At 34.9% G+C, this 72,089-nt stretch overlaps 1 protein-coding gene and 5 long non-coding RNA genes across 9 annotated transcripts; 2 read left to right on the forward strand and 4 right to left on the reverse strand.

The window, feature by feature from the left end:
* Positions 1–3,732: 3,732 nt before the first annotated feature.
* Positions 3,733–4,187, reverse strand: LOC135137565 (uncharacterized). Its single transcript, XR_010281862.1, has 2 exons — positions 4,058–4,187; positions 3,733–4,003 (listed from the first exon to the last, which is right to left on the reverse strand). It is a non-coding gene; the product is annotated as an uncharacterized LOC135137565 (long non-coding RNA).
* A 2,244-nt stretch (positions 4,188–6,431) lies between these two features.
* Positions 6,432–6,890, forward strand: LOC135137566 (uncharacterized). Its single transcript, XR_010281863.1, has 2 exons — positions 6,432–6,559; positions 6,613–6,890. It is a non-coding gene; the product is annotated as an uncharacterized LOC135137566 (long non-coding RNA).
* Positions 6,891–19,602: 12,712 nt separating this feature from the next.
* On the reverse strand, positions 19,603–21,493 carry LOC135137567 (uncharacterized). Its single transcript, XR_010281864.1, has 3 exons — positions 21,131–21,493; positions 21,002–21,079; positions 19,603–20,952 (listed from the first exon to the last, which is right to left on the reverse strand). It is a non-coding gene; the product is annotated as an uncharacterized LOC135137567 (long non-coding RNA).
* A 1,006-nt stretch (positions 21,494–22,499) lies between these two features.
* On the reverse strand, positions 22,500–25,714 carry LOC135137561 (uncharacterized). 4 transcript variants are annotated; one of them, XR_010281859.1, is made up of 6 exons: positions 25,556–25,714; positions 25,183–25,325; positions 24,944–25,108; positions 24,676–24,846; positions 24,257–24,619; positions 22,500–22,616 (listed from the first exon to the last, which is right to left on the reverse strand). It is a non-coding gene; the product is annotated as an uncharacterized LOC135137561 (long non-coding RNA). The 4 variants fall into 4 exon arrangements; XR_010281856.1 differs by having other exon boundaries at positions 22,713–24,619; positions 25,556–25,711; XR_010281857.1 differs by having other exon boundaries at positions 22,671–24,619; positions 25,556–25,711.
* A 12,967-nt stretch (positions 25,715–38,681) lies between these two features.
* Positions 38,682–40,149, forward strand: LOC135137372 (uncharacterized). Its single transcript, XM_064066999.1, has 2 exons — positions 38,682–39,609; positions 39,677–40,149. The coding sequence occupies exons 1-2, from the start codon at positions 38,682–38,684 to the stop codon at positions 40,147–40,149; spliced, it is 1,401 nt and encodes a 466-aa protein (XP_063923069.1).
* Positions 40,150–45,758: 5,609 nt separating this feature from the next.
* Positions 45,759–46,199, reverse strand: LOC135137570 (uncharacterized). Its single transcript, XR_010281867.1, has 2 exons — positions 46,100–46,199; positions 45,759–46,045 (listed from the first exon to the last, which is right to left on the reverse strand). It is a non-coding gene; the product is annotated as an uncharacterized LOC135137570 (long non-coding RNA).
* Between the last annotated feature and the right edge of the window lie 25,890 nt (positions 46,200–72,089).

A 72,089-nucleotide genomic window follows, 5' to 3' on the forward strand; every position in this document is an offset into this window, starting at 1 on the left:
CGAACATTACAAATAAATATAAATAATATAGACGATGATTTTTTTAACCTGAAACTTTCATAGGTATATCTCGAAAAATAAGTACGCTGCGAAACAATGTTTTTAGAGTTAAAATTTAATCATGCCGCTGGGGAAATACATTAGTGCTAAAATTAGCCTCCTCTTCTTCTCCTTGTAGGTAGGGCAGAGGTTAACTTCGAAACCTTAAAAGGGAGCTCCTATTTTTTATTGCATATTCCGAGTCTGCGGCTAAAAGTACATATGATTTACCTGGAACATTTTTTTCGATTCGTGATAGATGGTGCTGAATCGACGAATTTTTTTTCCCAATTTATCCTACTGAACCAATGTATACGATTCTGAAATAAAAAACACCACCTTTTATTTCAATACTCTAAATTCGTCGTGAGAAAAGTATATGTATCCTACAAATTTCGAATAACATGGAAATTGTTACTTGTTAAAAATATAAACGGCTGGCGAATAAATTACTTTTAGCGTAACCCAGGAACAATGATGTGGACGAAGTAGTTTTCTGTTCCTTTCAAGGTACTTGATTAAGGTCAGTCTCCTTGCCTCTTATGTATCAGGATGTTTGATTTAGGTGAGTTCCCTCGCTTCTCACCTAACAGGCTGCTTGATTTATGTTAGTCCCTTCGCCTCTCACTTATCAGAGTACTACTTAATTTACATGAGTCCCTTCGCCTTATTTTCCATTAAAGTAAGTGCTCAAAATGATGGTCTTCGAATTTAATGCATATTGAATGTACTTAGGGTAAATGTGTACAAGAGTGCGCATATGTATAAGAGTACGCACTGATGATTTCTGCTTATTAGTGCCATCTGGGTAAGATGAAGTTATACCATTCAGAATTTAATGCTAAACCTGAGATAAAGGTGCACAAGTGACCTGAATATAGTCTATAGTTTGGTCGTACTGACGATTTTATGTTCACACGTTGTGTGGATGTAATTTTTACCGCTCATAGTTTTAGTTTTTTGTAAGGTACGTACCAGTTCTGTTATTTTACAGTAATAATTTTCATTAGTTGTAACTTTTAAGGTGTCGTTATACACTAACAGTTTTACACTTTCTGTCCATCAAAAGCTTTTAACTTTGAAAACATTAGGTTATGTATAAATGTACAAGAGTGCGCAGCGAGGTATTGTATAAGAGTGCGCATTGCTTGCAATACGTAGTCTAATAGTCTTGGAGATACATATCATAGGATAATGAATTATTTAACTCTACTACTTTGTACTGCTTCTCAAGTTGTGTGGTGGTGGTTATGGTGACTTTCTTTTTATTTTTACTTCCTGGGCGTGTTGTAATCGAGTCCGTCGACCGACTCTCTATTTTTACGTTTTCTCGTCTTTTCAAGACCCCTAGAGTGCGAAGAAATAGGTCTCCCGTTTTATGTGTAGTCTGTAGTCATTTATTCCCATTTATTTTCACCTTAGAAATAAATATTTTTTCATAAAATGTAATGCGTACTCATAAGCGTTCAAATGCGCACTCTTGTGCAATGAACTGTCTAAGAGTGCGTATTTACACATCTTGACAAAAATTGAAATTACTCTTAAAATATAGTGGTGTTGGGACGTACAATTAAATATATCTGATCTCTAAACATGTATATAACGAACCTATATCATAAAATTTGTCTATCCAAAAAAATTAGAAAGTTATTGACAATTTTACACTAAATGCGTACTCTTGTACACATTTACCCTACATTGAATAGGTATATTGAGTACATTGCTTGAATTTCATCACTAGCATTTCTAATTCGCTCAATCATACTATCATGTGTTGTTGGTTTTATTTCTATTTGTAAACTTTCTCTTTAAGGAAGACCTACAAAAGAAGTCTCAAGAACTAAGATCTGGTAATCAGTGACCAATGAAACCATGATCAAGTACTGTAGGGTAAATGTGTACAAGAGTACGCACTTAGTGTAAAACTGTCAATAACTTTTTAATTTTTTTGGATAGACAAATTTTATGATATGGGTTCGTGATATACATGTTTAGAGATCAGATATATTTAATTGTACGTCCCAAGACCACTATATTTTAAGAGTAATTTCAATTTTTGTCAAGATGTGTAAATGCGCACTCTTAGATAGTCCACTGCACAAGAGTGCGCATTTGAACGCTTATGAGTGCGCATTACATTTTCTGAAAAAAATCTTTATTTCTAAGGTGAAAATAAATAGGGACAAGTGACTACAGACTACACATACAACGGGATCCATATTTCTTCGTACTTTAGGTGTCTTGAAATTCGAGAAAACGTAAAAGTAGAGAGTCGGTCGACGGACTCGATTACAATACTTCGCTTACGCTCAGGAAGTAAAAATTAAAAAACAAACATCATCATAACCACCACCACACAACTTGAGAAGCAGTACAAAGTAGTAGAGTTAAATAATTCATTATAGTATCATATGTATCTATAAGACTACGTATCGCTAGTATTGCGCACTCTTGTACATTTGTACATAACCTAATGTTTTCAAACTTAAAAGCTTTTGATGTATAGAAAGTATAAAACTGCTAGTGTATAACGACACCTTAAAAGTTACAGCTAATGAACATTATTACTGTAAAATAAAAGAACTGGTACGTACCTTACAAAAAACTAAAACTATGAGCGGTAAAAATTACATCCACACAACGCGTAAACATAAAATCGTCAGTACGATCAAACTATAAACTATATACAGGTCACTGTTGCACCTTTATCTCAAGTTTAGCATTGGATTGTGAATGGTATAACTTCATCTTACCCAGATGGCACTAATAAGCAGAAATCATCAGTGCGTACTCTTATACATATGCGCACTCTTGTACACATTTACCCTACATGCTTCCATTGAATAGTGTTCTCTACAAGTTGAAACCACATGAAGATTTCACTACATCTATACGTCCTTAACTCCCAAGAAACGATTAGTTAAGTTTAAACTGCCTAAAGAAACTTTCTGTAATCTATCTCGTAAACATTTCCTTCCAAACAAAATCTTCAATCACTGGAATAGGATCCCCAATGATTTCCATGTTTCTAGCTTTAAAATTATGTCGGATAACCATCTTCCAAAACTTAATTTGTAGTTTATTATGGTTGTATTGCGTTGGCATAACAGGATTGACCTCTGTCCTATCGCGTTATTGTAATAATATTAATACAAATAATAATAAAGAAGTAACATATAGATAAGTATGGTGATCGTGAACATAAACCTTAATTATGAAACATGTTAGAGATTCTAATAGTTCAGTATTGTCGTAAAATAAGTGTGTAAATTACTCATTACTTCAAGGTTTATATATGTAAATAGAATAATCAACATTTTGCCGAAATTTCAGCGATAAATCTCTGCTTACGTTCTAAACCCTTTAATCTACTTGTCTAGATGATAATTTACTAGATTTATTTAAATTTGTATTCCACTTACTTTCTTACCAACGTTAGGCACAACGGAACTGATCGGCAATCCACCAGACAAAAATTAAAAACCACGGCGCGACTTAAGGCGATATATTTGGCTGGCCGACTGTGCAGTTTCAACCACGTCACAACCTCAGTATTTTTTTATACTTCCGGTTGACGTAAAAAGTTGTTTGTGACTATCGATATCGGTTAGTATTATTGCTTGTCATTCTGTCACTGACAAGTGGATTTTCTACGCAGTGGATAAAGATTGGGATTTGAAAAAAGTTTTAGGGTACTTCGTTGTTACTGTTTATGTAAAATTTTTTTGACAAATTCGGCAAATGATAAATAACAGTAATATTAATTAAAAAAAAAATTATTCTGTTGCTCTTCTACATCCTGCGTCCTGGGGCCAATCACAAACATTGAGATCAGGATTAAAATGTAATCCAGCTGGGCAGTCAAACAAAAACGGTTCTCCATTAGAACATTCGTAAAATTTCGTGCAATCATCGTGTGGAATGTAAGTTGGTTGTGCACCGTCTCGGGCCGGACAGTGCGGAACTGTTGAAAATATCATAATATCTAGAAATCAGTTAAAAATATATATATAAATACCTGTTTGAGAAGAATATGCAACAAAAGCCGCAAGCGTGAATAGAACTGTATAATACATAGTTAAAAATAGTATTTTTCTAATTTATTAAAAATTTAGAAACAATTAAGTATTTGTTGAATCTTGGGAGAATTCAGGTTTCAAACTGATGAACTTTAGCAGAGTAGACGGTTTATATAGGCACTAAAATTCAAGCTTAAATGAGAACGGTAGCCTTCGAATAGATAATCTCAGCCTGTCAACGATTTAGTAGTGGATTAAGGAGGAATATAATCCAAGCAATTGATCCCATTTTTAAAGAGTATCACATTTATTTCTTTGCAGGTTTTTTATCAGGATGTCCGCTTAGATATATTTACTGAATAAATATTAGCAGATTAATTGAAAATACACGCTTTAGATTAATAATCTAGGAAGGGCATCCGCTTTAAATGATTAACGATGAGATTACAAAAATATTCTTATTTTGTGCCGTTTTTCAAATTTTTACTGCATAGTCACAAATTTACTAAAAATTCTCTAAAATATGATATGCGGAGAGAAAAAAAATGTGTTTAGGTTTGCAGTGAAGATATTGTTTTTTCAAATTATATTTTAGTAACCAGTATCTTCAAAGAAGTCTTCTTATTTGCGTACATTGACAAACTTATATTCTACAATATAAATCTATACAGGGTTAGTCACGAGAGAATTACTTCTGAAAATTATTTTTACGCAACCCAAAATACGAATACCATGTACCATTTGATACTAACTAAATTTAAAATGAAATGCTTAATCCATGATTGCTTTGAGTTTGGCAATCTCATTTTGACAATTGTGGAAAAGGACGTTATGCGAGTGTCCATGGTGGTACCGCAGCCAGTCGCAAATCTCCTCCGGCGCCGCTAATAAATTTGTCAGTGTGCCTCTTGATCTTTTGCAACCGATTAATCACGAGAAAATTATTTCTAAAAATTCCTTTTACGGCATTTTATTCAAAGGTTACAACACAAACTCAAACAAGTAAGTAAATAATTTAACTACTAATCTGTTGAAAATGTTGGGCATTTTGGGGGGATGCTACGGCTTTTTTGTAAATATATGGCCGAAGAAGTCCAGAGGTTGCAGATTTGCACTTCGAAGAGGCTCTAGGTGACGCAGAGATGGCGAATTAACACATGCACATTAGCGGCGAAGAACATTGGTAGAGCACTTACGGCTTCAGTATAGCCCAGATTGATCTGACTGTATGTCGTCGATCCAATGGGGCTCTAGAGGCGAGTCAACGATGAAAAAAAATGTTAAAAATTAATAAACGTCAAAGTGACACTGCCAAAGTCAAAGCAATCATGGATTAGGCATTTCATTTTAAATTTAGATAATATCAAGTGGTACAGGGTATTAGTACTTTGGGTTGCGTAAAAATAATTTTCAGAAGTAATTCTCTCGTGACTAACCCTGTATAGTACTTTCAGAAATTATTTGCACTATAAATTTACTGCTTAAATCATATCAGTTCACGAGAATTCAAGATTAGGATCATCTGATTTTTAAAATCCTTTAATCTGCAAACCAATATATGCTACAGTATTATTTCCTGTATTTGTTTTCATGTTTATAGCACTTTCTTAATTCTGTTGGCCTTAGCACGTTAACCTCAATTTCGTATTTAGGCTCCATAAGAACCTAAATCATTATGATAAATTCGTCACACATTCTTTGTAATCAGACTTGGATTTTCAAAGATTCTGATGGACTACATACTGGCCAGTGATTCACAAGATTTGTTAAGTTACAATTTTCTTCTTCTTCTTCCTTCATTTACGTCGTAACTTGTTTTGCTTCACGCTTGCTATGGAAATTCTTCTAAGGTTGAGGTCTTTCCATCTTTTCAAAGATATAGCTGGATTGCTTTTGCTGATTTCGGATTTAAATCCCGAACTATTCTTGGCATTTCATTTGAATAAACTTAAGTGAATGTAAGTAAATAAAATTACAATATGCTGCCACATGCATAAATATGTGACAAATAATAGCTGTGGTTAATGTAGATAATTCAAAAGGACTTAAACACTTGATGACATGATGTTATGTTCTACAATATTTCGTTCTGTTTCGTCATATTCTATGTCTCATTAAAAAATATATTTCATTACACTTAAACATTACATCCAAGAGAGTGGACATACTGATACAAAACCTACAAAGAAAAAAATGTGTTGTTCTTAAAAAATGGGATCAATTGCTTGCATTATATTCCTCCTTAATCCACTACTAAATCGTTGACAGACTGAGATTATCTATTCCAAGGCTACCGTTCTCATTTAAGCTTGAATTTTTGTGCCTATATAAACCGTCTACTCGGCTGAAGTTGATCAGTTTGAAATCTGAATTCTCCCAAGATTTCATAAATACTTAATTGTTTCTAAATTTTTAATCAATTAGAAAAATACTATTTTCAACTATGTATTATATAGTTCTATTCACGCTTGCGGCTTTTGTTGCATATTCTTCTCAAACAGGTATTTATATATATTTTTAAAACGGTTTCCAGAATTTATGATATTGTCAACAGTTCCGCACTGTCCGGCCCGAGACGGTGCACAACCAACTTACATTCCACACGATGATTGTACGAAATTTTACGAATGTTCTAATGGGGAACCGTTTTTGTTTGACTGCCCAGCTGGATTACACTTTAATCCTGATAAAAATGTTTGTGATTGGCCCCAGGACGCAGGATGTAGAAGAGCAACAGAATAATTTTTTTTAATTTATATTACTAATATTTCTTCATTTATGGAAATTGTCAAAAAAAGTTTAGATAAATAGTAACAATGAGGAATTCTAAAACTTTTTTTCAAATCCCGGTCTTTATCCACTGCGCAGATAACCCACTTGTCAATGACAGAATGACAAGAAATAATGCCAACCGATATCGGTAATCATAAAAAGTTTTTACGTCAGCCCAAGGTACAAAGAATATTTAAACGGATAAAAAAAAATTGGTCTAAAGAGTTTAGACAGTACTTCCCTCGCTGTCGGAAACTTGACGACTGCATGCCTATTGTGTTTTTTTTTCTCATTACATTTTTGTAGTGGTGTAACATCCCCCAAATTAGTACCCATACGCTCCGCCGGACCCTCCGCGTTAGCGCTCGTGTCACCAGCGGAGATGTCGGTACGACACCTCCCACGCCAAACCACCCTCACCCCATTGGACAAATAACCGACTCAGCCCTACAGTAGGAGAGGGGATCACTAATAAAAGAGGGTAGCACACCCTCTTCAGGCAGAGTTCTACCAGCTCTCTTGGGTGATCTCCACAAGCACTGGGTGTCCGGTCAAGGTGGAACAACTCAAGACTTGCCCAGTAGAAATCTCCTCGTCCTTCGTAGCGAACTCCACAAGCACTGGGTGTCCGGTCAGGGTGGATAAGCTACGGGCGAGCCGCAGCCCCGATACCACGCCGAGCTACCCCTTCCGAGAAGGCGAGGGTGGCCCCCAAGGCTTCCACAGCAATCGTCCCCGAGGCGGAACGCCGTGACAGCGGATGCGGGCTCCGAATAATAATTAGTGTACTGTGTTTTTTTTGACTTTGTAAATACATTATTATTAAATAAACTCTTACAGTGGGAATTTAAAAAAAAATTGTGATGACGTCATCAACATTTTTGCAAGGACACGTATATCAGTTGGGATAGATGTAGTGTAATACTAAGAATAAAATTATTGTATTCCCAAATTTTCGGGAAAATGAATTGGGTCGTTTTGAATATTGATTTCTTATAATCAATAAAATAACGAAACAATTTACTCACGTAGACGGCGCCGGTGTGTAATATCTAGAGAGCGGATTTCTGTCGGGCTAGGCAAGGCCAAACTCGGTACGGCTCGTACGGGATGCGAATTCATTGCGGTTGCGGACTGCACTTCGTTTATTTGAGATTAGAATAACGTTGTTTCGTTGCACTCTGCTGTTAATTCCCGTTCTCATTTACTTAGCCGTTTGATTAATAAATCGTTAATTATATTTATGGAATCCAGCACGTCCCCCCCTATAATCGTGACGTAGCCCGACAGAAATCCGCTGTCTAGGAATATGAGGGGCAACTGAAAATCGTTTATGTATAAACATTCTTAATTTAAGATGACAAGCGTAACAGCATACGTGAGAGTCAAACAGAGAAACTGTAAACAAAACGACCATCGGTTTTAGGGCTTCGACTTCCGCTTATTATATAAAACATTGGGTTTTATTTTAATTCTTGACGGTGAAATTCACAATTGGTTGATTATAAACATGTCTATTCCACATTCGCTGAACCAAGTGAGCGCATAAAACAAATGCAGGTCTGTAATCTTAAAGTCGATGTAAATAAGCGTGCTACCCTTATGTTTCAACCGAGTTTTTCCTTTAACAAATTTTGTGTCTACCAAATTGGGTTGGTTGGGGTGTAATACTAATAATAAGTGTTGCCTTTAATTTAATCAATAAAATCAATTGACTTCATTAATTTTTTTGAACCACCTCTTAAGAAAATCTAAAAAGTCACAAGTACAAACTCATCACATTTTTTGCATTTTAGATAGGATTTATTCAGCAAAATTTAAGGGTGACGTCATCAATTTTTTTAGGAGTTCATCCCTCCAAAAGTTTACCATGCTTATAATAACTTTAAAATATTCCCAAGATTTCAAAGCATTCGCTTTTGTAATTCCTGATTAAATCGATAAAATAAATTTACGCATTCATTAATTTTTTTGAGTCACCCTGCATATGCAAATCCAAAAATATGAATGGAATGATAAATCACAAGTACAGACCCATCATATTTTGTACATTTTAGATACGATTTATCCGGCAAACTTTTGAGCTGACGTCATCAGTTTTTTGTAGAAGATAACCAAATATATTTTGACTGAACATTTATTATGCTCTTTCTGGCCTTAAAACATCTGCAAAATTTCAGAGCATTCGGATTAAATCAATAAAATATATTTACGCAATCATTAATTTTTTTGAGTCACCCTGTATATGCAAATCCAAAAAATATGAATGGAGTAATAAATTACAAGTACAGACTCATCATATTTTTACAGTTTAGATAGGATTTATTCGGCAAACTTTCGAGCTGACGTCATCAATTTTTTGGAGGGGTTAGGAAAAATATATTTTGACTAAACATTTATTATGCTCTTTATAACCTTAAAACATCTGCAAGATTTCAAAGCATTCAGTTTTGTAGTTTCTGAGTAAATCAGTAAAATAAATTTACGCATTCATTAATTTTTTTGAGTCACCCTGTATATGCAAATCCAAAAAATATGAATGGAGTGATAGATCACAAGTACAGACTCATCATATTTTGTACATTTTAGATATGATTTATTCCACAAACTTTTGAGCTGACGTCATCAAGTTTTTGGAGGGGATAAGCAAATATTTTTTGACTAAAGATTTATGTTGCTCTTTATAGCCTTAAAACATCTGCAACATTTCAAAGCATTCTGGTTAGCAGATTAAAAATTAAATTTCAAAATGTTGTTTTATAATTTTGATTTATTTTCCAAAAATCTGGACGTTTCGGGTAAAAACTGAATTCGGAGTCGTAAACTACATGTGTAGGACTATGTTATTTTACACAATTTAAGACCCATTTACTATGTACAATTTTGAAGTGACGTCATCGCATTAGTGGTGGGGACGATTAGACAAATTTTGGTTAGCGTTTTACCATCTACATGATATTCCTAATATAAGTACAAAATTTCACAACAATCGGTCCAGTACTTTCGGAGACTATCTGTCTAATAAAAATCCGGGACGGCAGACAGACGGACAGACGGGACAGACGGACAGACAGACGGACGGACGGACAGACGGAAATGGGAGACCTATTTCTTCGTCTTCTAGGGGTCATGAAAGATCGAGAAAACGTAAAAGTAGAGAGTCGGCCGACGGACTCGATTACAATACTTCCTTTGCTTACGCTCGGGAAGTAACAAGAAAATCAGAAAATCATTTAACCCACTAAATATCTCGTGAATTGCTTCTAAATACTTCACGGATTAACTAAAAGTGATTCTTTCATAAAGTGAAATGATAATTGCAAACTATCCTTAAGACGGCACTAATAATAATATAGATGTCGTAAGTAGTTTCTTAATTCTCGTCGAGCTGCTAAGATGTTAGTCCCTGTAGAATTTTTGTTTCTCTTTTTACCAAGTTTAATTTTTCTTCTCCGCCATACAACGGACAATTAAATGTGTTGTACAGTTATGGTAAAAATATTTGCAAGTTTCTTAAAAAAAACTATTTTACATCTCACTAATGAAAGTTTTGAGCGCAAAATTTATTAAAGTTTAGTAAATATATTGAGATATTTTCTATAAGTTGTAATCTTGAAGTTAACCGACTTAGATCAGTGTAATCAGGTAAGTAGAATACAAATTTAAATAAATCCAGCAAAACATGATGTAGAGAAGTAGATTAAAGAGATTGGAACCTAAGCGGAGATCTTATCGTTGAAATTTCCGCAAAAAGTTGATTGTTCTGTTTACATATCAACGTCGAAATAACAACTAATTTTCACACTTGTTTTATAAATGTATACTAAACTATAGGAATCTCTACACTCACGATACTTATTTATATGTTATTACTTTATTATGGTTCCCTACATTTTTGTTTGACTGCCCAGATTGATTGAATTTTAATCCTGATATCAACGTTTGTAATTGGCCCTTGGACGCAAGATGTAAAGGAGCAACAGAATATTTTTTTTTTAATTTGTGTTACTAATATTTATTTAGCAAATATTGAGGCACGAATCCAAGTTTATAGAACGAGCGGCGAAGTTGTGAGTTATATAAAGGATGAGTGCCACAATGGCCTTATGAAAGAGTTGTTTATACTATGGGGAATTTTGTCGTGATGGGTGATTGGTTGGTCTAACGCTAACCACGAAATATTCGAATTTTCACAGCAGCAACTGTAATTCGAATCAATTCGAGTTTTTGTGAGTTAAAATTGGTTAAAATGTCTTGTGAAGAAGTTAGTGAAGTCCTTACGCCTCCGGAAATACGAGAAATTTTAATTTGACATTTGCCACTGACATTCACCTGACATTTCTCGTCATCGCTACCAATGTTGCGTGCTTTACTAGCTCTATTAGAAAAAAAAAACAAGGCGCGGTAGAAAAAACTTTTTTTCAAATTCCAATCTTTATCCACTGCGTATAAAATTACACTTGTTAGTGACAGAATGACAAGCAATAATACCAGCCGATATTAAAGACAACGAACAAGACTGTAACTAATTCAAAAGAATAACCTTCATACTTAAATTAATTAATTATCGCAACTATATATTTAAATCCGGAGAACGAGGAGGCCACCTATAGATATTCCCCTTCGTCTAACCCAATGAATGTATGAGACGTTTAATACATTTCTGAAATCCCTTGTGGAGTGAATAGGAGCACTATCGTAGCTGTAGAGGGATATCTTCTAAAAGGACTAGAAAATGATTAAAAAAAAAAATTCAAATAAGCGTGTCCTGTCATTCTGTGGGTCAAAATAAATGGCCCCTCTAGATGTGTTCCGATAATCCCGATCCAAAGATTAAATGAGAAACGATTTTGAAAACTACTTCATAAGTCGCATTGAGGTTGACCTCGGCCCAGTTATGCAGACTATGAATATTTTGGATACCATAAGTAGAAGTCAAAAATTCGGGATTTTGTTGATATTTTTGTAGTAACCACCGACAAAACCTGCGTCTTGGTGGGTAATCGTTGGATATGATACGGATTCCTCAGAGTTTTTTTTTAAAGTGATCCAAATAATCCAGTAGCTGACTATAATGTCTCTGGCAACTTGAATGGTACTGGTTGAGGGATCGTTTCAACATGTTACAGAACAAATGATTTCTTCTATTTTAACCATTCTTGGATCTTGCCCTCAACCCACGTCTTGATTCTGGGAACCACCGAACCCGTTGTATTTAGGCGTTGTGCGACAACAGTTATAGTTTAGCGGTGAGGTATTCTGGTATTAGGAAACGTTCTGCATACCTTTGAACAACAGCAACACTACTGCCTCCACATTCTTCATATACAAAATGCATACCTGCATATTCTTCAATCGTGTACTGGTGCATTTTACATCTTATTAAAAGATTCTTTTTAAATGTCAATGTGTGACTAATTTAATTTGAGGAAAGTCAAAATCGTAACTTAGCGACCATTTTCAAATCGGAATTTATAGTAGCCGTCGTCTTCGTTGATTCACTATTAAAGTCTCTCCAATTGGTTACAATCGTCCGACTTGTCAAAAGGGAAAATATCAAAAGATGTCACTTCCGTCGGGAGTTACAGGAGTCTGTAATTAATCCGTTTTGTTACGGGCCAAAACAGTTTGTGCTTGAATTGATATTATCAAAATGTCCAAAAAATATTGCTCTGTGCCTGCTTGTGGGGTAATCAATGATCCTAGAGACCACAAAATAATGCACAGATTCCCTTCAAACACTGTGAACAAATGGTTGTGGTGCAAAAAGGTTTTTAATGCTACAAGTAGGTACCCCAACATGAATCTTTGACCTAAGGGAATGTATAGCCATTAAAACCATTTCAGGTGATAATATTGCAAATAATTTATACATTTGTGGTAAACACTTTAAGAGAAGTTGTTATTATGCAAATAAATGTATTAATTAAACCCGGCTCTGTTCCTACCAGGGAACAGTTACTAAAGAGAAGCGAAACTTCCTAGTTAACTAGTGGCATCACCAAAATGTCAATTGCAGGCGCCATCTGGCGGATGCCTGGCACATTATTCAAAGTTAAAAAGTTGAAATTTAAAAACTGGCGCCCAGTAACGCTTTATGCCAATAACCTTGATTGAAATTTGAAAGAGAAATACAAAATTCGTATATAAAAAGAAATATTTATTTAAAATAATATACAAATTAATCAAAATAAAACGACACATAAATGTAAAAAACAAAAAATATTTAAAACAATACAAAAAAAAAACAAAAATATTAATTCTCCGAATAAAAAATATAAAACTAAAAAAATAGAAAAACAGATAAAAAGGAATAAAATATATAATAACACTGATTAAAAAATATAGGAAACTAACATTCAGTCTTGTATGTATTTTCCTACAACTTAATTTTTTTGTTTTGAGAAAAAATGGGTTTCTTTTTTCTCTTACTACCTGCAGTTTTCTTTGGAATTTGGTTTTGCTTATTCTTAAAATATTTGTACATGAACAGTCTTACGGTTTTATCTATAATAAGCGATTCACAGCTATGAATATCACATAAAACATTGGTGTACATTTTTAAAAAACTACTTTTGAAACTTGTTTCCAAATTTGCTTTATGGCCATTTTTGTCCAAGTATGTTTGGAGCAAACTATGTATATTTTTAACTAATAAAATAACTATGTTACTCGGATAAATCAATTTTTCATTATCAGGGCGATGTTCTTTTAGCAAAGTAAACTTATGAAACTGATTTTTTTTATTTGCATATAACTGTTTCTTACAAGTTTCGCAATTTACGTCGGGTAAGTTAATTTTTTTCAGAATATACCCTGATACGTAGGCAAGTCCCTGCGAATCTTCTGGAGTCAAAGCTTCTGCATTGAAGACAAATTCAAGTTGATCACTCGAGGAAGATTCTATTGTTTCTTGTTTCGTGTGCTCCCCATTTAAAAATACCGCAAAATTATCTAAACTTTCGCAACGATCGTCCTCACAATTTGCTCCTCTGACTCCAGATAAAAACATTCTATTTAAAACTGTTGTTTTGAGGGCAGCCACAAACTGATGACAATTTGGATTATTGTTAGACATTCCATGTTGTCTAATAAGGCAAAATAAATTTTCAAGTGGATCTTGATTCAGATTTCGTAAATTTAAGTAGGAGATTCCCATTTGCTTCAATCGTAGCCATAATTTTTTAACCGATTGTATTGTTACCATCTATCCATTTATGAATTGAAATTGATTTGTGTGGTCCCTACCATCAGACTTTCGAATCAGTTTCCAATTTTTTATTTGTGTCAAAAGCCTATCCCACAATTCCCAATGGGGAGAATTATCTCTAAGGACAGTTCGATATGTTTTCCCAGCATCTGGATTGAGAGTGTAACCATTAAGTGAATCAAAAAGCTGATCCATGTTTCTGACAAAAATTGCAGTGTTTTTTGCTTCTGGTGGTAACAAACCTTGGCCGTTTGTCTCCGCGTATGTTTCTAAGCCTGCACCGACAGTATTGCTCAGCATCCAAGCTGCAATGTTAACTCTCATTTTCATGTAGCTGTCATTTATATTAAAATGTTCGTCCTTGAGTTTATATAGACTTGGGATCTCTTTATGTTTATCAATTTCATAAAGTTGAACAATATGTTCAAACTTTGCTCTTTTATCACCATCCAATATAAAATCACAAGTATATAGTGCATTTCTTGTGTTCTTAAGGCTCTTCCTTACAGTCATTAAAATCTGCCGAAATAACGGCAAAACGCCACTTCCAATATCATCCTTACTATAGCACTTGAAGACTTGTGCGACATATCTATTTGTTCGTGATACAAAAATCTTCATGGAAATAGTTTTTATATTGCATTAAAGGCTTCCGTTTTTTTAATAAAAAATAAAAACAGAAAAACTTATTTTTCTCTTTGAGCCAAAACTATAACGTATTTTGGCTTAAAAAAATCTGACAGTGTAGATAATATTATTGCTCACCTGGGGCTAATAATTATTTTTTCGTTAAACTATCCATTTTTTAGTTATTGTTGATTAAAGCAAGACCTAAAAAGGGCATTTTTTCTAAATGTAGGCAACCAAACATCTTCTTTGGTCAAGAACGAGCCAAGAAAGTGTATGATTTACGACAGGGGTTGGCCACTATTGAGAGATTATACGGATTTAATACCTTTGTTGAGAAAATATGCAAATGAGGTGACCGTAGTGTGTTCTACCTGAAGGTTGTGGAATCGTACAATTATGTAGGAGTATTATATTAATCTAATTTCAGAATAACAAATAAATAACCGAGTTTGGATTTTTTACAAAACTGCCTAACTTGTTTCAACAGTTATAATTACTGCTGATCCCAAATGTGAGATAAATTAGACAAATTTTAAAATTATCAATCACTGAAAAAGAAAAGAATAGAACAACTTTTTCCAAAGCACACAATGAAGATTCGATTATATGTGACACTAATAATCCAATGTATGTGTTGAATTACTTACATATCTTTATACATATTATAGCCTCTTCTAAATTTAAAAATGTATATAAATTTTTTTGACTGAGATAGAGTATAATAAATATAATGATATAAAAATAAATAATGGTCTGTAAATCATAAATCTTTTTTTATTATAGGACGAAGCTGCTGATTTCGACTCCATCGTGAATCAATAATTTCTGGGAGCATGGCTTTTAAATAAAATTTTTCCAAATAATTTTCCATTTTTTTTTTATTTATTTGTTATTCTGAAATTAGATTAATATAATACTCCTACATAATTGTACGATTCCACAACCTTCAGGTAGAACACACTACGGTCACCTCATTTGCATATTTTCTCAACAAAGGTATTAAATCCGTATAATCTCTCAATAGTGGCCAACCCCTATCGTAAATCATACACTTTCTTGGCTCGTTCTTGACCAAAGAAGATGTTTGGTTGCCTACATTTAGAAAAAATGCCCTTTTTAGGTCTTGCTTTAATCAACAATAACTAAAAAATGGATAGTTTAACGAAAAAATAATTATTAGCCCCAGGTGAGCAATAATATTATCTACACTGTCAGATTTTTTTAAGCCAAAATACGTTATAGTTTTGGCTCAAAGAGAAAAATAAGTTTTTCTGTTTTTATTTTTTATTAAAAAAACGGAAGCCCTTAATGCAATATAAAAACTATTTCCATGAAGATTTTTGTATCACGAACAAATAGATATGTCGCACAAGTCTTCAAGTGCTATAGTAAGGATGATATTGGAAGTGGCGTTTTGCCGTATTTCGGCAGATTTTAATGACTGTAAGGAAGAGCCTTAAGTAGATGTGGGACATCAAATATGCATGCAATGTCATGTCCCTTGACTTTAAACTGAAAGCGCGATGAATTTTCCCAACACAGTTCATTAAGGGCAGCACGATTAGTGGACCCTTGGTCACACACTGTGGCCATTACGTTAAATCCAGCTTCCAAAGTCTGATTAATTATTAATGTAATGATATTTTTTAGATTAGCCACAGAGATTGTTGCAGATGTGAGATAGTAGGCCACAACTTGTTTCCACGTTTTTCGCATTCCCCGCAACATAAATACTAATGCGTGATTTGCATGTCTGCTTGTCAGTGGCGGCCCGTGAAGTTTTCTTCAGAGGAGGCTCAAATTTGAAAAGCACTACTTTTTACATCTTTATGTGTGGTAATCGTATTACATCATATTTGCAAGTTTCCACACCACCTTGCGGTATTGCAGCGGCGCGTTACCTTTTTGATTTTAGTGGTTGGTTCGCCGACAGCCCTATTATCCCACTTACTAAGTATAAAATAAAAAGTAAATTCTCAAAAAAATAACAAATACATAAATATTCTTAAAAAAAACAAATTAAAATAAATTCGTAGGATTAAAACGAAATAACAAATAAAAATAAAATTCTTTGGTTTAAAAAATTATGCACTACCTACTGCAATTAAAGCTTCTTATAGCAAAGTGGTAATCTACGATTTTTCATGTTGGCAAAGTGATGGATTATATGTTCATAAAATGAATTATTCTCTTTTAATTTGCTTACCAAACGCTTTTCAATTGCAATTAACGATACATTTGATAACCGGTCTTGCGACATTCTATTTCTGTTATATGTTTTTATTCGCTTAAGAGCTGAAAAAGATCTTTCGACGGAAGCAGAAGTTACTGGAATTGATAAAACTAGGCATAAAAGCTTGTATAACTGAGGCAAGCAGTCTGTTAGATTATTTTTATAAATAAATGCTACCATTTCTTGAACTGACGTAGATTCTCCTAGAAGATGTGTATCCGAATAAAGAACAGAAAGTTCATTTTTCAGAGATATTTGATCAAAAGACGAATACTGCTTGGTAAGTTCTTGTAGCAAATTACTAGGAAATTCTTTCGAAAACGTTCCAAAATTCTCATAATTTACCAAATCAAAATACTGTAGAGCCCCGATATCAGCAAACCTGGTCTCAAGTTGAACGATAATGATATCCAAAATTTGTGCATAAATTTGTTTGTAATGTAAATCTTGTCTTTCTAAATTAAATGACGTTTTCCGTTTTTTGTGCTGCGAAGGTCCTGGTTCATTCTCGGTATAGTTTTCATTTGCATCGTCCAAAAATATATTGTATAAGTCATTAAAATGAATTTCATTAGTACGAAAATCTTTCAATTTTTTTATTAATGAGTTAAGTCTATCCTTGGAATAATTAACATCTGTTGATCTGTTTTGCAAAATTTGAAAAATTATATCAGTTTGTTCAAAAATCATTGTAAAAACTTTTAGGTAAAAAATAAAATTTTTATCTAGCAGTAACCGTTTGAGCCCATAAGCTTCTCTCAAAGTTTGATGATCATTTAAAAATTCTTCACTATCGGAAATAAAATCAAAAACCTCAATTAATTTTTGTCTGTGTGAATTAATAGTAAACACAGCTCTGCTTGAAAAATTCCAACGAGTAGGCGCGTTACTTGGCAGCCTATGCTTAACGATTGAATTTAAAACTTCTGATCGTTTGCTTGATTTTGAAAAAAATGATGAAAATCCTGACAGGTTTGAAAAAAATATTCTGACGTCTTTTATACCGTTACAAGCTTTGCTTAATACCAAATTGAGTTTATGGGCATAACAATGTGTGAATAAGGCTTGGGGTGCAATATTTTTTACTTTAGTTTGAAGACTGTTTAAATGTCCTGCCATTACTGCAGCACCGTCATAAGTTTGGGCAATTAATTTATTTTTCAGATCAAACCGATTGAATTCTTTTGTTAATAACTGAAATAAACATTCAGCATTTCTTCCACTACTAACGTCGTAGAACCCAGTAAATCTCTCAACAAGTTCGCCATCTGTAACATATCTTAAAATTACGGATAGTTGGCTTTTACAAGTTATATCTGTAGTTTCATCTATTTCCCAAGAAAAAAAATCGGCTTTTTGCAGTTCTTCTTCTGTCTTATTTTTAATTACAAAACAGATGCTTTCAATTAAATCGTTTTGAATTGATTTTGAGGTTCCAGTAAAAACTGTAGCTTCATTTAAAAAATTTTGTAACTTTGAGTCGTAGGTTTTTAATAAATCGATCAATTCTTTAAAATTTCCCTTATTATCTGAATCATTTTTTTCGTCATGCCCACGAAAAGAACACTCTTGCGTTGATAGATAAATTATTGCATCGATTAATCTTTTCAAAATTGCCCTATTTTCAACAACTTTCTCGTTATAGTTCTCAATATCCCTCTTATGAGCCGAATCTAAAGTATTGGCAATGTTTTGCTTACCAAGCATTTCTAATTTAATCGAAGAAAATATGTGTTCCTGTGATTTTTCATGCCTTTCTACAGCTCGTGATAAATTTTGTAAATTATTATAGCCGGTTTTGCCCCAAACGGAAGATTTATCACTTGTGAATAATATACAATTCCAGCAGTATAATTTGTTCCTTAAAACCGAAGCCGTTAACCATTTAGTTTTGTTATAATTATTTGCATGAAATGCTCTGTTTTGTTTTCTGCCTGTCATTACCATTAATGGGAGTGATGGTGTTGGTCTCCCCTTTTGTTTTATAGCTATCTTTTTATCATAATCAAAGGTAGTAAATTCATTTTTTAATAGATAATCGACGATATCTGCACAAGAGACTGAATTATTTTGGTTGGTCATTCTCGTTATGTATAAGTAATATTAATATGCCGGTAATACTAGTTGTTTATAACGATCAGAAATTAAACGCAAATAAATGATACAAAAAACACCTTACCAACGTAAAGCCTAAACACCACTGAACAGGGAACGTGCGAAACCACCTCAATGTTTTTCCTGTTTTCACCAGATTGCGCCAATTAATAAGAAAGAGATAAAATTATCCGTACGACTTGATCTGAAAAGAGATGAACTAGCCGGAGGCTAGCGGCCTGAAGCGGCGTTCCGTCCAACGTTTTAGCCAATGCAGTGCAGAATCACCATGCGTCAAGGTTACAGTTTCCATAGTAAGATGCATTTCCATCGGAAGCTAGCCTCTACGGCTGAATCCAAACGCGGAGAGGTGTGAATTATGATTGTAAGGGCGCAAATATAAATTTTTTCGACATTTTAACCTGATATATGATGAAAGTAAATAAAATCAAACAAAATATTCTGAAAAATAACAAATTTCTACAAAAATACAAATTCTTTCATCGAAAAAATTAGAGGAAGCTCAGCTCCAAAAAATAGAGGAGGCTCAGCCTCCCCTGCCTCCTCTGAGGAGCCGCCACTGCTGCTTGTTCTACCTAGGTGTCCCAAATCTTCATACCCAAAAGCCATGTCTTTACTTGCTTCGTAAAAAAAACCAGAACTCAAAGAAATCTCATCAAATATTAGCGAACAACATTTATCTAATTTATTCATCGTTTGACATACGTTTTTCAGATGATCTAGAAGTGGTTTATTTATACCAGTATCCAGTGGAATATTGGAAAAAATTGTCTTTAATGTTCTTGTTGAAGGTACTTGGAAGTAGACAGACAAATATCTATACAATTTAGGACTTCGTTTATATAGAGATAATGCAAATATTTTATCTTGTTCAGTCCACCGTTTAGCTGATGGTTTTTTCTCAACGTTTCGCAGTTGGGAGTTAATGAAATTTTTGGTGACAAGATTTAGTTTTTTTTCAATAAATTCAAATCTATTGTCCTCATACATGGTTTTTAAATGCTCCAACTTTTGAATTTCAGTCGCCAGTTTTTTTTTTTGTTTTAAACAAATTTGATTTTACAGATCGGTGTATTCTGTACATCTTTTTTTTGCGTGGCGTTAACTGTGTACTACGAAGACCACAACATTTTAAGAAACCACGTTGTTTTTTTGGTGTTTTTGTTGGGTTATTAATGACTTCAGAGTTTATCACGTTGTCACAAGAAATGTAATTGTTTGATGTAGGGGTGCAATAATCATGTTCTGAGAAATAGACATCCAGGTCCACATTATTAGAAGCACTATTATTTACTTGCACTGTGTTTGTGCGATGAAAATAGTCATGATCGTCCTGAACTGATTTAATGACATTGTTGACATTTATGGGTTGAACTTTAGTATAAGAATGGTCATCTAAGTGTTGCACGTTTATTGTGACGAAATAGGAATGATCTTCCTGAATATTTTTATTTATTTCCTCTAAATTCAAAATTGGCCCCTTACTATAATCATGTTCATTGAGTGATGAACTGAAATTATCAACAGCACAGTCCTTTGATAACACATTAGTGGTGTTACTAAAAACATCGAGTGAAGGGACTGCCTGGCAGTTTAATCGATTACGTAAATGACTTCTATAATCTGCTGCAGTAAAGTGATCTTCACATACATAAAAATGATTGGTATTTATATGCAAATCAATACCACACACTAATTTCCACTTATCTTGTATCTCTTGATTTGATGAAGGAAATCGATGAAATCGTTTATTTTTTACTCCACTGTTTGGTGCATAGTAACGGTTGGTACACTTTGGGAACTTACATGAATATTTAATTCGCCCTGTTATACTTGAAATTATACTAGTTTGCTCCATCACAAATTGTTATATGCTACTTTATACATAAAGATATTGCACTGCCATGTCGGCCAGACTTTTCTGTACATGCCACCTAAAACTTAACAAATTAAATATGTTTCGCTTTTATCGTGTGTGCTTACCATTATTGTTGTTCAATTTCCACATGGGCCACAGTTTTCAGCAGGGAACAGTTCAGTGAATTTTGAAAACATAACCACCTAAAACTGTAAATTTACATTTGATGTTTTGCTTTTGGTATGTATGTTTACCATTATAACATTATACATGTTATTATGTTCTTTTTGAGTTGCTGTCCACTCTCCAGGTTACTCTCACAGGATAGAATTGTTTGCCGGGCAATCTTTTGTAATTTCCTCACTTCTCACATCACCATGTGTCAAACCGTCGTTCCCAAGACCCACGTGCACCTCTAATGTTGTGAAATACGACGCACGGTACTTATGCGCAGCGTATTTTAGACCCACCTTTTGCCTGGCAAGCCGCCATATTTGATGTCTAATTCCGTAACCCACTTGCACCCCCGTGGTTCCTACTTTGTTCCTCCATGGTTCCAAGTCATCACTACCTGTTCCTACTTCTTCAAGCTCCCCAGCAAGTACTAAACGTGGTCCAGAATGCAGCTTCATAATTCCTGAGACACATTCCGATAACAATGTAAACACCTCAAAGAAAAACTTTCCTACTGCATATCCCTTTGCAGACCATCCACGCCCATGGCGTTGTGACTTTGGCACGGGTACCGAAATTTTGCCTCTTTTTCAAGTAAAAACTGAAATACATGATGTCAAATTGTGTCAAAAAGTCAGACCACGACAGACCACGACCTGCTGCATTAGTTAATACGGCCTGTTCATAACTGTAGTTCCACTGTATCCTCCGATTTTAGTGAGGGCGCTAGCGGATGGGCGCATTTTAGGAATTTTTATTATTTTATGTTGGTTGGATGGTACTCACTGTTTTTTGGTGTCAAATCTGACATTCAAATTAAAATTCTCTTGAGAATCTTTAAGCGCGCTGAAAGTAGTTATTTGTGAAGTCCATTTGTTATTGTTCGTTGTTTTTCTTTTTGATTTGCAGTTTTCGTTCCATTTTTATTTGTTTTGTGGTGTTTCGTTCCCATTTTGTCGTTTCAACTCGTTTAGTGTTTCGTTATTATTTCATAGTTTAATTAGTGTTTGTTTTTTGTTGTTTTGTTCCTATTTGGTCGTTTAACTTCAGTTAGTGGTTCGTTATTATTACATAGTTTAAGTTGTTACGTTAATTTTACTGGGACGAAAATGCGGTTCCACAAAAAATGCATTGTGCCCCAGTGCCCTGCCAAGTACTCAAAGTCTTTCCATCAGTTTCCCTCTGAGCCCCTCTTAAGAGAAAAATGGCTACATAAAGTAGAGAAGTTTTGTTGTAAGAAAAGCTTATTGAACACTTATTTTTTTTAATACTAAATATTAATTATTATAGCTCCAACGCAGCAGATCGTCAGTCAGTACTCAACCATTTGCAATTTGCACTTTAAACCCACAGATTTTAAGTTTGCAGCAAATGGTAGTAAACGCTTGCAAAAAAATGCAGTTCCAACAGTTTTTCATATATTTATTTACATTTTAAACTTAACAGAAATAAAATTATAGTTTTTATAGGGTGACGATGCTTATTACGCATCCATACACGAATCCTTCGTTGCCCTTGCCCAGTCTTCTACTCCTTTAAATATCAAGCCCTCATCATCCATTATTCCTGTAATTACAATCCTTACAACTGTGAAAATATAAGCGAACAGCACATTAATACCGTAATTTAAAGTTAGGAGTAAAATTATTTTTCTGTTCCTACCTATTTTCACACTTTTTTAGAACTTTCCTCTAATAGTTATTTATTTTATTTAGAGTACTGTTACTCCAAGATTATCTCCTCCCTCCCAATCAACATCCACGTGTCCAACATCGACAGAAGAACCTCCAGTAATATTTTATTGGCAGTTAATAAATTTTAATCATATTTTTTTAAATTGTAGAATTCTGATTTAAGTCACTCAACAATTCCTTCTGAACCTGAGTCCTTATATAATGAATCCCAAACATTAAGTTCCAATACTGATCTTCGTCTTGATGATATATCAAAACTTAAACTTGAAATCAAAAAACTGAAAATGAAAGTAAACCGTTTGGACAAACAGAACAAACTGAAAAATAAACAGCTACAAAAACTGCAATTAAAAATTGACAATCAAACGAATCAAGCCCGTATATTCGAAAAAATTGAAGCTGATGCCAAGAATAACGACCCAAAAGCCACATTTCTATTAGACCAAATATTAAATTACAACAAACAAAAATCTAGATGGTCAGAAGTAACTGTAAGATCATGTATTGCCTGGAGGATTTCATCCCCAAAGGGATACAACTATGGTAAAGCTTCTATATTGAAATTACCTAGTCGAAGTACTTTAGAACGGTATATAGGAAATGGACAAGATGTTACAGGACTTATAGAGGCACGCTTGAAAGCAGAAGCCGAAGTGCTACAACCCGTTGAAAGGATTTGTAGTTTAATTGTTGACGACATGTCCATCAAGGAAAAACTGTGTTACAGCCGCACAGAAGACAAATTCTATGGGTTAGAGACTACCAATGAGAGTAGTCAAACAATTGGAAAAAAACCAACGTTGGCCAACAAAATGTTATGTTACGTTGTTCACGGCATGACTACTAAGTACACGATACCCGCCGGATATTTCTTCCATCGAACTCTAAAAAACATAGATTTTGTGAATTTGACGTTAAAAGTAATGAAACTTTTACATAATTGCGGATTTACAGTTTTAAGAATTGTGACAGATAACCATAAGTCAAATGTGGCCCTTTTCAAATCTCTGTCATCAAGTAATAATTTAATGACTCATATTCAACATCCAATAGAACCAACAATACCATTATTTATGAGCTTTGATTACTGTCATATTATTAAAAATTTGACGAACATATTTTTGGACCATGACATGCATTCTGGTAACGGTATAATTTCTGCACGATTTTTAAAGAAAATATATGATATGCAACACAAATTAATTGTTAAACCGGTAAAGTTTTTGACCAGGAAGCATATTTGCCCAACCAATTTAGAAAAGATGAACGTCCGTCGTGCTGTGCAAGTATTTTCCATAGAAGTAAGAGCAGCAATAGAGTATTTGGGAAAATATAACAATCCAGGTTTTGTTGATGTTGAAGTGACTCTAAAGTTTATGGAAATGATGCACACATTTTTTAAAATTCATGATGTCAATGACAAAACTCAGCACATCCGGCAACTAAATGAAAATAGTGCTCCATATACAGATATTAATGATGAACGCCTTCTCTGGATGTTAAAAACTTTACCTGCTTATATAGATTCCATTCAACTATCTTCAAAGGCAAATAAAATGACGGGATTGACTAAAGAGACTGCAGAAGCAGTAAAATTCACTGCCAAAAGCACTGCAGAATGTATCAAGTATTTACTGGAAGAGAGTGGCTTTTTCTATGTCTTAACGCGAGCATTTAGCTCAGATCCAGTTGAATCGATGTTTAGCAATGTCCGATTATGCGGTGGTTCTCAGGACGCTACTGATGCCAGGGCTGCACACTATGCTATTAAACGAATACTTAAGTCAGGTTTAGTAACAACTTCAGAATCAGCAAATGTATATTCTGACTGTAATCACTTGAGTAAAATTGGTCAAATTCAGTCTTCTGAAAGATCTACAACAGAAACAAATATACATATACCTGACAGTATAATTGAAGAAATTAGTGACCTTCATAAATTAACATTCGTTAATACCATTTTCACAGATATCAACTCTGCATCAGTTGCGTTTTTATCTGGATATATTTGTAGAACAATTGAAGAAAGGTTAGAGTGCAAAAATTGTTTAGATTCATTACTAACCACCGCAAAATCTACCCCGTTGCTTGACTTGATATATCTGCAAGACAGAGGAAAATTAAAATATCCCACAAGATCATTCACAAATTTTATAAATAAAATTATAAAAATTACATTTGATATTTTGGAACACATACCAGTAAATCATCATCCAAGAACTGTGGTGGAGTCTTTGTTATTAGAGCCAATTGCCAGTTCAGCTTTTTTGCCTTGTGAAGATAAAAACCACAAAGTAATGGTTGCGAACTTAATATTGTCTAAAGTGTTGAAACCAATTTTTGCAAATTTTGGTTATACAAGAACTGAAAATGTTACATTGTTTAGTAATTTGACCCATAAACCCCATTCAAGAAAAGTATTAAAATTATAAACATACCTGTCTGTTTTTTTATATTCTTCCAGCGCTAATTAGGGTGAAATTTTACAAAAGGCACTTCTCGATTTCGCACAAACTGTTTGGTTACAATTCTTCTACACCACCCCCTAATCACGTTCCTCACCTTCAAATGTTTCCTTTTGCTACAAAAAAAAATGTTAAATTTCCCAATTCATACACTCTTTAACGGGAAAAGCTGTTTCCAATATAACCTAACTTTTTATACTCACCAACACGCGAGGGGTAATGTCGGGAACAGAAGAAAACAGTTGTACAACTTTTGAAGGTGCGGAACGTGAACAGGGGGTGATGTAGAATTGCTTTGGGGAAACAATTAATGGAAAATCGAGAAGTGCCTTTTGCAAAATTTCACCTTTGCTAGTCCTTTTTGTTGTAATTTTCAACCATAGAGAGGATACGATGTATGATTCAACGTTTAACCGTTTAATAAATTGTTCAAAACATTTAACCTAACCCGATTTAACCTATTTATAAAACTTCAAATTTGAAGTTTGTTTGACAATTGTCAAGGTCAAAAGCTCCCCTCCAGTGCTGCCCTCACGCCCTGACGGCAAAATTTTTTCAATGCATTTTTGTGGAAATGAACCAGAGATATGTAAAAGACAGATGCGGTTATAGCTTTCCCGATCTAGGGCCAACATCTATGATCTAAGAGTAGCAATACTTTGTATCGCCTATCCTTTTCTATATCATCACCAGTACTATGGATTGCCAACTGTAGGCTACATCGATCACTCTCTAAAAGGTGGTTGTCTTGTTATTGGCCCGTTCTGATGGCGGCAATTATAAATAATCATAACCACCCACAGTCTGAGTGGTCTGACAGGGACCGGCACAAACACAAGAACGGCATCAACGACAAACGTTGCGCCAACTCTGATTGGTTGCGCCGTACAGAGCGAGACCTTCAGATATCGGGTTACCATTATACGTGCTAGAGAAAAAGAGGGAGATATAAACGTACACTGACATTTTGGCCCTAAACGTATGTCCACGAGAACATTAAATATCTGTATCTAGTCTTTTACATATCTCTGAAATGAACAGGCAGGATATAATACAGCCGGCAGTGCGACAGACTTTTAGCCGACATTACAGATTCCTTTCCCTCCCGACGTATGCGCCCTCACATGTCACATTTAAGGGATTGGAGAGACTTTAATAGTGAATCAACGAAGACGACGATAGTAGCATTTACTTTTTGCTCAAAATGCGATTCCAGCAGTTCTCAGACGGTAGTGGAGATCTTTATTTTGAAAAAATTATCGAATTTATCAAAAAACTGAACACAGGTTCTTGACTTAACCTGAGATATATTCCGTGACCATTCCTTAACAATCTGTATATATATTAATAATATTGCGTAACCCAATTTAGTTTAAAACTAATTTATCACTTACAATATTCATCTATAATTCTTTTTTAAGTAAGTGAACCAAATGTGGGTAGCGTTAGGGATAATATTTAATCAAATATAAATGAATAAATACTATGGTGATTCATATTGTGTCTATCGGAAAGTCCTTCGTTCATTTGTTTATATTTATACCATAATTTTTATAAATATATCATATTTTCAAGGTCAAATAAACAAAAATACAAATTAATAAAATAAATAAGTAGTGGTAGGCAACCGGTGTGACACGATGCTGGGGTATGCAACTGGCAATACATGTAGCATGCATTTATTTGAATTTCCCACCACACTTTAGCATCGCAACATGACGGTCGAGAAATGTCACTGCTGCTGCCAATAAAATACATGGTGCCTGCGCTTCTTCTATATTGGTTGTTCTGCAGGAAGGCCTAAGAACTTGCAGTAAATATCCAATTCATTAGAGAGCTTAATCATTATCGCAAGCTTAGTGTCAAGAGCTATGATAGTGTTCATCTAGTTGGAAGAACTGGAACAACTTAAGTTATTTATTGCGGTATATGGCATAACTAGAAATAACGGGTGTATAATAAAAAATATATTTGCAGTAGGCGCTGCCATTAGAACTTCACAATTGTGGTAACAGGACAAATAATATCGAAGCGTAAGTAGGCAACCAAATATACTTCAGAGCATACATCATTACCCGTGATCATTACCGTCTTAAATCATAGATTTTAACCTTATACTCTACTTAATTTAACATCTATGTCTTAAATACAAAAAAGTGACATTTGACGGATTTTGACGTTCTGATTTCCTAACCCTAACGTTCGTATCGTCTTTTTGCAGTTTAGTTGTTATTTCATCTTTCGCTTTGTTTGTGTGATAAAAATCAGTTCTTTTCAGAACTAGGTTGTGAGTTTTGCGTTTAAAGTCATTTTTTAACAAGAATGGCTTTTTCTGAACGACACAAAATATTCATGGTAATGTCGTACTACCGAAACGGTGTAAAAGAAGATGGAACTTGGCAGTATTCAATTGGATTATGTATGGAAGAGTTTCGAGAAGCATTCCCTGATTTTGCCGTAGAGTATACAGTTTCGACAAACTTTAAATGTCTCGTTAAAAATTTTTCAAGAAAATGGATCTGTGACACGAAAACCTGGAAGTGGCCGTCCAAAGAAACGAACTCCAGAACTAATTGAAGAAGCGAGAGAAGTAATGGAAGAAACCCCGGGTACTTCTATCCGTCATTTATCACAACAACTTGGTTTGTCTGTTGGTACCTGTAACACTCTTCTAAAAAAGGATCTTCATTTGTTTCCTTATCGTCTCACATCTGCACATGAATTACATCCAACAGACTTTCCTCAAAGAGTTCAATACTGTGAATGGTTTCTGAATACTCTGGATATGGGCGACCACCTTGAAAAAACGTTTTTCACCTATGAAGCATACTTTCATCTTAGTGGCTATGTAAACTCACAAAACACAGGAATGTGGACTTCAGAAAATCCACACTTTTTCATTGAGTCGCCCCAATATCCCCAGAAAGTGGGTGTTTGGGCTGCAATTAGCCAACGCAGAATAATTGGTCCAAGTTTTTTTTATGGTAAAGAGGTTTTTAGTATTGTAACAACAAAATAATGATATTTTCATTTCAGGAAACATAAATGCTGCAAGATACCGTGACGAAATTTTAAGTGTACTCTTAAATCAGCTGGATGATGAAGAATTAGTGTATGGTTACTTTCAGCAGGACGGTGCCACTGCTCATACAACTGGAGCTACAATAGGTTTTTTGTCTGAATTTTATGAAAATAGGATTTTTAGTCGCAATACACCAAACAACTGGCCGCCTAGATCATGTGATCTCACTCCTTGTGACTTCTTCTTGTGGCCACATATAAAAAATTCAATTTATACAACACCCATAAATGACTTGGAAGAATTATGGAATAGGATAACACACAAAATTAATGATATTAATAATAGTGCAAGTGTTTTAGAAAATGTGGCAAATGCAGTAAGGTGAAGGGCTAGGTTGTGTCTACAAGAAGGGGGTTCTTACTTCCAGCATTTGTTATAATGTAATTTAAAATGTAACATTTATCAGGCCCTACATAATGTTTGACAGAATTACGCAGAATGCTTTCATATTGTTGTTACAGAAGATTTCAATAAAGTGTCGTATTCTTATCTTTTCTTTTACCTTCTTAAGAAACAAAAATTGCCTGAACAAAATGTTGTAATGAACTGATCTTTTTAATAACCAGTATGATTTGCCTACTTGAATTTATTTTTTTATTTCAAAAGTAAATCGTCAAAATAAAACACTAGTCACTTGTTTTCTTTTGTAATTACTGTGACCGGTGAGAAGAGAAATGAATGAAGTGGACTGTAATTATTGTTTTATTGTACACAACACTGGACAGTAACAGTCCACATAACTAGTCTGCTATCGAAGGACTAACAAACTAAAAAATGTTCAAGTGGGGTAAAGGCAGATGTGAAAGGGTATGGTCCGCCCAACCCTTTGGTCTTCGACTATGGTACGAGCCGCCGATAAGAAATGCCGCACTAAAAGACCGCCGCCACCCTTTGACAGAGGAGGACCTCCCAGCAAAGAGTGCCATCAACAAAAGTGCGGGTCGCCCCAAAGAGTGCTGCCGGTTGTACAGGCCGTACCAGTAATTATTTATTAATTTTATTTGAATAATTTGCGTGAAGCAGATTTGCATTAAAGTGAGAAAATGTTTTCTAACCCAACATTATTTGCCGCTAAATGTCATTCTCAATGACCTTCAGTTTTTTACGTGACTCTTTCTACACTTTAAAAAAGCCGCAAACAATTGAATTTTCAGCGCCTGCTCCAAATATATTTTTTATTGTACACCCGTTATATTTTTATATGTATCAGTTAACTTAATTACAATCGGTGTAATTTGACCTTAACTTGTAATTGTTTATAATTTCATTATGTATTAGTTATTGCAATATTTCACAAGATTCAATCGGGGCAGGAAAATTTTGGACGTCAATAACGTTCCACTGTCACAAAGTGTGAAACACCGTTTTTAATTTTGTCATTTTTGACATTGCGGTTATTCTAACACTGGATGCGAAGTAATACATTTTTCGAATATCCAACATCAAATTAATATCAATAAGGCATACTACATCAAAATTGTATGACATTCATTTCATCTAACTATGGTCTAGTAATGTTAAAATTGTCAAAGAAAATAAGATCAGGTCATAAAGTGTTTACGTTTCTTTTCTTACTGAATTATCTATATTTAAAACTGTGTTTATTTCCTGTATCTGGTAACGTTTATCAATAACACATTACAATCAAAGATTGCATATAGGTGAAGTTTACAGATTTAATCATAACCAGATTACCTTGGAAATACACTTTTTAGATTAATAAGCATTATTATTATTGCTGACTACATTGTCCAACGGGTAATCAATCACCCAATTATGTCATTAATGCTGTAATTAAATATGTCTGTTGTTCTACTTTAGACTTGTGCAGTTGGATAGCACTTGCATTACACGAGAATCAACAGTACTGAAAGTACGGACTGCACCTCTAAGAATTTTAAAAAGAGTGTTCAATACGCCTGGTCAACAAAGAAGATGTTTGAAATCTGGCAAGCAGCGATTGCTGGGAAAAACCACTAGGTGGATAACCACCATCTCCTCGTATAATATTGTTACGAAATAAACCCATACGCTTCCCGGTACGACGCCTATGGGTTGTAGTATGTAGGGCGCTGATGACTCATTGTCGGTGACGGCGGCCGGAGAAACGCCTGGAAGTGGAAGTCGCGATGGGCAATCCAGAAAAACCTCGACTGCGGAACTTCTAGAAGGGAAGTATGGCTTTAAATGCAGGCCACCTTCGGGAACGATGATTATTCAGCCAGTTCAGTCCACGAGAGTACAGTGAAGTTGCGCCGGAATGATTTTTTTTACATAACGTTATAACGTTTTTTTATCAAACTGCATTTATATTTTTTTAATAATTTGTTCAATATAATGTAAATATAGCAACCGGTATGTTTTGCTGGAAAATTGTAATTTATGAAAAGGATGCATAGGCTGATTCATAAAAGAACAAATTAATATACTTTAATAAGCTGGTGTAACTTTACGTACGAACTTGCGTCGGTTACGGACCTGTTTCCCGATGCGGAGTTACTAGAAATGCATGTTAGCAAAACCTGAACTTTCTTCCGTTGCGTCATCCGGTCCCGTTTGCGTATGCGGAATAACTATAAATCCGGCTTAAGGGTGTAGAGTTCCTGTAATTGGAGTGAAAAATGGTTATTATACCAATTAATACAGATAAGCGTGTGATGTTACATCTTGGGAAGAACAAGCCAAAATTATATTATTACATTAACAATGCAGGAGTGAAGAAAGTTGTTTTACATTTAGTTTGGGGGTATTGATCACAACTGATCCGTCTTGATCTCAACACATACATTAAGTTGTTAGTAAGGCAAACAGGTTCGTGTATCTGGTATCAAAACTTTTTAGCAAAATATCTTGCTGCAGTACAGTTAAGCTTGTTTGACCCAAAACTATATGTGAAATTTTGGTGACATCGAAAAAAGTTTCGGAACGGTATACTTACAGTAATGGTTTGTTTCAGAATCCTAACCATTTTTACCAGCCGTCACAGGACACATAATTAACATTGTGAGCACTGAAACTGGGAGCATCTGGAAGATCTTCTGTTGTTGGCAGCGAATGTTTTAAATAACCTTTAAGACAAGAGTACCTCCATCCCTTTAACAACCATTTTTTTCTCTTTCATTTTTCCTGAATTTGAGGATGGTAGGCAAGTACCATTTCATAAAACGAAATGGTTTCCGGTAACCACTTTCAGTTAATACGTGAAATAACTAGGAACAATTTACCGAATATTTAGTGGGTTAAATGATTTTCTTGTTTTTTATTCCTTTAAATATTCTTTTGTACCTCCGGCTAACGTAAAATTTTTTTATGATTACCGATATCGGTTGGTATTATTGCTTGTCATTCAGTCACTGACAAGTGGGTTACCTGCGCAGTGGATAAAGATCGGGATTTGAAAAACAGTTTTAGAATTCCTCATTGTTACTATTTATCTATTTTTTTTTGACAATTTCCATAAATGAAGAAATATCAATAATATTAATTAAAAAAAAATTATTCTGTTGCTCTTCTACATCCTGCGTCCTGGGGCCAATCACAAACATTGAGATCAGGATTAAAATGTAATCCAGCTGGGCAGTCAAACAAAACCGGTTCTCCATTAGAACATTCGTAAAATTTCGTACAATCATCGTGTGGAATGTAAGTTGGTTGTGCACCGTCTCGGGCTGGACAGTTCGGAACTGTTGAAAATATCATAAATGCTGGAAATCAGTTTAAAAAAAACATGTAAATACCCGTTTGAGAAGAATTGAAAGGAAGTGGAACCACCCACGCAGGGCCGGCGCTACCGACGGTGCAACACGTGCAATTGCACGGGGCGGCGAATTTTTGAAGGGCGGCGAAATTCGATAATAAAAACTTATTTTTAAAATAACTGCAATCAAACTCAAACAAGAAAAACAATTATAATGCTTATGTGGGAAAAATTTCAACCGTATCATTCCTCCACTAAAATAGACCCATATTTCAGTCGCCAGAGCGATACTTAAAAGAATTAAGCGTGACGCTCTCCTAAACAACCGATTTTGTATATGGTTAATAAACTTGTTTCAAAGTACTTAAATTTATTTATTTTTGTAAGATGATTCGATTCTTGAAGAAAAGTTTCAATTAAAGCTCAGTTTTGTATCGACTTTAGGACGTGTTGTGTCTTTGCTTCGTATTTTTCGAAATCGCTTGAAACGGTATCGTCTTTCGGATGCTGTGTACCGTAAAAGAAAACTTGCTTGAGAAACTGAGTTAAAAAAACAAAGTGGTTCTCTTGAAGAATGTCTCAATTTCAATTGAACATGAACTAGCCCAAAATTTGGATTATAAAGAACTTGTGCAAGTCTTCTCAGCAATCAAGGTGAGACTTTTCTCAGTTAAATTTTAAGTGTTTGTGTAATGTTTTAAATAAACAAGTTTTCCCCGTGTAAATAAATGTACATATATATCTAATGATCAATTAACTGTATATACATACCTACCACCTACCACGAATTTATTTTTTGTTGAATTTACACGAGGATATTTAACCAAAAGCCAAGAAACACAAATCATTGGATGAAACAAAAGTTAGGTGATTTAATAAATTTTAGTTGAAGGTAGCAAAATTAATTATGTAGTAGGCAGTTTATATTGTTAACTTTATTGAGGGGGCGGCAAAAAAAAATTGCACGGGGCGGCAAAATCTCTAGGGCCGGCACCCACGATTAATGGTGAATCGAAACAACAAAAATGGTACGAATATATAGTGTGTTTGACTGAATCCTGAGTCTCGAGAAGTCAGAAAATCATAGCTTAGTGATGCCAAAATTGTTTTGAACATCATGTTAAGTTTAAGTTCTTTCTTTTTCGGGTTATATATTTACGAATGCCTATGTTTTCATCAACGACATAAAAACTATTTTCAAAAAAGCTTTAATCAGCGAAAGTTGCACAATAAAAACGGATCCTTATCCATGTCATAGAACAATACTCTTTGAAAAGAGCTGTTACTACCAATCCCTCAAATTATATAATTTGTTACCTCAGAACTATAGAGCAATGCAGTTGAGTGTCTTCAAAAAGCAAGTAAAACATAAATTAGTAAAAGCTAAATTATATACATTAAAAGAATTCTCACGAATCATATACATTTGAAATATCAGTTTATATATATATGTGCATCATGTAGTTACTGTGTGTTATAATTTTTGTGTTGGTCGCTAGATTACATAAATTTTATCAAATTTTATTGTACATGTTCCCACTTTTCAACGACAAATATCAAACACGTTTGCATGTCCCTGGTATTAATAAATATTATTATTATTATTATTATAAGATAAAATTACATAATTTTAACCTTTTATATTTTAGGGAGTAATTTTTAGCGAGATTATTAAAAAAAAATAGATCAATGAATATTGTAAGAAATAAATTCGCTTTAAATAAAATATTGTGAAATGTTATTTATATAAAAGTGTAATGCAATAATTGTTTGGGATTATACCACCAAAGTGGAGTAACTATAGAACGTTATCCAAAAAATATATTTAATTATATTCAGTTATATCAGAGCTTAGTAATAATTTTCACTAATAAACAAATAATTGTATATAAATTAAAAAACATATAAATTATTCTGTTGCTGTTTTACATCCTGCACGATAGGGCCAATCACAAACATGTATGTCAGGGTTGAAGTGTAGTCCAGCTGGGCAATCAAACAAAAACGGTTCACCATTAGAACATTCGTAAAATTTGGTACAATCATCGTGTGGAATGTAAGTTGGTTGTGCACCGTCTCGGGCTGGACAGTTCGGAACTGTTGAAAGTATCATAATTGCAGGAAATCAGTTTAAAAAAATATGTAAATACCTGTTTGAGAAGAATATGCAACAAAAGCCGCAAGTGTAAATAGAACTGTGTAATACATAGTTGAAAATAGTATTTTTCTAATTTATTAAAAATTTAGAAACAATTAAGTATTTGTTGAATCTTGGGAGAATTCAGATTTCAAACTGATCAACTACAGCCGAGTAGACGGTTTATATAGGCAGTAAAATTCAAGCTAAAATGAGAACTTCGAATAGATAAAAATCTCTGCCTTTCAACGATTTACTAGTGGATTAAGGAGAAATATAATCCAAGCAATTAATCCTATTTTTAAAAAACAACACATAGATGTAATGTTTAAGTGTAGTGAAATATCCATTTTAAATGATTAACGGTGAGATTACGAAAAATATTGTTATTTTGTGCCGTTTTTCAAATTTTTGCTGTACAGCCAAGAATTTAACAAAAGTTCCCCAAGATATGAAATACGAAGAGACAAAAATTTTTGTTTAGGTTTATAGTCAGGATATTGTTTTTTCAAATTATATATATATGTTACGGTTAAAGTGAATACTCGGCTAGTTTCCAAACTAACTGGTTGTTATGCAAACTAACCAAGTCGCTAGTTATTATAGACGAAAAACTATTTTCTCTTACATTAGCAGGGTTTCTTGGTTCATTTGTAAACTGCCCAGCTAGTTTATAAACTACGGTACAAGTTTGGATCATTTACATACTTTTTTTAAAGTACATAAATTAACCGAAATAATTGGTTAGTTTACAAACCAGCCACTTTGTTCTAGTTAAAATAAGAACTTTTTCTCTAGTACGATAAAATAACCAATGAATTGTATCATATTTTAGGCAGTTAGTATGCAAACAGACAGTTGTTTTAGTGTTCAATGCAGGCAATGATACAATTCATTGGTTATTTTATCTTACTAGAGAAAAAGTTCTTATTTTAACCAGAACAAAGTGGCTGGTTTGTAAACTAACCAATTATTTCGGTTAATTTATGTACTTTAAAAAAAGTGTGTAAATTATCCAAACTTGTACGGTAGTTTATAAACTAGCTGGGCAGTTTACAAATTAACCAAGAAACCCTGCTAATGTAAGAGAAAATAGTTTTTCGTCTATAATAACTATCGACTTGGTTAGTTTGCATAACAACCAGTTAGTTTGAAAACTAGCCGAGTATTCACTTTAACCGTAACATATATATATATATATATATATTATACATAGGTATATTAACAAACTTTTGTTATATCTAAATATATACTTTGGGAAATTATCGACAGTTTAAAGTTACTACTTAAGTTAAACAGGTTATCGTTTCGCGAAAATCCAAGATTAGGATAATTTCATTTTCAAAATCCCTTAATCTTCATACCAATATACAGTATTATACCAGTATTATTTACGGCATTTGATTTCATATTTGTAGCACTTTCTTTATTGTGTAACTTAGCACGTTAGCCTCAAATATTTCATCAAATTTTGTAATTTTTAGGCAGATGATTTTAAATGGCCTATTCCCGATCACAAAAATCTTAAAGTGTCTTATAAATTTCAACGTTTAAATTGCCTTAGAATAGTATGCAATTTCGAGATTTATACTGCTTTCTACACTATTTGCACCATACAGCCTTACATTTGTTTCGTCATATTCTAGATCTCATTAAAAATATGTTTTATTGCCTCAACCAATAGACAACAGAGCAGACATACTGATAAAAAATCGTAACAAGGAAGACATTTCCATTGACACTACTATTCTAAACACAAGGAATTTATATCAAACATATAAAAAGAACACAATCGAAAAATCTACATTTGTAATCCACTACTCAAAAACCTCAGATAATAACTATAACCACTTCAAGTTTATCCCGGTAATAAACCACAATCTACTGGCTATGATTAAATAAACAGTCATATTTTTAATAACTGACAATCGGTTGACTGAAACAACACCTGATTTCTTTCACTCTTTACATAGTTTTGGATATATAGGGTTGATCAAAAAGGTAGACGCGGAGGTGAAATATCTGCATATGTGTCATGTTCTGTAACTCCAATTTGCAAAATAACGACACTAGACATTCACTTCAATGCTTTCGAATCACTTTTTTTTCATCTTAATAACAAATCTTTTTACCTTTTACTTATAAGTACTTACAGGCAACCATTTTCTGTTATTGAAGACAATATTACTCTGTTTCAAAGATTTAAAAAATCAGTTTAGTAAATTCTTATTCTTTGGTGGTTTCAACATGCCAGAAATACACTGGAGCTTCCAGTTCTTTAAATGCAGCTTCTTGTTCAAGCCAGTTGTTAACAGAATTATTATTGGATAACTCGGTAAAACTTAAGCAGTATTTGCGTGTACAATTTCATTACTATTTACGAATACTGCGAGATTAATTTTGATCCCTTTAATCGTATACCGGGATATTAATTAATCATTTAGGTAATTTAGGTTAAGTCTTATCCTACTAAAATTTAGGCCGATTTCTACTGTAATAATATTCTGTAAGTGGATGACAGAACAGTTTGAAATAAATAGATATTATCATTATCTGGTGCAATTCGTAACTAGATTCAGAAATGATCAACTTGATTTCATCTTGGGTCTTACAATTGCATCAGATGAAAATCCTTTTTGAAATTTCCAACACTTTGAACCAAATAGTAAATCGGACCGTGTTGTTTTGACAGGAAAATCTCAGTTTTGTTGCAAAATATTTCCAGGAATCGTTATCAGAAACCAGTCTGGTGTTGACTTCTTCTGTGAGCACTTACCTGTTAAAAATTGACTCAAATTCGCTTTTAGTGTTCCATCTGTCCAAGGTAATTGTGTCATTTTCAAAAACGTATTATATGATAAAGTTACCAAGCACACTAAGAAATTTCGAAGAAATCTACGTTAAAACATGGATTAACTCAACGAGTGAGCAGTGTACCCTGTCTCTCCAGACGTATTTGCTTCTCCCGGTGAGCCCGTTTCTTGCTATTTTTAAAAATTTGGCTAGCGAAAAGTTGTAGAATCTAAGAGTTGGTTGTGCTAAACAGCTTCAACCCTTAGTGAAGGGGAAGCAAATTACATGCTTCCCCATTAATTCGGTACTTGAGTTTTTGTCTCTCGCTTATCTTGGAAGTGCTGATAGGTTCTCCCTCTTTTTGCATTGACCACAGTAACAGTCTGTATTGCTCGCCTGTCCGGCGCAGCGGTATACTGACAAAGCTTAAACGAACGAGAAATCAAAATGGCGACTTCGGCGCCGCAATTCCCAGCTAAAGAACAAGCGATAGTTATGAACGCTGTCGACGACTTAAAACTCACAGACTACGTTGTCGCTATAGGTAATATAGTGCAACCAAAAAACATTATTTTTGCCTCGCGAATTTCAAATGGCCGTATTTGCATATACATGAGCTCTAAACTGTTGGTTGATCAAGTAGTTGCTGATCATCCGGTGATCACAATTAAAGATTTTGAAGTCAACATAAGACGTCTAATGAACCCGGCACGTCGCATTATCTTTTCAAATGTATGTCCTTCAGTTCCCCACAACGTTATAGAGAATCTTGTTCAAACCCTAGGTTTTACTGCAGTATCGAAAATGTCATTCTTACGAGCGAGTATTGAAGGTGACGAATTTAAGCATGTGCTAAGTTTTCGAAGGCAAATCTACATTCAGCCTGATGACTCTATTAACCTCCCTTCTTCCATGGTCATAAAGTACGATAACACGAATTACAGGATCTTTCTTAGCTATGATGATGTTTGTTTCAAGTGTAAAGTCTCAGGCCATTTCGCCAGTGACTGTCCAAACCAAACTGAACCCACTGACCAAACGGATACTTCCAACTCGTCGACTCCTCTGGATTTAGCTGTTGGTAAATCTCGTGCTTTAGACGACCAATTGGAGACTTCTAATCTGGTTACCCCCTCACCTTCGACTACCGCTAAGCGCTCTGCCCCTGATGAACCTTTGACTGAATTCATCCCCCCTGATCAACCACAGCTAAACCTTGATGACACAGACCAAAGTGTACGGGGGAAAAAAATTAAACCTTCCGATTCAACCGAAAGCCTTACTCCGACATCTGAAATACTAGCACCCGCTGAACAACTAATTAACAATGCTCACTACCCTCTCACCTTCGAGGAGACTGTTGCCTTTCTTGAGAAGGCTGTTGGAAAACCGGATATTTTAAGTCTTATTAGGGAATATACTAATGACATTTATGGTGTTCTTATAATGGTTCACGACATTTACCCTCTTGTGTCGCACAAAAACTTGAAAAATCGATGCAAAAAAATTCAAAAGAGAATTAAAAAAGTCTTAAGTTCCCTGCCAGAGGAACATGGCACAGATCTATCCGGTCTGTTTCAGACTCCCACGACGTCCGCTTTTTAAACGTAATTTACTGCAGTATCCTACACTTTCGGTATTTTCTTATAAGGTTTTTTAAATTCTTATAACCCCTATTAAAATTCGATTCCCATTATAATAAAAATACTCTCTTCCCACAGTTCTTTAAAAATACTGTAATATACACTAACATAGCCTCTATAATGGCTAAGTACAACGACTTATTAGCTTTCGTTACCTATGGAAAGCCGAGTTTTCTGATAGTCACAGAAACGTGGTTATCCTCGTCAATACCAGATCATCTTTTCTCCATGGGGGATTACACTATCTTTAGGGCAGATCGCACTCGTACCAGAGGAGGGGGCGTTTGTATTTTTATTGCGAATCACCTTTTATCTGAATTACATGTAGCACAACTCAGTTTTGACACTGGCAACATAGACAGTCTTGTTCTTCGGATTTCCTGCAAGAACTTCTCTTTTGTACTATCATGTGTTTACCGACCACCTGGTACTGATTTAACATCAGACCACAATTTATTCTTAAAATTATCAGATCTAGTTGAGGCTTATGAAAATGTATTCGTGTTCGGTGACTTTAATATGCCCGATCTAAAGTGGCCATTAAACCCTAAGTTAAAATGGAGTCAGTCTAACCAACTATTGGTTGACTTTTTGATGAGCACTAGAATGCTGCAGCTGGTAGATCAGCCAACGAGAATTCGGCGAAACCAACAACCATCAACGCTAGATTTAGTGATGATATCGGATGCAAATTTATTGGCGAACTTGGAGTATCTAGACCCGATAGGTAAGTCGGATCATGTTCTAATTAAGGCTGACATGCAGATGTGTTTTACTCCCCGCAAACGAACAATCACGTTCAGCAGATTAGTCACTAATTATGAAGATATCAACACTAGATTATCTAATATTGACTGGTCTTTCATTTCTACACACACTGACGTATCTTCCAGCTGGGATGCCTTTAAATTACGTCTCCAGGAGATCATTGACAGTTGTTCATCTCGAGTCACCGTTAAGAAATCTTCTACCAAACCATGGATTGACGGCAAGATACTTAAGCTGATTAATAAAAAACGGTCGTTGTGGCGAGCGTACAAACGTACAAGTAGTAAATTTGATTATGCTACTCATAGAGCTTTTTTCTAATCGCCTTTTCACGATTATTAAGACAGCTAAGGAAAACTACGAGAAACAATTGGTTGCCGATGCAAATCCCAAGCGGTTCTACAAATATGTCCGCTCAGCCATAAAAGGGTCCTTCGTTCAAATGCCTTTGATTAAAGATGGAAATGGCCAAATTGCTAGTAGTCAGCGTGCTGCTGCTGACATTTTCGCTTCAAGTTTTTCGAAGATATTTGTCAAGGAACCTCACATAACAATGCCCGTCATAAATGGTCCAGCAAAATCAGAAAGTCTTGATTTTGTCCACTTCACTAAAGACTCGGTACTTAACAAACTGCGATCGCTTAAGGAGGGGAAATCTCCGGGCCCCGACGGTCTTTCTGTCAGTGTTCTAAAGAAGTGTGCGAATTCGTTAGCAGGCCCACTTTCCGTACTTTTTAACCAGTCCATCGATACGGGTATTCTACCATTAGACTGGAAAACTGCTCTGCCCAGGCAACATGATGTCGTCTTTTTCACGTGAATAAATGGTCATCAATTACGTCATAGTGACCAAAGATTTCACGTGATATTGACGTACCAATGACGGTCAAATGTCTCGTCCAGATGACGTTATTTTCTGACGAACTATTGACGTGATGTACTGACGTCTTAGAGTCGTCATTTTGTAACGAACTATTGACGTGATGTACTGACGTCTTATAGACGGCATTTATTGTCCATTTTAAGACGTTTTTTATATTTTGATTTTTAGAAAAAAATATGCAATAAATAAAACGCTGAAATACTTTTATATTTTTATGTTATGTACTTTAAATAAAATATTATAATTCGTTATAATCACCAGGCAAACCCCAAAACAAAATATGTATTAATTAAAGTTAAAACAAATTAGTGTAAAAAGATTAAATTTACTACAATTCTGTACAACCAACAATGAACTTCAATAAACAAATAAAAAAATATATGTCAATTAAACAAATTAATGATAAACTACTTTTAAGAACACAAACAAATCTACATACAGGTAATTATGAGTCAAATTACTATAAACAAAAAAAAGGATAATATACAATATACAATCAAAAATAAACGTTGCAATAAAATATGCTATTTAAAGAAAAATCAGTTTTAAAAACACAAAGAAATCTATTTAGTTACAAAGAATATTAAAAGAAAACTATAATAAACTATAAATCAGTCTTAAAAATACAAACAAATCTATTTACAAAAAATATAGAAAAAAACTAGAATAAAGGGAAAAGACAGTTGAATCGCATTGTTGAAGTTACTTGCTTTGAAAATACACTGTAAAACTTTCTAATTCACGACGACTTGTCTGTCCCCAACACGCAAAAAAGTACCGTAAGAATTAATTCTGTTTTAACAATCATATTAATAACCTAACTTTTTTAAGTTTGCCTTAATTTATTGCAATGCAATCATTTTTTCGTCTATGGGCAATAATAGCCAAATTATTAAATTTAAGGGATTACAGCTTAAAGCAGAAGACAAATTCTGCATTTTAAAAATGCTAAATTTACTTGAATCTAACGGATAATCGTAAAATAGTTGCATTGACAAAAACGTATAGCCTATCAGGAAAATCTCGTTGTCAATACTTTTTACAATGAAGCGAAATGTGCCATGTATAGTAAGTTATCAAAAATATCGTAGTATTACAGGCATCTACCTGTATATAATATCCAATATTATGTGTTGCATTTCCGGAAGCGGCCACTGACCCTTTTGGGTATCTTTACCTGATTTTGTAAAGAGCACTGTAATTTTAGTACCTACTTCTGTAACCGTCCTATATTAAACATCAAAACCGAACGCTGTCCATTATTTCAATTATAACAAACAAAGGTCCTTCGAGCAATATCAAGGTACAATTCGGAAGACCATACATGGTCGTATCAACCGGATTAGAAAAAACGTTGGTACTACGATTCGGATTGTACGAAACATTGGCACTTCAAGCCGGAACATTGGTACCTCGAGCCGGAACAATTATGTTATATGTATATATGAATTCATTGTATTTTTTTAAGTTACAAAGAAATCTGCTTATTCTAATAGGCAAAGATAATCTTGTAATTCGTCAAAATTTGTTTAGGTGTGGTCTTGGCGGCATAACTTCTATTTTTGTTTTCTTTTTCAGTTGTCAGATTTGATGACGTTTCCATGTTGGAGATTTTTTCACTCGTTTCCTTTAGCATTTCTTTCGTTTCGCACATGTGTTTTGTATTTGTTTCAAATCTAGAATAAAACTATGTTCATTAGCATTAGTACATAAATAATTGCAGTAATATACCTTTTTTTTTATGGCGCCTCATTTTCAAAAACAATCACCGTAAGTTCTTCATAATCAGTGGGAGTATCTTCAGTGATTAATGGTGGTCTCTCTTAAAAAAACTGCTTTTGTTATCTACGTACTGTTATCAAAAATAACAGAAACATGTAAAAATTAAAATGATTACTTTATTAGATATTAACTTACCTAGTGTAAATAAGTATAACCCACACTGTACAGAAATTTTCACAAAACTGCGTTAAAAATGAAGTGAGTAACGGATACACGAGAAAGTTTCGGCAGTTGAGAACCAACTGGAAATATTGGGATTGGGATGCTTCACTGTGAAGTGCAATAAACATAAATACCGAAAAAAGGGAAAGTCCGAATGCACGCCTCAAACATCTGATGTATTGTATGGTAAATACGGAAGTTGAGCATTATTTTTTCATTAGATGAAATAAATTTAATAAAACTAAATATTAAATCACTCTCTAATTTTTTTGGTAACCATCATCACTTTATAAACGTCTTTATAAAATCAAAATTCGACGAAGGAATTCTTCAAAACCTTGTCCCGTTTTAGGGACAATGGACAAAGAATTTTTATGACTTTGTTTGTGTCGTGGGGTCTTTTCACTATTATACGCTCAACCCCGGATGTTCTATTTATAATTTGCCAAGCAGGTACTTACAAAATAACACTTCCAGAGTATAAACAAGTTTTCAGAAATAATTATTTGATTAGAAATTATTAGATGAAAAAACTTGTCTTTGGTGTATTTCTAATAAAGCCGTTGTTTTTTTTTTTTTGCTCTAAAGATAATTAAGCATTATGAAGGCCACTTTTTAAAGAATACGACGATCCACATCTAATTGATCATATAATCTATAAAAAAATGACCAAGAAAGGACGGCCTTTTGACGTCATTAATTGACGTCAGAAGTAAGTCATAAAAATCTCGTCATTATCACGTGATTTTTTGGGCGAATGACGTCGCCGACGAGTTATGACCAAAAATTGACGTGAATTAGACGACAGTCTGCTGCTTGGGTGATCACTCCAGTTTACAAAAAAGGGGACAAACTCGATGCAGATAATTACCGCCCCATTAGTCTAACGTCTCTTGTCGTGAAGGTCATGGAGTCCATTATTTACGATAATATGATTGCGTTCCTTATGAAACATAATGTGATTCCACCAGCACAGCATGGTTTTCTGCCGGGAAAGTCTATAAACACCAACCTTCTGACTTCTCTCGCTGACTGGACTCGAGCGCTGGATACGGGTGACACAGTGGACGTTGTATATTTCGATTTTTCCAAGGCTTTTGACCGTGTGCCTAAGCGTCGTCTTCTGTTCAAACTAGATCACTATGGAATAAGGGGCGACCTTCTTCGTTGGATAGACTCCTTTCTCACTGATCGTTCATTTAGGGTCAGAATTGGTAATTCTGTTAGTGTCCCGGTTAAGGTACTGAGCGGAGTCCCTCAAGGCTCCGTGCTTGGGCCCTTGTTGTTTATAGTTTATTCGTCAGATATCACCAACGGTTTGAGGTCTAAATGTGCTATGTACGCCGACGATGTAAAACTTTACAACTCTAGCTCGAACTGTATGATTTTAAGCAATGATATCACCTCAATCCACACCTGGTCTCGTGACTGGTTAATTCCATTAAATATGTCTAAGTGTAGAGTACTCCACCTCGGAGGACAAAACCCTCGGAATTGTTACTACCTTAATGGCGTCGAGCTTTCTAAAACGAACACCTGCTCCGATCTAGGTGTTACCATTACATCCGATCTTTCGTGGTCAGAACACGTTGCTTGCATCACCAGAAAGGCTAACAGAACAGTGTATTTAATCACTAAAGCTTTTGGGAAAGCGAACGTTAAGGTTATTGTTGCGTTATATAAAACATATATAAGACCTATCCTAGAGTTCGCGAATAGTGTTTGGAGGCCACACCTAGTACGAGACAACGATTTATTAGAAGCCACAAAACGGCGGGTTACGAGGCTGCCTTTTGGTCAGATACGTCCATCATATCAGGATAGGCTCAAACTGATGTGTCTCCCATTGCTCTCCCGCAGACGCAAGCGTGGGGATGCCATTACCGTATTCCGAGCGCTTACTGATGGTGACTCACCTATTAGATATCTCTTCCCTTTAAATACGGATGGCCGTACTAGAGGTCACGCTTTCAAACTCTTAAAAGAGAAGTTTCGCACAGATGTCAGAAAATACTTCATCACTAACAGAGTGTTCGAATTTTGGAATTCCTTACCCGCTCATGTTGTCAGTTGCAAAAATCTTACCGAGTTCAAAATTAGACTGGATTTACATCAACGAGACTAATGCTAACATAACTGTGTTCTTGCGCGGGCATAACAGGCACTAGCCTCTGCCCGAACGCATTTCTAATAATAATAATAATAATAATAATAATAACTCGAAAATTTTGATAATCGTTTCTGCTAAAATCACATGGGTATGGAATATCTGGAAAAGTTCTCTATTATGGATGGAATCTTTTCTCTGTAGTAGAGTGAAGTAAAACATGGCTAATTCCACTCAATTAAAGAAATGAGTTCTACACATCGACCCTCATAATCCTCAGTTTGACTATGACATGACTTGACTACTGACTTGATTAGGTCTCAACAAGTCACCAGTGTAGTAACTAGAACTAACCAAAAGGTGTATCTTCTAAGACAAACCTTGAGAAAACCTACTAAAGAAACGGTTTTTAGGCACAACTTATGACCCCATTACCGACAGGTATTCATCAAGATTAGTTCTCCCGAATCTGCTTACGTTATGGCAGAGGCAAATAAGAGGAGATGATATTTTAAGGTATGCTGGGTTAGCTCTAAATGTCTCCAACATTAAGAATAGAGTTGTGCTAAAAACTGAAGGGCAAAGCGGCCAATAGTGATCTAGAATTTTGAGAGCTGCAAAAATACACTACACATTACAGACATGAAACGATTACACTAAAAATAATAACAAAAGACAAAATTATAGATGAAATGGTTAGAGAAAAATGGGAAGTGGAACCACCCACAATGAATGGTGAATCGAAACAACAAAAATGGTACAAATATCTAGTGTGTTTGACTGAATACCGAGTCTCGAGAAGTCAGAAAATCATAGCTTAGTGAAGCCAAAATTGTTTTGTGTCTATGTTTTCATCAACAACATAAAAACTATTTTCAAAAAAGCTTTAATCAGCGAAAGTTGCACAATAAAAACGGATCCTTATCCATGTCATAGAACAATACTCTTTGAAAAGAGCTGTTACTACTAATCCCTCAAATTATATAATTTGTTACCTCAGAACTATAGAGCAATGCAGTTGAGTGTCTTCAAAAAGCAAGTAAAACATAAATTAGTAAAAGCTGAATTATATACATTAAAAGAATTCTCACGAATCATATACATTTGAAATATCAGTTTATATATATGTGCATCATGTAGTTACTGTGTGTTATAATTTTTGTGTTGGTGGCTAGATTACATAAATTTTATCAAATTTTATTGTACATGTTCCCACTTTTCAACGACAAATATCAAACACGTTTGTATGTCCCTGATATTAATAAATATTATTATTATTATTATTATTAATATTATTATAAGCTAAAATTACATAATTTTAACCGTTTATATTTTAGGGAGTAATTTTTAACGAGATTATTAAAAAAAATAGATCAATGAATATTGTAAGAAATAAATTCGCTTTAAACAAAATTTTGTGAAATGTTATTTATATAAAAGTGTAATGCAATAATTGTTTGGGATTATACCACCAAAGTGGAGTAACTATAGAACGTTATCCAAAAAATATATTTAATTATATTCAGTTATATCAGAGCTTAGTAATAATTTTCATTAATAAACAAATAATTGTATATAAATTAAAAAACATAAATTATTCTGTAGCTGTTTTACATCCTGCACGATAGGGCCAATCACAAACATGTATATCAGGGTTGAAGTGTAGTCCAGCTGGGCAGTCAAACAAAAACGGTTCCCCATTAGAACATTCGTAAAATTTGGTACAATCATCGTGTGGAATGTAAGTTGGTTGTGCACCGTCTCGGGCTGGACAGTTCGGAACTGTTGAAAGTATCATAAATGCAGGAAATCAGTTTAAAAAAAATATGTAAATACCTGTTTGAGAAGAATATGCAACAAAAGCCGCAAGTGTAAATAGAACTGTGTAATACATAGTTGAAAATAATATTTTTCTAATTTATTAAAAATTTAGAAACAATTAAGTATTTGTTGAATCTTGGGAGAATTCAGATTTCAAACTGATCAACTGCAGCAGAGTAGACAGTTTATATAGGCAGTAAAATTCAAGCTAAAATGAGAACTTCGAATAGATAAAAATCTCTGCCTTTCAACGATTTACTAGTGGATTAAGGAGAAATATAATCCAAGCAATTAATCCCATTTTTAAAAAACAACACATAGATGTAATGTTTAAGTGTAGTGAAATATCCATTTTAAGTGATTAACGGTGAGATTACGAAAAATATTGTTATTTTGTGCCGTTTTTCAAATTTTTGCTGTACAGCCAAGAATTTAACAAACGTTCCCCAAGATATGAAATACGAAGAGACAAAAATTTTTGTTGAGGTTTATAGTCAGGATATTGTTTTTTCAAATTATATATATATATTATACATAGGTATATTAACAAACTTTTGTTATATCTAAATATATACTTTGGGAAATTATCGACAGTATAAAGTTGCTAAGTACTTAAGTTAAACAGTTTATCGATTCGCGAAAATCCAAGATTAGGATCATTTCATTTTCAATATCCCTTAATCTTCAAACCAATATATACTAGAGTATTATTTACGGCATTTGATTTCGTATTTGTAGCACTTTCTTTATTGTGTAACTTAGCACGTTAGCCTCAAATATTTCATTAAATTTTGTAATTTTTAGGCAGATGATTTTAAATGGCCTATTCCCGATCACGAAAATTAAAGTGTCTTATAAATTTCAACGTTTAAATTGCTTTAGAATAGTATGCAATTTCGAGATTTATACTGCTATCTAAACTATTTGCACCCTATAGCCTTATATTTGTTTCGTCATGTTCTAGATCTCATTAAAAATATGTTTTATTGCCTCAACCAATAGACAACAGAGCAGACATACTGATAAAAAATCGTAACAAGGAAGACATTTCCATTGACACTACTATTCTAAGCACAAGGAATTTATATCAAACATATAAAAAGAACACAATCGAAAAATCTACATTTGTAATCCACTACTCAAAAACCTCAAATAATAACTATAACCACTTCAAGTTTATCCCGGTAATAAACCACAATCTACTGGCTATGATTAAATAAACAGTCATATTTTTAATAACTGACAATCGGTTGACTGAAACAACACCTGATTTCTTTCACTCTTTACATAGTTTTCGATATATAAGGTTGATCAAAAAGGTAGACGCGGAGGTGAAATATCTGCATATGTGTCATGTTCTGTAACTCCAATTTGCTAAATAACGACACTAGACATTCACTTCAATGGTTTCGAATCACTTTTTTTTTTCATCTTAATAACAAATGTTTTTACCTTTTACTTATTAGTATTTACAGGCGACCATTTTCTGTTATTGAAGACAATATTACTCTGTTTCAAAGATTTAAAAAATCAGTTTAGTGACTTCTTATTCTTTGGTGGTTTCAACATGCCAGAAATACACTGGAGCTTCCAGTTCTTTAAATGCAGCTTCTGTTCAAGCCAGTTGTTAGCAGAATTATTATTGAACAACTCGGTAAAAAGATCAATGGCAGTATTTACATGTACGATTTCATCACTAGCTGTGAATACTGCGAGATTAACTTTGATCCTTTTAATCGTAGGGGAAAGTCCCCTCATTCGGACCTAGTGGGACATTTTTTCAATTAAAACCAAAATGTAATACGATATTAACTTATCTAGTGTTGAGCCATTAACTTTGACATGTTTTCAATGTTTGGTAATTTTTTTAGAATTTTTTGAAACATCCAAATTGGTTAAAAAAAATAATTTTTGAAGATCTGCAAGTGGTCCAAAATAGGAGACTGGGTTCCTAAATTGGACCACTATATTCTTGAATTGGACCAGCGGTTCTTAAATTGGACCTTCTTGGTAAAAATGCATGAAATGAACATAATTTTATTTAAAATGTGAAAAAAAACAATATTAAACTTTAAAAAATAATAACAAAAATAAACGTTTTAGAACTACATGTAACCTAAGGACGTGTTCCATTAAATCAGCTTCTAATTCGGCAGGCAAGGTTGTAATCACCCTGGCGCGTTTCGTACTGCCCATAATGTGTTTGTTACTATCTGACAAACGTCTTTTAAATGTGGCTTTTGGCACATTAAATTGCCGACAACATTCGTTCAACACTAGTTGATTTTTACGAAAAGCAGTTAGTGTTTATCCATGTCCTCTTCGCTCCATTTATAATACTTCTTTTTTGCTTGTTTTTCCGCATCCATCTAGTATAAAATCATAGTTAATAGATTATAACAAGAAAATTTATTATTGGGCATTGTAATACGAAGTTCTAAAACTACGCGCCTAGATACTGTGACGTAATTGGTCAAATCGGGAGTTCCTTTAATTAGACCGGTCCAAATAAGGAGAATCTAAGGTGGTCCAATTTACGCGCTGGTACAAAATTTACTATTTTCTTGTGTTAAAACGCTATAACGAAATAAAACATATTTATTTCTAGGTTAGGTTCTTAATTTTATTACGCTTTGACCAATGTAGTCTTTGTGCACTGTATTTACGAAATAATTTGGGCTATATATCCTTACAAAAACATGCGAAAAGTTGTATCACAATGGTAGCAAAATTTCTTTGCAATTTAACAAGCAAACACTTACCGCTACAGAATGGAATTTTGCACAACACTGCTTTGGCGCCAAATACTTTCGAATAATATGCACTAGATGTCGGCAACTATTCTAGATTTAAAAAAAATAGGGTGGTTCAATTCAGGCACTGGTCCAATAAGGGGGACTTTCCCCTATATGTCGATATTACTCGTAATTAATCATTTAGGTAATTTAGGTTAAGTCTTATCCTACTAAAATTTAGGCCGATTTCTTCTATAATAATATTCAGTGGATGACAGAACAGTTTGAAATAAATAGATATTATCATTATCTGGTGCAATTCGTAAGTCAACTTGATTTCATCTTGGATCTTACAATTGCATCAGATGAAAATTCCTTTTGAAATTTTCAACATTTTGAACTAAGTGGCAAATCGGACCATGTTGTTTTGACAGGAAAATCTCAGTTTTGTTACAAAATATTTCCAGGAATCGTTATCAGAAACAAACCTGGTGTTGACTTCTTCTGTGAGCCCTTACCTGTTAAAAATTGACTGGGATTCGCTTTTAGTGTTCCATCTGTCTAAGGTAATTATGTCATTTTCAAAAACGTATTATATGATAAAGTCACCAAGCACACTAAGAAATTTCGAAGAAATCTACGTTAAAACATGGATTAACTCGAAAATTTTGATAATGGTTTCTACTAAAATTACATGGGTATGGATTATCTGGAAAACTTCTCTATTATGGATGCAATCTTTTCTGTGTAGTAGAGTGAAGTAAAACATGGCTAATTCCACTCAATTAAAGAAATGAGTTCTACACATCGACCCTCATAATTCTCAATTTGACTATGACATGACTTGACTACTGACTTGATTAGGTCTCAACAAGTCACCAGTGTAGTCACTAGAACTAACCAAAAGGTGTATCTTCTAAGACAAACCTTGAGAATACCTACTAAAGAAACGGTTTTTAGGCACAACTTATGACCCCATTACCGACAGGTATTCATCAAGATTAGTTCTCTTGAATCTGCTTACGTTATGTCAGAGGCAAATAAGAGGAGATGATATTTTAAGGTATACTGGGTTAGCTCTAAATGTCTCCAACATTCAGAATACAGTTGTGCTAAAAATTAAAGGGCAAAGCGGCCAATAGTGATCTAGAATTGTGAGAGCTGCAAAATAAACTACACATTACAAACATAAAACGCCTACACTAAAAAGAATAACAATAAAAGACAAAATTATAGATGAAATGGTTAGAGAAAAATGGGAAGTGGAACCACCCACAATGAATGGTGAATCGAAATAACAAAAATGGTACAAATATCTAGTGTGTTTGAGTGAATACCGAGTCTCGAGAAGTCAGAAAATCATAGCTTAGTGATGCCAAAATTGTTTTGGACATCATGTTAAGTTTAACTTCTTTCTTTTTCGGGTTATATATTTACGAATGTCTATGTTTTCATCAACAACATAAAAACTATTTTCAAAAAAGCTTTAATCAGCGAAAGTTGCACAATAAAAACGGATCCTTATCCATGTCATAGAACAACACTCTTTGAAAAGAGTTGTTACCACCAATCCCTCAAATTATATAATTTCTTACCTCAGAACTATAGAGCAATGCAGTTAAGTGTCTTCAAAAAGCAAGCAAAACATAAATTAGTAAAAGCTGAATTATATACATTAAAAGAATTCTCACGAATCATATACATTTGAAATATCAGTTTATATATATGTGCATCATGTAGTTACTGTGTGTTATAATTTTTGTGTTTGTGGCTAGATTTTCAACGACGAATATCAAACACGTTTGTATGTCCCTGATATTAATATATATTATTATTATTATTATAAGCTAAAATTACATAATTTTAACCTTTTATCTTTTAGGGAGTAATTTTTAGCCAGATTATTAAAAACAAATAAATCAATGAATGTTGTAAGAAATAAATTCGCTTTAAATAAAATATTGTGAAATGTTATTAATATAAAAGTGTAATGCAATAATTGTTTGGGATTATACCACCAAAGTGGAGTAACTATAGAACGTTATCCAAAAAATATATTTAATTATATTCAGTTATATCAGAGCTTAGTAATAATTTTCATTAATAAACAAATAATTGTATATAAATTAAAAAACATATAAATTATTCTGTTGCTGTTTTACATCCTGCACGATAGGGCCAATCACAAACATCTAGATCAGGGTTGAAGTGTAGTCCAGCTGGGCAATCAAACAAAAACGGTTCACCATTGGAGCATTCGTAAAATTTTGTGCAGTCTTCGTGAGGAATGTATGTGGGATATTCTCCGTCTCGGGCTGGACAGGAAGGACCTAATGCAAAATAATATCGTAATTATTGAAAACACGTTATGATTGAAAGTCTTTCTAATAAATACCCGCTTGAGAAGAATATGCAACAAAAGTCAAAAGTGCGAAGAATACTGGATAATACATTTTTGAAAAATTTCGTTTTTCGGTTTGATAGAAATATAGGAAAAGCTAGGTATTACAACCAAGAGAACTTCACAGTTCAAACTAATGCACACCATCAATCCAGTGAGTTTATATAGGTGCCAAAATTCAAGCGCTAACCTTGTCACAATAATTTCGCAAGAAAACAAATAATCTCTGCAGTTATCTAAGAAGTAACGAAAATAGGTAGGAGCTACAAATTTTGTTATAATTTAGGTTACCTTTCCTGATCAATAGTTTTTTTATTGATTTTTTTAAATAAATTTCAATTATAATTTTTTTTTGATGTTGTAGACCGTTTAGATGGTAAAAATCGAGTAACAAATTTCACTCGAGTGTATTGAAAATAGAAGATAAAATCTTAGTAACTAATTTAACGTTTATAAAACGTATCCTGCGGATTACTTTTCAAAACAACGTTAATTTACTTAAAAATCTTCCCAGGCCATTAACCGATAGATTAACCTCTTTTACAACAACGAACTCATAACGGAAAATAAAAGTTAGTCCATATATTATTATTGCCGATTTCATGATGTCAAGAAAGAAGATCTCGTAAGACAGTTCTTTGTAATAAAAAAAAAATCCAGTTCATATTTTATCGTCTTCAACAAAACGCTAAGGTACACTTAAATTTACTTAACAGGGAATTTCGTAGTTGTTATGAATTATAAAACACGAAGATAAGATCAAATTGGACATTCGTTGCAATGTCTCACAATCCTTCCTTTAGTTAGGGAAGAAAGTACATGTTCCAAAACAATTATTCTGATCACCAAATCATTGCTTTTGGTCACTAGCGCATTGTAAAATGACAGAATAATCCCTAAAAAGCCAGATTGCACGATGCTTGATAGATATTTAAAAGACAGCCTCTAATTAGTTAATGAATAATGCTTGTCTATACTGAACGTGTTGGAAGTAGAAATAGGGTTTGTACTAGTTCTACCAAATACAGATTACAGTTTTTGTTAAAATGACTTTAATCCGCTTGACTCCTGTCATCAGTATGTTACAAGAAGATCTTATTGACGACTAAGACTAAGAAATATAAAAATTGTGCATTTTTTATCAATGCCAGGTACATATATAACCAAATAATTATTACAAAATTCCAGTCATCAAACGATTGATGACGTCGTTCTGAAAAATTTAAATATATGTTCACCGAAAGCCACAACTTGATATATGACAAGTAAACTGACAAATTCGTTTTCTTCCCTTAATGTTTCAGTCTATGAAGTACTTAAGTAGATCTTTGTCTAATTCAGAACAATAGACACAAGAGTAAAACTGTAGAAGAACAAATTTTCCATTCGTTCAGTAAATAAATGCTGATTTTAGTGTTGCAAAAAGATGTCATAACATTGTCATTATTAGTTGATTCGATGAACATGAAATGACAAACACTACTTGATCCATGCAGACGAAATTTGCAGCAGCTATACTCTCATATCCAAAGCTTCTTGTGTTCAAATCAAAATCTATAAAAATGAAAAATGCAGAACTTTAAAAATAATAAAACAATTTAAATACTTCTTTTAATCATACATATTTAATAGTATATTAAAGAACGAGATTCATCAGGCAAATATTAAGGCACTAATCCAAGTTTATAGAACGAACGGCAAAGCCGCGAGTTATATAAAGGATGTGTGCCACAATGGCCTTACGAACGAGTTATTTATACTATTTTGTCTCCCGCTCACGTTTTTTCGCAAAATTTAATTGGAATTTGAGTTTTTTTAAATCTGAGCAATTTTGTTGTGGTTGATGATTGGTTGGTCTGAACCGCGAAATATTTGAAGTCCAAATTTTCACAATGACAACTGTAATTGGAATCCATTCGAGTTTTTGTAAGTTAAAATTGGTTAAAATGTCTTGTGAAGAAGTTAGTGAAGTCCTTGCGCCTCCCAAAATACGGAAATTTTAAATTGACATTTGCCACTGACATTCACCTAACAATTCTCGTCATGGCTACCAATCTTACCGATCTAAATTACACCAGATCTATTTGAGAACCCCTTTCCGCTATTAACGAACCGCTTTGATATCATTAGCTCTATTAGAAAACCAAAAAACGTGCGCAGCAGAAAAAGTTATTAAAATGTTTTCAAGGGCATATCAATTTTTAATTTTTATCATATTGACAAATCCTGTGCACTTATTATTACTAATTAGTACACAAATACAAAATGCAAAATCAAAACTGATATTATGCTTTATAACATGGTGAAATTTTTTGCCTTTGTGTTAAGTATTACTCCTATTATATTATCTGTATTCTGAAAACATTAAACTTTCGCTGGTTTTAATTATAAATGTAGTTTGATTACAAAGAATGTGTCAGGAATTTATCATAATGATTTAGATTGTTATAGGGCCTAAATACGAAATTGAGGTCAACGTGCTAAGGTTAACACAATAAAGAAAGTGTCACAAATATGAAATCAAATACAGTAAATAATACTTTAGTATATATTGGTTTGAAGATTAAGGGATTTTAAAAATAAGATGATCCTAATCTTGGATTTTCGTGAACTAATATTCAGTTTAACTGAAGTACGTAATAACTAGAGAGCGGAAAATATCCAGCCAAATTTTGAGAAATTTGATCATATGATATGCACCAAATTTATGCAAATATGCAGTAACTTTCTTAATATATGCAGAGATATGCAGTTGTATATGCATCCAAAAATTAAAATAAAGCTTAATAAGCGAACTAATTTTATTTATAAATTAAAAAACAGGTTTCCCGAGCTTACGTTTTATTACAAAAAAATACATAAATTACATTGCAAAGTGTTTAATTACATCTCACTAACACATAAATCACGTTTTTAAAGATAATATTCTTATACTAAACAATTGGTAACAATTTATTTTTCGAAAAATTCTAACAAAAAGTTTTTCCGATGATTCTAAAGTATGTATGTAGGTATTTGTAAATTGAAAAACTGCGTACTACGTCCACAGATGTAAAAATACCGGTTTAGAGCAGGCGCGACAAAACACAGTTCCTTCTTGAAGAACAAGTTTAGGAAAAGGTTTAATCCATAAATTAATTTGAGTTATCTTCGACATATTCATACACCTGTATCCCTTTAAATGCTTTCAGTACAAACTCACGATGAAAAATAATAGTACAGTATAACGTCCCTTCGACCACCATAAAACATACCGTTAATACGCTTAAGTAACGAACAAAAATATTGGGAACGAACGGTATTTCCAAAAGTAAATATGGCGCGAATTTGCCTGGAAGGATGGCTTAGCACCCATTGGTGTCTCCAAACTAGCATAAAATCCACACCTTTCCTACTTTCCTAGTTATTTGAAACGCAGGACAATATTTGCAATATGATTAATAAAATTTCGTCTTTGTAGATAAATGCCCATAGAATGATAATAATTTTTTTTTCAGTTTAGCACAAAAATAGACAAAAATGCAAAATATGCACCCGTTCCGTGACATATGCAGCAGAAAGCAAATATATGCAAATATGCAATTTTTTTATAGCTGTATTCACTTTTAATTAGCATGATTCGTTCACATATTAAATATCAAGACTTATACGCAAAAAATAACGGACATGCAAATTTCATAAAATCCGCTCTCTAGTTATAAGTTTAAAGTACAGATAATTTCCGAAAGTATACAGGGTGATTCAGCGTAAATGTCGAATGTAATTTGTGCTTAGTGGCAACCCGAAATACACTTTTCATTTGTTCCTCGATTCACACTAGAATTTCAAAAATATTACAAATCCACGAAGTCTGTGGTTTTAAAAACGTCTGTAATGCATTAGTTTTAAAATAAAAATAGATGGAAATAATTCCCTGAAAATGAGTTCCACGAATCCATCGTGGATTTTCTTGTGCATAATGTAAATGTGTTTGGTTACAGTGCCATTGTAGATAAAAATATTATCTTTAAAAATGTGATTTATGTGCCCGTGAGATCTAATTAAACACTTTACAATGTGATTCATGTATTTTTTTTAATAAATGGTAAGCACGGGAAACCTGTTTTTGCACTTTGTAAATAAATTTAGTTAGGTTATTACGCTTTTTTTTATTTTTGGAGCATATGCAGCTGCATATCTCTACATATATTAAGAAAGTTACTGCATATTTGCATAAAATTCATGCATATCATATGATCGGATTTCCCAAAATTTTGCTGCATATTTTCCGCTGTCTAGTCATATCATATGTCTCAGTAACAACATATATTTCACGACACTTAAACATTACATTCAAGGCAGCGGACATACTAATAAAAGAATCTACAGAGAAAAAAATGTCTTGCTTTTTAAAAATGGGATCAATTGCTGGCATTATATTCCTCCTTAATCCACTATTAAATCGTTGACAGGCTGAGCTTATCTATTGCAAGGCTACCGTTCTCATTTAAGCTTGAATTTTGGTACCTATATAAACCGTCTACTCTGCTGTAATTGATCAGTTTGAAATCTGAATTCTCCCAAGATTCAACAAATACTTAATTGTTTCTAAATTTTTAATAAATTAGAAAAGTACTATTTTCAACTATGTATTATACAGTTCTATTCACGCTTGCGGCTTTTGTTGCATATTCTTCTCAAACAGGTATTTACATATATATTTAACTGATTTCCAGCAATTATGATATTTTCAACAGTTCCGCACTGTCCAGCCCGAGACGGTGCACAACCAACTTACATTCCACACGATGATTGTACGAAATTTTACGAATGTTCTAATGGGGAACCGTATTTGTTTGACTGCCCAGCTGGATTACATTTTAATCCTGATAAAAATGTTTGTGATTGGCCCCAGGATGCAGGATGTAGAAGAGCAACAGAATAATTTTTTTTTTAATTTATGTTACTAATATTTATTCATTTATGGAAATTGTCAAAAAAAATTTACATAAATAATTACAATGTAACTTTTTTTTAAATTCCAATCTTTATCCACTTTATCACAATCTGTTATTCGTACATCTTCGAATAAAAACCAATTAGTAATCTCGAATCTCACTTCCAACACCAGTATTGTGTTGGCCAGTAATTAAAAATCGGAGTGGGTAAAACTCAAAAATTTATTTCTCAGCAGTACTAATTTACACGACTAATTATAGAGCGATTATGTACAGAAAAATTCCGACTCGACTGAAATGGATTTGACTAGACTACTAATCTCATTACTGAAGTCCAATGGCCGGGTTTCGAAAGTCGTCCCTATTTAAATCACTATGTGTTCCTCTGGATGGTTCCCGTAGGCCGCTTTGTGGTTTTTCTGGAGCTCGCCATCGAGAGTTCCGGCAACCAGCTCCAGGATTTTCTTTATGCGAACGCTGCCCGGCGGCCGTCACCAACGATCAGGTATCCATCGTCGCAGTACATACTAGAAACCGCTGGAGAAAACCCACACGCGTCGTACCGGGGTTATATAAAGACACCGTAAAGAATATCCTGACATTACATGGTGAAGACATGTGTAATGGAAGTGCAAAATAATTAAACACAAATGTAACTTTAGAACAATTTTAGGTTTATTTAGTGGATAAATGGTGATTTTAATGCGAAAAGGATGTTCCAATATTGCCATTATTTTTTTGATGCGATGAGCACACAATAACAAACAACTGCTTGGTCCATACAGACGAAATTTGCAGCAGCAAAACTTTCACAATTGGATCTTACACGTTTCTCTTATGCAAAGCGTTTACGTTCAAATTAAAATCTATAGAATAATAAATACAAAGTTTTGAAAATACTATTTATCTACGAAATCTAGACACACGATTTGTTGTAGATTATTTCTCACCGAGAGTAGCCGGTAAAGCGGCATTATCCAGAAGAGTTTAACTAGTACGCAAATACAAAATTACAAAATGGCTGTTGAAATTATATTCTCCAACATAAACAAGTTTATTGTCTTCATGTCGAATGATATGAAGAATAATGGCACAGATAGTTTAGATCAACTTTCGGTTTTATACATAGAAACGAAATTAACATTTCATTAATTTTATTTCACTGTTGTCAGTCGGATGATAAGAAATTTATCAGGGATTTACCATAATGATTTATGTACATCATAGACCTAAATACAAAATTTAGGTTAATGTGCTAAGGTTAATACAATAAGACAACTGCCAGAAATATAAAATCAAATACAGTAAATAATTTAAATTCTTCAAATCTGTCTACAAAACTCATAATAAAGACATTATTATTACAGATTATTCTCCTTTTGATAACAGTAATAGCTTAAATAATATTGAAATCTCCCCAGATATTGTATCTAACAAATTAAATAAAATAAAAGCAAGTTTAAACCCAGGTCCTGACGGTGTACCACTTTATCTTCTTAAGCAATGCAGTAGCAGTTTAGCGTGGCCCCTCTCGATTATTTACTCTAAATCCATCTCTGAAGGAGTGTGTCCCTCATTTTGGAAGATCTCATATGTTTTACCCCTTTTTAAATCTGGAGGTAGATCTAACATAACTAATTATAGACTAATCTGCATAATTCCAGCTTTATGTAAAATTCTAGAATCAATAATTTCAGAAGCTCTCTTCGCTACATTCAGAAACAAACTCTCATCCCATCAGCATGGCTTTTTCCCTGGTCGATCCACTGTCACAAATCTAGTTGTTTATATTAATTATATTGCAAGTTCTCTAGAAAATGGATATCAAGTAGATGCAATATGTACAGATTTCAGCAAAGCTTTCGACCGTGTGGATCACAGTTTGTTGCTTCAAAAACTTTGGCTTTATGGGATAGAGGGGAAATTGTACAACTGGTTAAGTTCTTATATCCAACACCGACAACAACAAGTTTTTTTGAATGGATATCTTTCTGATTCTTTTATCGTTTCATCTGGGGTACCACAGGGTAGCCACTTGGGACCCATGTTGTTTTCCTTATTTATTAATGATTTAACTCATTATCTTTCATCATGCAGCTATTCATTGTTCGCAGACGATTTAAAAATATTTAATAAAGTAAATTCCATAAATGATCCTATCCTTTTACAAAGGGATCTAAATGTAGTTAACAACTGGTGTTCAAACAACAACATGTTACTTAATTTTGATAAGTGCAAAACAATCACTTTTTCTCGGAAATCGAATAATTTATTATACAATTATGCACTAAATGGTTTAACTCTCAAAAAGGTAGATGAAATTTGTGACCTCGGTATTCTTTTCGATTGGCAAATAAACTTCAATAGGCATATTGACAACATTATAAGTAAGGCATTTCGTATGTGCGGCTTTATAAAAAGGCAGACTAAGATTTCAGCGATGTTAATGCTATCCGCAAATTATTTGTTGCATATATCAGACCGATTTTAGAAAATTGTAATATAATTTGGTATCCTTACTATGATATTCATCAAACAAGGCTCGAAAGAGTTCAACGCAAGTTTGTAAATTACATAATTTTTAAAATGGGATTGAACAAAAACAATTATATTTACGAACATAGGCTAATGTTAACTAATTTAGAAACTCTGGGCTCGAGAAAAGTAAAAAGTGACATAATTTTTGGTTTTAAATTGCTCAAGAACATAATTGACTGCACTGAATTGGTCAATTTATTTCAGATTCGAGTTCCAAGGTCAGCTAGTCGTTGTACTGCAACTTTTGTGTTAAACTTTCATAAGAAAAACTATGGTACTTACTGTTGTATAATCGACAATATCTCTCGAGCAATTAACTTTCTCGATGTAAATACAGATGTTATGCAGCTATCTTTAAGTTCTTTGGTTAGAGAATTAAGAAATTAATAATTAACAAAAATAAGTATTGTTTTCATTTTTATCTTAAATATATTAGGAATAGTTTTTCTCTTCTCAAATTGTCACATTTGGATGTATTCTGTTTGACAATAAATATAATAATAATTATTATTATTATTAATATTATTATAAGCTAAAATTACATAATTTTAACCTTTTATCTTTTAGGGAGTAATTTTTAGCGAGATTATTAAAAAAAATAGATCAATGAATGTTGTAAGAAATAAATTCGCTTTAAATAAAATGTTGTGAAATGTTATTAATATTGTTACGATTGACGGGCGTATAATAAATCGGGAGTTGGTAAAACTCAAAGATTTATTTCTTTAGCTCGAATTACAACACTATCTATTGCAACGAATATGTACAGAAATTATTCCGGCGCTCTTGACTGTCTTCACTGACTGAATACTTCATTACCTACGGTCGCCTCTATTTAAACTCATATGCTCTGATCGAGATCTTTCATGAACATCCATCGCGACTCCGCTTCGAGACTCCCCTGGACGCTGCTTCGAGACGGCTCCAGATCTGTCTTTATGCGCCCGCCTCTCGGCCGTCGACACCGTCAGCAGTGATGATTCACCCATCAGCGCCGTGCGTATGTCCAGAAAGCTCTCGACGGCCATAGGCGTCGTCCTGGGGCGGCGTAACGGTGTATTTCGTAACAATATAAAAGTGTAATGCAATAATTGTTTGGGATTATACCACCAAAGTGGAGTAACTATAGAACGTTATCCAAAAAATATATTTAATTATATTCAGTTATATCAGAGCTTAGTAATAATTTTCATTAATAAACAAATAATTGTATATAAATTAAAAAACATATAAATTATTCTGTTGCTGTTTTACATCCTGCACGATAGGGCCAATCACAAACATCTAGATCAGGGTTGAAGTGTAGTCCAGCTGGGCAATCAAACAAAAACGGTTCACCATTGGAGCATTCGTAAAATTTTGTGCAGTCTTTGTGAGGAATGTATGTGGGATATTCTCCGTCTCGTGCTGGACAGGAAGGACCTAATGCAAAATAATATCGTAATTATTGAAAACACGTTATGACTGAAAGTCTTTCTAATAAATACCCGCTTGAGAAGAATATGCAACAAAAGTCAAAAGTGCGAAGAATACTGGATAATACATTTTTGAAAAATTTCGTTTTTCGGTTTGATAGAAATATAGGAAAAACTAGCTATTACAACCAAGAGAACTTCACAGTTCAAACTAATGCACATCATCAATCCAGTGAGTTTATATAGGTGCCAAAATTCAAGCGATAACCTTGTCACAATAATTTCGCAAGAAAACAGATAATCTCTGCACTTATCTAGGAAGTAACGAAAATAGGTAGATAATCCTGTTGTAGGAGCTACAAATTTTATTATACTTAATTTAGGTTACCTATCTGGATCAATAGTTTTTTATTTATTTATTTTTTATATAAATTTCAATTTTTAATTTTTTTTGATGTTACAGACCGTTTAGATGATAAAAATCGAGTAACAAATTTCACTCGAGTGTATTGAAAATATAAGATGAAATCTTAGTAACTAATTTAACTTTTATACAACTTATCCTGCGGATTACGTTTCCAAACAACGTTAATTTGCTTAAACATCTTTCCAGGCCCTGTACCGATAGATTAACCTCTTTTACAACAAGGAGCTCATAATGGAAAATAACAGTTATATATTATTATCGCCGATTTCATGACGTCAAGGAAGAATATCTCGTAATAAAAAAAAATCCAGTTCATATTTTATCGTCTTCAACAAAACGCTAAAGTACACTTAAATTTACTCAACAGGGAATTTGGTAGTTTTTATGAATTATAAAACACGAAGATAAGATCAAATTGGACATTCGTTGCAATGTCTCACAATACTTCCTTTAGTTAGGGACGGAAGTATATGTTCCAAAACAATTATTCTGATCACAAAATTACTGCTTTTGGTCACTAGCGCATTGTAAAATGGCAGAATAATCCATAAAAAGATTGCACGATGCTTGATAGATATTTAACAGATAGGCTCTTAGTTAATGAATAATGCTTGTATATACTGAAAGTGTTGGAAGTAGAAATAGGGTTTGTACCAGTGCTACCAAATACAGATGTTGCAGTTTTTGTTAGAATGACTTTAATCCGCTTGATTCCTATCATCAGTATCTTACAAGAAGATCTTATTGACGTCTAAGACTAAGAAATGTAGAAATTGTGCATTTTTTGTATCAATGACATATATACAGCGTGTTATTGAAAGGTACGTACAAAATAAAATCGGCAATTGGTCTCTAAGTATGGGTGATAAAAGTTAAAAAAAGTTCAGGTAAAGGTATTCTCCTTTTAGAGATAAAAATTATTAAAATTTATGTCCAAATTCGTTGTACGCCTCTGATAAAAAGATCATCTCTTGTTTCTATAGCAACATTTAGTCTTGACAAAAGTTTTATTGTTACAGTTGCTAGGATTTATTAAAATAAATTAATTTTACCTATTTATCTTTCAGTGGCGTCTAAAAAGGTTGGATAAGGGTTGATTTTCCCCTTATAATTGTGACAACACAAAATAAGTTTTTCAGACTTCTTAAACTTCGCGAAGAACTGACAATTTTGTTGTACGTACGTTTCAATAACATCCTGTATAACGAAATATTACAAAATTCTACTCTTCAAATATTGATGACGTTGTTTTCAAAAATTGAAATATATGTTCACCGAAAGCCACAATCTGATATGTGACAAGTAAATTAACAAATTCATTGTCTTCCCTTAATGTTTCAGTCTATGAAGTACTTAAGTAGATCTTTGCCTAATTCAGCACAATAGACACAAGAGTAACTGTAGAAGAACAAATTTTCCATTCATTCAGTAAATAAATGCTGATTTTGGTGCTACAAAAAGATGCCATTACATTGCCATTATTAGTTGATTCGTTGAACATGAAATGACAAACACTACCTGATCCATGCAGACGAAATTTGCAGCAGCTATACTCTCATATCCAAATATTTCACACTTCTGGCGCAATATTCGTACAAAGCTTCTTATGTTCAAATCAAAATCAATAAAAATGAAAAATGAATGATATTTGTTTGACCTGTGGGTTGAGTTACCTATCAGGCGCGTCCCCAGTGTTGCGGATAGGGGGAGACCGGCATTGTCTGGGGAAGGGGGGTCTGGGGAGGGCGGATATGCCCCCGGGAACTAAACACTCTTGGGGGTGGTGGAAGTCCGACCTGGATTTTTCCCTTCTCCAGATATGTAGGTTAGGGCTGAGGCTCGTCTTGCCTGGACATGCCTTGGTGGTTGTCGGCTTAGACGGCCGCGAAGGCGGTTCAGTAGAGGAGGGCTGGAAATAAACGTGCCCCCCCGGGATTAAACCCCTGGTGTGGGGTCGTCAAAACAGCCCCGCGGACAAGCTCCCGCGTGTTTGTGCCGTGCGTGGAGACCCGTAAGGTGGGATGAAGGAATCCTGGAGGTTGAGCCCCCCTTGGTGCAGTGTGTCACCAAGGCTGGGCAACACGCCTCTTTGGCCTGGATTTCCACCAAAACGGGAGGTCGAGACTAACCCATCTCAGATCAATCGGCTGTGTCGTCGGGTCAGACCGCCGACAGGGTGAGTCCTTGGGGGAAGTGTAGTCTGAGCACGAGTAACCTCACTAGTTGAGGCTGCGTACTGCAGGATGAGCTTCCCTGGGGGCTATATCCTTCTGCTAGCCCTGACGTCGAAGTTCGGCGTCCCCTTGTTGGACTCCGTGGTGGGTGGGGACGCAGGAGGACGAAATCAAAATCCAGATTATGGAAATCGAAAACAATAAAAAAACCACTGAGGAAGTGCCTTCGGGTGCACCTCAAACAGGAAACCCAGCCAATGTGGGGTCGCAGCCTCCTAGGAGGAAGCGAATCTGCGGGGCTGAGGTAAAAAGGCGGAGGAAGGCTCGTTTGCAGGCGGAGGCGGCGAATACCGACCCGCCGAAACCGGGTCCATCCTCCTCCGGGATAAACCTCAAGGGTAAAGGGCAGGCTACGATAGCCAACCCTAAACAACCCGCGGGGAAAAAGACCTCAGGGTCAAAGAAGAGAGTGAGGTCTTCAACCTCCACACCTCCGGCAGCTGAGAAGCAAAAGAGGATGAGGAGGCAGGAGACTACCTCTAGAGAACAGAGCTACAGGGAGGCGGCTGCAAGTCATCTCCGTGTAGCTGTGATTGATGTGCAGCATCCACTTGGTAAGCTGACTGCTGGCCAGGTGGATATAGTACAAAAGGGCCTGATGGGAGCGCTGGACAGGCAACTGGACCAGTGCTTGGCATCGGGTAGACAAGCAGCCACTTTCAGGGGCATGAAGTACACAGGGGAAGTCCTAAGGATAACCTGTGAAGACGAGTTGTCCCTGAAATGGCTACAACAAACAGTGCGCTCCCTAACACCCTTGTGGGAGGGCGCACAACTTAACGTGGTCCCCTTGGCTGAGCTACCAAGGCTGGTGAGGGCGACCCTGTGGATACCGGGACCACCGGTGGATGCAGGAGTCGTACTTCGCCGCCTGGAGGGTCAGAACCAATGGGCCCACGTCAAAAAATGGCTTCTTTTCCATCGCGAGGCCAAACCCGAGGCTGCCTCTCCAGGCAACCTCTTTGTGTTTGGTCTTGGGATGGAAGAGGCCAAGATAATCAGGGAGAGAGAGGGCAGAATTAATTATATGCTGTCCTCTTTCAACCTGAAACTCAAGGAGAACGAGGCGTCGGCTCAGGAAGGGCGGACCCCTATGGAAGAGGTAGAAACCCCAGGGGATGAAGCCTCTACCAGTGGGGGCGGGCCCGCCTGAGAATGTGCCTCGTGTCTCCTAGGACAATTATGGGATTTTTGGTTGCAGAGATGGCGCTGCAGCAGATAAATTTCATTCAGATTAACCTGCAGCATTGTCGCATGGCGACGACTGTTTTGTGTCGTCGTCTAGACAAGATGCAGAACACTATAGCAATAATCCAAGAACCATGGATTGTAAAATCCAGGATCGCAGGGTTGAGCAATTTAAATGGCACTGTTGTTTCAGGTACCACAATAGAATCTCCAAGGACATGCGTCTACATTCCGAGGAAAATCAAAGCCGTCCTCCTACCTCAGGTCAGCTCCAGGGATGTGACTGCGGTAAATGTTAAGTGTAACATAGGAAGAGGCGAAGAGCAACTGGTAATAGCATCTGTGTACTTACCACAGGGAGCACAGGAACCATGTCCAACATGGGAAATGGCGAACTTGGTGGAACACTGTGATACCGGAAATATAAACCTCATCATCGGTGCCGATGCGAATGCCCACTGTCTGTTGTGGGGGAGCAAAGACACTAATGATAGAGGAAGAACACTAGCTGAATATCTTTTATCAACAAATCTAGAGATTCTCAACCGAGGCTGCGAACCAACTTTCGTAACATCACGTAGTCAGTCAGTAATAGATATTACACTGGCTACATGGGATATCTCACAATATATAATGGGATGGCACGTCTCTAAAGAGGCGTCAGTGTCAGACCATAGATGGATCATGTATACATCAAAATGTATAGACATGGAGATAAAGACGTACAGGAACCCTAGGCTGACGAACTGGGCTTTATACAACGAAGAACTGGACGACAGACTGGGGACCTCCGTGCAGCCTATACCAACGGAATACATTTCGACAGAAGACATAGAGAAAACCTTGACCATTATCAACGACTCTCTAATGTCAGCGTATGAGAAAAGTTGCCCCCTAAAGAAGGAAGGTCTGGGCAAAGGTACACCATGGTGGAACCGAAGGCTCAGCCTACTTCAATCGGGGCTAAGAAAACTTTTCAATAGAGCAAAAAACACTAAGAAAACTGAAGACTGGGAAGCCTATAAAGAGCACCGGAAAGAGTTTAAAAAAGAATTAAGAAAGAGGAAACGGGAAACGTGGAGATCCTTCTGCAGCGACATAACGTCGACTGCTTCGGCCGCAAGGCTGAAGAGAGTTCTCTCGAAGGACCACACACATCAACCAGGTTTCCTAAAGAAAGAAGATGGCACCTTTACAGCCACCTTAGAAGAGTCCGCAGAACTTTTGCTGCAGACCATGTTTCCAGGCAGCACACGGACTACCTCCCATTCCAAAAGGGATGTAGTCGGTACTCAACCTTCCCCGAAGGACTGGGCGCTGGCTGCAAAGGTAGTCACGGAGGCAAGACTGGAGTGGGCAGTGGACAGCTTTTCCCCATACAAATCTCCAGGAGTTGACGGTATTTATCCCGCCCTCCTGCAGAGGGGAATGAGCAGACTACGCCCTATTTTGTTGCCAATGCTTCGGGCGTGTCTGGCTTTCAGCTACATACCGAATGCATGGCGAAAAGTAAAGGTTATCTTTATACCTAAGCCAGGACGACAAGATTACACCTTGGCTAAATCCTACAGACCAATTAGCTTAACATCATTCTTGCTGAAAACGCTAGAAAGACTAAGCGAAAAAGAGATTCGGGAGACTGCTTTGAGCAAGCAACCTCTACATCCGAACCAACATGCCTACATCCAAGGAAGATCCACCGATACGGCCCTACACACAGTTGTAAACCGTATAGAGTGGGCGATGGAGAACAAACTCTTCACCTTAGGAATGTTTTTGGATATTGAAGGAGCGTTTGATAAAACGACCTTCAAAAGCATAGAACTAGCCCTACGAAAGCACGACGTGGACCCCACCCTAAGTAGGTGGGTGGCCAGTATGCTGAGGAACAGGGAAGTAATGATTAATGTAGGTGGCACTGAGATCGAGGCTGTTGTAGACAGGGGATGTCCTCAGGGAGGAGTTCTCTCTCCTGTACTGTGGGATACTGTCGTTGACAGCCTGATACGACGCCTCAATGATCTTGGCTACCACACAATTGGATACGCGGACGATCTAGTCATTCTGCTAACAGGAAAAAACGCAGATACATTATGTGAGATAATGCAAGCTGCAGTAAAAATAGTCGAGGAATGGTGCAACAGACATACCCTCTCCGTTAATGGAGAAAAGACGAAACTAATCCTGTTCACCAGGAAAAGGAAAATTGGCACACTACAGATGCCAAAAATATTTAACACAACGCTTCAACTTTCGGACGAAGTCAAATACCTGGGAGTTGTATTGGACTGGCGACTGAATTGGAAGAAGCATGTAGATGATAAAGTAGAAAAGGCACGCTCGGCTCTCTGGCAATGTCGTAGGGTGGTGGGAAGGTCGTGGGGTTTAAATCCCAAGATCGCCCTTTGGATCTACACGGCAATAGTCAGACCGATGCTGTGCTATGGAGCTTTAGTTTGGTGGCCCAGAGCCAGACAAAAAACAACAGCCCTGCAACTTGAACACGTTCAGAGAATGGCGTGTCTCAGTGTTACAGGAGCAATGAGGACCACTCCCACAGCGGCTCTGGAGACTCTTCTTTGCTTAGCACCTCTCAACCTTTACATAGAGGAAGCGGCAATGACGACGTCTCTAAGACTTCACTCTCTGGGAGTATGGAACAAGCAAGGCCGCACAACGAAGCACACTCGGATCTTAACGGAGGCGTTCAACAGAATACCCTTGTTGAGGATGGGTTGTGACCGAATGGGCACAAAATTAATATATGAGAAGACATATAGAATATCAATGAGTGATAATTCAGAAGGACGAGCCGACATAGATATCTATGTCGATGGTGCCAAAACAGATAGTGGTTCAGGAGCCGGCATCTACTCCGAACAACTGAACGCACAAATCAGTGTACCTCTCGGCACCCACACGTCTGTCTTACAAACAGAATTGATGGGAATAATGCTGGGAGCTAGAATCATTGCTGAACGTGAAATCGGCAACAAATCAATACGCATACTTACTGACAGCAAGTCTGCACTACTAGCCCTGGACAGCTGTATGGTTCGATCCGGGCTGGTTTGGGAGTGCAGACAAACGCTAAAGTATGTAACGCAGAGGAATAGTGTGGTACTTTGTTGGATCAAAGGACACAGTGGCAACGAAGGAAACGAGAGGGCAGATGAGATGGCGAAGCGAGCCGCGCGTATGCCCTTCTGGGGACCCGAACCGGCAATCACGCCTTCGGTCGCCCTCTCGAACGAACTCGTAAAGCAATATACCCATAGACGCCATGAGCAGATATGGGCGACGTTGAGCAGCTGTCGGCATAGTAGAGCTTGTATGGCGACACCAGACCGTAAGTTGACAAAATTTTATCTCTCACTTTCAAGGGACAAACTGCGTAAACTGGTAGGATTCCTTACGGGACATTACCAGTTTAACAAACATCTACATACGATAGGGGTAGCAACAGACCCAATCTGTCGTGGATGCAATGAAGAAGAGGAAACAGCTGAGCACATTCTTCGTGAGTGTCCAGCCCTAGCCTCCTACAGGGAATCCATACTAGGGGACATCTGGCCTAGTATGGCAAATATCAGGGAGTGTCCACCCTCTGCATTACTCAAGTACATTCAAGCAGTTGGATGGCTTGACGAGTAGAGGAGCGGGAAAACACCCTGATATGGACTTGGGGAAGGTACAATGGGCCCAAAGGCGAGGCCTAAGTGCCGGCTGGCTACGGTCAGCCCCCATAAATTAAGAATCCAGAATCCAGAAGAATCCAGATATTTGTTTGACACTCTGCTCAACCTTAACTTCCGAATTTTTTCAAATTCTACTATGAATCAAGGAATAGAAGAAAAATGTATTTTGGGGTGCTTATAGGAACAAGTCAGATTCGTCATTTACGCTGAATCAGCCTGTATATATTTATATATAACAAAAGTTTGTTAATGTACATAAGTGTACAATATTTTTCGTAATGTCATTGTTAATAACTTAAAGCGGAAAAAAGTATACTTCTAACTAATCTGCTACAATTTAGTCAGGAAACATCATCTATACATGCAATGTTTGATTATAACCTATTATTGATAAAAACTGCGACATGCATAATTATGTGAAAAATAATCACTGTGGTTATTCTAGATAATACAAAAGGACTTAAACGCGTGATGACATGATGTTATGCTCTACAATGTTTCGTTATACTTTGTCATATTATATGTCTCAGTAACAAAATATATTTCACTACAGTTAAATAATACATCCAAGACAGCAGACATACTGATAAAAGAACCTACAGAGGAAAAAAAGTCTTGCTCTTTAAAAATGGGATCAATTGCTGGTATCATATTCCTCCTTAATCCACTATTAAATCGTTGACAGACTGAGATTATCTATTGCAAGGCTACCGTTCTCATTTAAGCTTGAATTTTGGTACCTATATAAACCGTCCACTCTGCTGTAATTGTCAGTTTGAAATCTCAATTCTCCCAAGATTCAACAAATACTTAATTGTTACTAAATTTTTAATAAATTAGAAAAGTACTATTTTCAACTATGTATTATACAGTTCTGTTTACGCTTGCGGCTTTTGTTGCATATTCTTCTCAAACAGGTATTTACATATAGTTATAACTGATTTCCAGCAATTATGATATTGTCTACAGTTCCGAACTGTCCAGCCCGAGACGGTGCACAACCGACTTACATTCCACACGATGATTGTACGAAATTTTACGAATGTTCTAATGGGGAACCGTATTTGTTTGACTGCCCAGCTGGATTACATTTTAATCCTGATAAAAATGTTTGTGATTGGCCCCAGGATGCAGGATGTAGAAGAGCAACAGAATAATTTTTTTTTTAATTTATGTTACTAATATTTCTTCATTTATGGAAATTGTCAAAAAAAATTTACATAAATAATAACAATGATGTACTCTAAAACTTGTTTTAAATTCCAATCTTTATCCACTTGTCTAATCATAAAAATTTTTTACGAATCTTATTATTATTAATATTATTATTATTATTATTGGTATCTAAGTTGGTCAACAGGCTTTTGCCCAATTACTGACCAACATAATGCACGTGATCTTAATATAATATATACATATATCAGCGGCTGTCCATCACCACTGTCCCATTTAGGTTATATTTATACATATTAATTAAGATTAAATTCATGGTGCTGCCAAACTTCGAAGATCTGGTCTTCTTAACGCAAAAATGTCTGCATCTAATTTCTGTGTTAAGTAGGCACTAACTATTTGATGAACTGGTGACATTGCTAACGCATTTGTTCTAGCTGTCTCTAGATGGAATAAGTTATATGACCGATAATTGAAAGATGGAATCCGTAGGGATATCTTAGATAGCAAATATGGACAGTCGACTTCATAATTCAGAATTTGTGACAAAAATTTAATAGAAAAATATTTACTTCTCTTAGCTAATGATGGCAGTTGTACATATTGCAATAAATTCTCATGAGGAGCGCCTCTAATAGGATATTCACCGGTGCATCTAAAAATAAAGGTTTTACACAAACGACGTTGAACTTTTTCAAGTGACCATGCATGTGTATAATAAATTGGCGACCACACCAAGCATGCATATTCAAGTTTCGATCTTACAAAGCTTTTATACAAAATTAACAGCGCCTGTTGATCTTTAAATTGAGTAGTACTACGAATAATAAATCCTAGACTCTTATAGGCTGATGAAACAATCGCTTCGACATGGTTACGGAACGTAAGCTTGTTATCGAAAATAATACCCATATCTTTTACAGTTTCAGACCTTTTAACTATGGTTCCACCAATCACATAATTAAATTGAAGATATTCAGTTTTTCGTGTATAACTGACAATTCTGCATTTGTCATAATTTAACTGCATATTACAGTCCCATAAACCCGTTTCAATCATTTGAATATTACGTTGTAGATTGTTGCAATCTTCTAATGTGAGCACATGCCGATATATTTTCAAATCATCAGCATATAACAGATACCGGACATTCAATTTCTTTGTCAAGCCATCTATATATATTGCAAAAAAAAGTGGACCCAACACCGAGCCTTGTGGGACTCCTGATGTCTGCTTAAAGAAGAACGACTTATAACCCCGATATTGCACAAACTGATGTCTATCCCACAGGTAGGACTTAACTAAAGTTAGAAGATCTAATGAGAATCCAAAACACTCCATTTTGTAAATCAAAATCTGATGATTCACTCGATCAAAAGCTTTTGACATGTCCATATAGACAACATCTACCTGAATTTGACGGTCAATATTTTCACACAAAAATTGAGTAACAGAAGCAAGGTTTGTAACAGTCGACCGTTTTTCAGTAAAACCGTGCTGATACGGAGAAATCGGGTTCATGACATGTTTATAAGTTCTGTCATACAGGATGAATTCAAACACTTTGCTAAAGTTATTAATGATAGAGATCGGCCGGTAATTTTTGATTTCAGACTGATCGCCATTTTTGAATATGGGACTTATTTTCGTAACTCTCCACTGCATAGGAAAAACACATGTTTTTAGTATAAGATTAAAAATTATTTCAAGCGCAGTTACAAACGAGGCTTTGCAGTCATGAATTAAGAAGGCTGGGATTAAATCAGGACCCGTAGTTTGTTTAGGCTTCAGTTTACTTAAGGCTTTGCAGATTTCAGCATCTGTCACCATATAATTTGCAAAAAGAGTATTGGTATTGATCTGTACATTACTTGGAGGTGAAGACGTGGATGACACTGCAAATGAACTACTGAAATACTGAGCAAATGCATTTACTACTTCTTGAGGTTTTGAAATGATGTTTTCATTATAGTTCATGACATTTGGGATGGATGCAGTATTTTTTAAGTTGCGCACATACGACCAAAAACTTTTGGGGTTAGACTTGATGTCGCTGCTGATTTTAATGATATAATTATTATCATAAGCTACTTTAATTTCATGCTTAACCTGAGTTCTAAGAGCCTTAAGTTGCTCATAATCTTCAACCCGACCGTATTTTTTCGATCTTATCCATATTTTATGCTTGTATTTAATAAGATGTATAATTCGTGATGTATACCAAACAGGATAGTTTCCTTTAGAACGAGATTTCAGTGGAATATGCCTATCAAGAATGCCATAGAGCTTGTTATAAAAAGAGTCAACAGCCCCATTTACATCGGAGTTGGTACTGAGAAACGACCATTCTACAGAATACAGTTCGGTATATAGAGCCATATAATTCGCTTTTTTAAAGTTGTACTCCCGAAGATGGGATATAGAAAAGTTATTATTGTACGACACCCTATTAAGTACTGTTGATATTTCCAGTGCCGGATGGTGAGTGTCTTCATGCAATATTACTTCAGATGCTTTTATTACTTGACATTTTACATTGCTGAGCAGTAGGTCAAGAATTCTATCATTCATATTCAATACTGTATTATATTGTGTGAGATTAAAGAAGTTTGATAAAGAAATGTAACTACTATACATTGAAGAATTAACAAACTGATGTAAGTTTTGTTGAGACCAATTCACATATTCTGGAATATTAAAGTCTCCCAGTATCATTATAGATGAGCCATATAGTTCTTGAACAGACATTAAAAAGTCAAAAAACGTATCGTAATCACCGGTATTAGTAGATGGTGGAATATACACTAAACAGATAAGAAAATGCCTATATCTAACAGAAATTTTTACTAACAGTATATCAATATGTGTAATGTTTTCATCCCTATGGTACATATCACAAATGTTTAACTTAACAGCATCAAAATTTTTTCTAATTGCAAGTAATACCCCTCCGCCTCTCTTAGTTAAACGGGAAGAATGGTTACGGTCGAATCTGAAAACATTATAGCTATCGCCATTAAATATTTCTCCATCTGCTACGCTTTCATTTAGCCATGTCTCCGTAAATGCAATGATATCATAACAAAATGTATGAGAGTATAATAAGATATTGCTCAACTTAGTATTTAGGCCTCTCACATTTTGATAATAACACATTAAATTGAGATCAGAATTATTTTTATGAGATTGACTAATTGATGAGTTTAAGGTCTCACTAGAAGCAGTCTTAGAGACAGTGGTAAAAGTTAGTTGCTACGAC

The sequence above is a fragment of the Zophobas morio genome, unplaced genomic scaffold (assembly GCF_036711695.1).
Source record: "Zophobas morio isolate AGI-343-1 ecotype UQ-CSIRO unplaced genomic scaffold, CSIRO_AGI_Zmor_V1 ptg000029l, whole genome shotgun sequence".
Lineage (NCBI taxonomy): Eukaryota > Metazoa > Arthropoda > Insecta > Coleoptera > Tenebrionidae > Zophobas > Zophobas morio.

Bases quoted from the DNA above. Each gene is read 5' to 3' on its own strand.
- LOC135137372 (XM_064066999.1), top strand. From the start codon at position 38,682: ATGGCTAAGTACAACGACTTATTAGCTTTCGTTACCTATGGAAAGCCG. The intron at 39,610-39,676 runs GTAGTAAATTTG...TTATTAAGACAG, and splicing joins GCGAGCGTACAAACGTACAA to CTAAGGAAAACTACGAGAAA.